The 72,089-nt window shown below is 41.0% G+C and overlaps 2 protein-coding genes across 5 annotated transcripts in view; one reads left to right on the forward strand and one right to left on the reverse strand.

The window, feature by feature from the left end:
* Positions 1 to 25,866: 25,866 nt before the first annotated feature.
* LOC311088931 (sacsin-like) lies at positions 25,867 to 59,676 on the forward strand. 2 transcript variants are annotated; one of them, XM_084123316.1, is made up of 8 exons: positions 25,867 to 26,101; positions 28,322 to 28,375; positions 28,618 to 28,705; positions 28,824 to 28,935; positions 41,534 to 41,680; positions 47,071 to 48,499; positions 48,587 to 48,675; positions 48,758 to 59,676. In XM_084123316.1, exons 2-8 carry the CDS (start codon positions 28,341 to 28,343, stop codon positions 59,662 to 59,664), a joined length of 12,807 nt encoding a protein of 4,268 aa, XP_083979442.1. In that variant the 5' UTR covers positions 25,867 to 26,101; positions 28,322 to 28,340; the 3' UTR covers positions 59,665 to 59,676. The 2 variants fall into 2 exon arrangements, with proteins under 2 accessions (XP_083979442.1, XP_083979443.1); XM_084123317.1 differs by having other exon boundaries at positions 26,046 to 26,101; positions 28,325 to 28,375.
* A 1,935-nt stretch (positions 59,677 to 61,611) lies between these two features.
* dip2a (disco-interacting protein 2 homolog A) overlaps positions 61,612 to 72,089 on the reverse strand; it is a gene marked incomplete at its 3' end in the record, with an annotated part of 163,199 nt that continues 152,721 nt past the window's right edge. For all 3 annotated transcript variants that reach the window (XM_084123328.1, XM_084123327.1, XM_084123326.1), the window contains 7 exons: positions 71,616 to 71,786; positions 68,791 to 68,852; positions 68,402 to 68,459; positions 67,550 to 67,624; positions 67,236 to 67,410; positions 66,866 to 66,989; positions 61,612 to 61,864 (listed from right to left, as the gene is read on the reverse strand). In XM_084123328.1, coding sequence (XP_083979454.1) covers positions 61,612 to 61,864; positions 66,866 to 66,989; positions 67,236 to 67,410; positions 67,550 to 67,624; positions 68,402 to 68,459; positions 68,791 to 68,852; positions 71,616 to 71,786 — 918 coding nt within the window. The remainder of the gene's footprint in view (positions 61,865 to 66,865; positions 66,990 to 67,235; positions 67,411 to 67,549; positions 67,625 to 68,401; positions 68,460 to 68,790; positions 68,853 to 71,615; positions 71,787 to 72,089) is intronic.

Here is a 72,089-nt window from a genome sequence, read left to right on the forward strand (position 1 = left end):
TTCATAACAAGAAAAAACATTTAGGCCCATGCGCTTGATCTGCAATTTTCAATGTCTAGCTTCACAATCAATGGAAACATGCAGTTTAATTTGAATAGATAAAGTATATAGTCCTATATAATCAATAGAAAATTAAACTGAATATAGGCTAAATAAATGGATAGTCTGCAGCACGGATTTTTATTGCAGATAATTTAACAAATAAATAATTATTGATAGGCCTACTTGTTAAAAGGGCTTTGTGTTTCATTTATTTGGCTAGTCTACTGTCATCTGTCAATAATAGGAAAAAAAAAAGAACGAATTAATTAAAACGAATTGAATTAATAAATAAAAAATAATAATGACGCACATGCTTTTCTGTCTCATTATTGCATCATCTCTCTCTAAACTGCATTAATAACTGCATTAAGCCGGGGACACACTTTAAGGCCGGTTATGAATGTAATTTGATACTTATTGATCATGTCCAAACGCGTGTTCAGCGCATTCAGTCTGTGTTCAGAGTCGGTGTTTAAAATCTGCAGTCGATGAAAACAGTCAGAGAATGTGTCAGCTAGTCGTGTGTCCCCAGCATTAGTCTGCTATCAGTGGCTCAAACCTCCGTTACTAACTCTAAAATGACGTTTTGGAATTAGCAACGGAGGCATGGGATTAGATGCGTAAGAAATTAGTCCTACATACAAGAGCATTTTAATGACAAAAACTTTACAAACGTCTTGAAATACATAATCTGAACAATGTTTCGAGGTGTGGTAACTGTAGTATAAGCGGAATAATTGACTTCAGGCCGTTGAATTATTAGAAAAATAATGCACACCCGAGGTATAACGGCCACTCCGCTTCGCGTCGTGACCGCATTACCACCTCGGGTGTGCATTATTTTTCTAATAATTCAACGGCCTGTCGTCAATTATTCCTTACTTAAAAACACCACATAGACATGGAAAAAAAAACTGGATTTTCACCGCAGGCGGCGAAGCGTGCAGTGGTTTTAATGGGGGGGTAATTGATAATGAATGGGGGAAAAAAAATCACAGGAGAGGAGGCTATGCCTCCATTGCACTTTGATTGGATATGATTGGTTCATGCAATAAATCCTGCCTCTTGTTTTCATGCACGTTCTCAAATCGCCAGCATGAAGACAATGATGCCGTTAATGGGAAGACTAATTAAAAAGGAAGTAAACAACTACAAACAATTATTTTTGTACTTTTAATATATCATTTTGAATACTGAATAAAACAGCTTTATAATAAACCATTAGTTTAATGCTAATACATTTCTAATGTATTAGAAAATACTAGCTGAAATGTTCTTGAAGTACATTAAAATGAAGCTTCAAATATATTCTTGTTGTGATGAGGCAGAGACAGTGAAATCCATTTGCAGCTTTAGTAGAGAGTAGTCAAGACAGGCAGGCTCAAACACAGCAGACAGGGCAAAGCAGGCTAGGCAGAGACAAACCAGGTGAACAGGCAAGGATCGAGGCTAGTGATGTGACATTTGAAGCGAGGCGTCGGAGCGTGTGTCGAGAAAAAGTGGGCGTGCCAGATGAAGCCGCGATTCGAGGCTTGTGTTGTTTTTTTGTTTTGTTGTTTTTTGCAATTGTTATGAATTTATTAATCGAATTGATTTTTTTAAATTTAGTTAAATAAAAATGTAAATGTATAAATATATAAATGACAAATGTTTTTTTACATATGGATACAAAATGAACATATGGATGAACTGTATTAATTTCATATTATATTCTACATAAAAACGAAATATACATATGAACATGAGAAATATTCTGAAATTTCGAGTGATAAACTGAAGAGAGAAAGAAGCAAAAGTTTCTCAGAAAAATCTCAGTCTGGTCTGTCCGTCATTCCTGCCTGGAACTCGCTCATATAGCAGTTTTCCTCTCTTGCCGTGTGGAGGATCACTGTGGGCGTCTTCTCCTCCTCGCCTCTTCCTCTCCTGTCCTGCGAGGCGGATCGTTCTCAGGTGAGCTCTGGTGAGTCTGGGAACATCACGGCCTGTCGAGGCTTGTGTTGTTAACGTGAAAATCACGTGACTAATGACAAACGAGGCCTCGGTTTGTGTGGATACGTCATCGGTTCGGTCTGAGTGTCGCTTCCAGATAAAATGCGGTTTGAAACTCGCGCCACCTTGTGGGTGTTGTCAGGAGTAGTAGAAGCAGTTGTAGTAGTGTCAGAGAGTCAGAGAGTTAGAAAACTATCACTGTCAGTGTCAGTGTCGTTATTGTGTCATATGTGAGGGCTGTATATTATTACATTATCAGGTTAGAATAGTTGTAGTATATTATTATTATAGTAGGCCTATATTATAGTCTTGTTATATTAATTAGATAAGATTATTTGGATTGCTCTGGATTTTTGGATCTGGACTGGACTGCTTTTTGATTTGGATTGCCCTTTTGGATTTGTTTGCTTTTTGTGACTCTTCCTTTTTCCTGGTAATGGAGACAGCAAGGAAGAGGGAATCCTCCCCTGTCTGGGCTCAACAGAAGCATCAGTGTCCTCATTTGTACCACTGCCATTTTTACATTCCCCTTCATCCTCTGTTCCTTGTGAAAGGATATTTTCCAAGGCTAGAGAGATTTTGTCCAAGAAGAGGAATCGTCTAAACCCCAACACACTTGAAATAATTCTGTTTCTCAATAAAAAATCTATTGTAATCCTTCCTTCCAGACTATTCTGTTGCAGTTTACTTTAATCTGTTATCTATAATCTGCTAAATGAATAAATGTACTTTATTATGACCGCCGCTAGCGTAGCTAGCGAAAGCGGTCATATAGGGATTGTCAAAGTTTTTTTTTTTTTTTTTTCCCGTCACCTTACTGAATTTTTCGTCAACGATACCAGGGACACCGAAACACCGGGGAACATGAAATTTGGTGGGCATGTAGCCCCACTAGACTTGTACGGAAAAATTTCGTTTGGTCCCCGGGGGCCACTCCCCCCCCGCGCTGGGCCCCCCCAAACCCCAAAAAATGCAGTTTTTCCTAAATAACTACCTGAACCGTGGCACCGAGGATGAAGAATTTTTTATGGTATGTTGGTCTACTAGACTTTTACGGAAAAATTTCGTTTGGTCCCCGGGGGCCACTCCCGCCCCCGCGCTGGGGCCCCCGTAAATTTTTCGTCAACGATACCAGGGACACCGAAGCACCGGGGAACATGAAATTTGGTGGGCATGTAGCCCCACTAGACTTCTAAGGAAAAATTTCGTTTGGTCCCCGGGGGCCACTCCCCCCCCGCGCTGGGCCCCCCCAAACCCAAAAAAATGCAGTTTTTCCTAAATAACTACCTGAACCGTGGCACCGAGGATGAAGAAATTTTTATGGTATGTTGGTCTACTAGACTTTTACGGAAAAATTTCGTTTGGTCCCCGGGGGCCACTCCCCCCCCCGCGCTGGGCCCCCCCAAACCCCAAAAAATGCAGTTTTTCCTAAATAACTACCTGAACCGTGGCACCGAGGATGAAGAATTTTTTATGGTATGTTGGTCTACTAGACTTTTACGGAAAAATTTTGTTTGGTCCCCGGGGGCCACTCCCCCCCCCGCGCTGGGGCCCCCGTAAATTTTTCGTCAACGATACCAGGGACACCGAAGCACCGGGGAACATGAAATTTGGTGGGCATGTAGCCCCACTAGACTTCTAAGGTAAAAATTTCGTTTGGTCCCCGGGGGCCACTCCCCCCCCCGCGCTGGGCCCCCCCAAACCCCAAAAAATGCATTTTTTCCTAAATAACTACCTGAACTGTGGCACCGAGGATGAAGAATTTTTTATGGTATGTTGGTCTACTAGACTTTTACGGAAAAATTTCGTTTGGTCCCCGGGGGCCACTTCCCCCCCCCGCGCTGGGGCCCCTGTGAATTTTTCGTCAACGATACCAGGGACACCGAAACACCGGGGAACATGAAATTTGGTGGGCATGTAGCCCCACTAGACTTGTACGGAAAAATTTCGTTTGGTCCCCGGGGGCCACTCCCCCCCCCGCGCTGGGCCCACCCAAACCCCAAAAAATGCAGTTTTTCCTAAATAACTACCTGAACCGTGGCACCGAGGATGAAGAATTTTTTATGGTATGTTGGTCTACTAGACTTTTACGGAAAAATTTCGTTTGGTCCCCGGGGGCCACTTCCCCCCCCGCGCTGGGGCCCCTATGAATTTTTCGTCAACGATACCAGGGACACCGAAACACCGGGGAACATGAAATTTGGTGGGCATGTAGCCCCACTAGACTTGTACGGAAAAATTTCGTTTGGTCCCCGGGGGCCACTCCCCCCCCGCGCTGGGCCCCCCCAAACCACCAAAAATGCAGTTTTTCCTTAATAACTACCTGAACCGTGGCACCGAGGATGAAGAATTTTTTATGGTATGTTGGTCTACTAGACTTTTACGGAAAAATTTCGTTTGGTCCCCGGGGGTCACTTCCGCCCCCCGCGCTGGGGCCCCTGTGAATTTTTCGTCAACGATACCAGGGACACCGAAACACCGGGGAACATGAAATTTGGTGGGCATGTAGCCCCACTAGACTTGTACGGAAAAATTTCGTTTGGTCCCCGGGGGCCACTCGGGCCCCCGCGCTGGGCCCCCCCAAACCCAAAAAAATGCAGTTTTTCCTAAATAACTACCTGAACCGTGGCACCGAGGATGAAGAATTTTTTATGGTATGTTGGTCTACTAGACTTTTACGGAAAAATTTCGTTTGGTCCCCGGGGGCCACTTCCACCCCCGCGCTGGGGCCCCTGTGAATTTTTCGTCAACGATACCAGGGACACCGAAACACCGGGGAACATGAAATTTGGTGGGCATGTAGCCCCACTAGACTTGTACGGAAAAATTTCGTTTGGTCCCCGGGGGCCACTCCCCCCCCGCGCTGGGCCCCCCCAAACCCCAAAAAATGCAGTTTTTCCTAAATAACTACCTGAACCGTGGCACCGAGGATGAAGAATTTTTTATGGTATGTTGGTCTACTAGACTTTTACGGAAAAATTTCGTTTGGTCCCCGGGGGCCACTTCCCCCCCCGCGCTGGGGCCCCCGTGAATTTTTCGTCAACGATACCAGGGACACCGAAACACCGGGGAACATGAAATTTGGTGGGCATGTAGCCCCACTAGACTTGTACGGAAAAATTTCGTTTGATCCCCGGGGGCCACTCCCCCCCCGCGCTGGGCCCCCCCAAACCCCAAAAAATGCAGTTTTTCCTAAATAACTACCTGAACCGTGGCACCGAGGATGAAGAATTTTTTATGGTATGTTGGTCTACTAGACTTTTACGGAAAAATTTCGTTTGGTCCCCGGGGGCCACTTACCCCCCCGCGCTGGGGCCCCCGTGAATTTTTCGTCAACGATACCAGGGACACCGAAACACCGGGGAACATGAAATTTGGTGGGCATGTAGCCCCACTAGACTTGTACGGAAAAATTTCGTTTGGTCCCCGGGGGCCACTCGCCCCCCCAAACCCAAAAAAATGCAGTTTTTCCTAAATAACTACCTGAACCGTGGCACCAAGGATGAAGAATTTTTTATGGTATGTTGGTCTACTAGACTTTTACAGAAAAATTTCGTTTGGTCCCCGGGGGCCACTTACCCCCCCCGCGCTGGGGCCCCCGTGAATTTTTCGTCAACGATACCAGGGACACCGAAACACCGGGGAACATGAAATTTGGTGGGCATGTAGCCCCACTAGACTTTTACGGAAAAATTTATTTTGGTCCCCGGGGGCCACTCCCCCCCCCGCGCTGGGCCCCCCCAAACCCAAAAAATGCAGTTTTTCCTAAATAATTACCTGAACCGTGGCACCGAGGATGAAGAAATTTTTATGGTATGTTGCTCTTAAGGGCCCACATCAACCTAGCCCATAATCACTCATTTGTGATTTGCGCCCCTCCCATAAAAAATGAAAATGCAATATTATTCTACTTTAATCGCCCCTATCTTCAGTTGAGATGTTCAGAACTGCACCATATTTCATGTGTATGATTAACTTGACATCCTCTGGGGGTATGCTAAGTTTCGTAGAATTTCATCCATGGGGGGGTATAAAATAAATTCATTTATGTGCACATTTAGTGACTGTACACTCATCGGCCTGTAGATGGTGGTGTTGAGCGAAGGGTTGCTGGTTTAGGATGATACTGTCACACACACACATGCAGGAATCTCTCTATAAATTACAGAAACGTCTGTCTGTCTGTGTGTCTGTCTGTCTGTCTGTCTGTATGTCTGTTAACCACATATCTCTCGAACCGTTAGTCCGATGGATTTCAAACTTGACAGGTGTCTCGCTACGGGCACGAGTAAGTGCAGTGCCAAGTTTGACGTTGTTTGGATGAGAAATGCTAAAGATATCGTTAAATATATCATTTTTAAAAGGTTGTGGTTTAAAAATAAACATTCTGACATAAGAGAGTTGTATCATTCAAAGAAGCCCCAAGAAGGTTGTGGTTTAAAAATAAACATTCTGACAATCAGTCAGCTACACTGTTTACTTCTGAATATTATAGTTTGGTGATAAATGTGATAAATCCATTTTGATTAATTTGAGTAAAAATGTGTTTTCTTTACCAAGAAACCAACAATTATTAAAAACACACACGAAAACTGATTTTGCACGGGCACTTTGCACTGCTCCCTGAATCGACACGCTTATTCATTTGTGGATGTAAACTGAATCTATATGTCAGCTATGCTGTTTACTTCTGAATATTATGTTTCATTCTGGTGCGCTTAATGTTATCGCTACTGTGTAATACTAGCCTATGCTATTCACCAACTAAACATATCCTATTCAATGCGTTCACAGTCTCTTACACGGGCATCATTTGTAGTAGCCCATTCACAAACTGTTTGCTCAAGCATAGCGTTTTCTCAGAGTTCACTGTGTGCTTTCTACCATGCACAAATAAAAATGTCACTGAACTTTTGCTGTGCAATTGTAACAATGAGCATTCAATCACACCAAACCAACAATTACTAAAAACACACACAAAAACTGATTTTGCACGGGTATTTTGCACTAGTACAAACAAACGCAAGCATGCACACACACTGACATCCACACGCACAGACACACACCCATACACACACATACAAATCCACATGCACAAACACACACGCGCACACACATGTACGCGCGCACACATACACGCACAGACACACACACACACACACACAGACACACACATACACAAACACACACACATGCACATACTACTACTTTTTTTAGGTATATACATAAACACGCAATACAGCCAAATTGCTCCACGTCATTTATTTTTGTGGAAAGCCAGTGCAGGCCTGAGCGGCGGTCATATTTTGTACCGCCCTGCGGTACATCTAGTTACACTCCCTCTAACATAAGCACTGCACTCAACAGTGTCACTGTTGTTGTTCACTGTCACTATCCAAACAATTTATGAATAATTAATTAACTATGTGTGTGACTCGGCACAAGTAAATTCAGACAGAGAAAGATACATATTTTATATTATACACAGTAATGGACAAATGTCTGATCATGTCTTTTTATTATTGCAAATGAAAGGTTACAGACATCAACAGTGAGTACAAAATAAATAAATATTTTTATTTATAAAAATATTTGTATAAAATATAAATTTAAATATAAATATACAAATGAATATAAATATTTATTTGTATATTTACATTACAAATAAATATTTTTATTTAAAAAAGTATTTTTATAAAATATGCATTGGGAGGGAGGGAGGGTGGGGCGCGACACTGGTTCAGAATGAATTAATTTGTCTGCTATTTCTTTGCACAGTAGCTAGGTGTCACTAGTGAGCAATGCTGAATGAAGCTTCGAGTAATGAACCTTTGGCTGAAGCAATGGGCTGCGAGGTCTCAGTGGTTCAGGAAGCCTCATTTTGCCATCACTAATCGAGGCAGGCAGCAAGATTCAGGAATCAATAAACAATCCAGGTCAGGGCAGGCAGCAGAGAATCAGAAACGATGAACAGTCCAAGGTCAATAACAGAAATCAAACACGGGAATAAACGCTCAGAAATGATGGCCAGGGCAGAATCAAGACTTTGCATTGAATGTGTGTGTGGAAGTGATTTAAATGAGTGTGTGTAAATGAGGTGCAGGTGTGTAACGCAATCAGTCCCAGGTAAGCGGTATTATGGGAAGTGGAGTTCAATGGGTAAAGTTAATATTCCGGGGAAGGTTCCCTCCGGTGGTGAAGAGGAGGCAGTGCGGGAGCCTGCTCTGTAACAATTCTAACTAGTTTAAGAAATATAAAAATATATTTTAAATGAACTGTAAAGTAATACCTTTAAATGCACTAAATGTACTTGAAGTGGTTAAATTTTTGCACAATTGAATTAAAATATATTGCAAATAGCTTAAATTGTTTTTAAGCATATTTAAGAAATACATTTAATATACTTGAATTAGTTTCAAAATAATAAATTTAATACATACTTAGTATGTCCAAAAAAAGCGCAATTTAAATATATTTCCTTTTCACCTGGGCAGTGTTGGGCAAGTTACTCAGAAAGTGTAATAAGTTACTTTTTACTTATTACTCCTTTAAAAAGTCATAATATTTCTTTACTTATTACTTGGTATCTTAAGCCGGTAATCATAAACCATAAGCCGTCTCCAAAGGCGTTTCAGAGAATTTGGCAGTACATCCAACCGGCCTCACAACCGCAGACCACGTGTAACCTCACCAGCCCAGGACCTCCACATACAGCATCTTCACCTCCAAGATCGTCTGAGACCAGCCACCCGGACAGCTGCTGCAACAATCGGTCTTCATAACCAAAGAATTTCTGCACAAACTGTCAGAAACAGTTGCTCGTCGTCCTCATCGGGGTCTCGACCTGACTGCAGTTCGTCGTCGTAACCGTCTTGAGTGGGCAAAAGCTCACATTCGATGGCGTCTGGCACTTTGGAGAGGTGTTCTCTTCACGGATGAATCCCGGTTTTCACTGTACAGGGCAGATGGCAGACAGCGTGTATGGCGTCGTGTGGGTGAGCGGTTTGCTGATGTCAACGTTGTGGATCGAGTGGCCCATGGTGGGGTTATGGTATGGACAGGCGTATGTTATGGACAACGAACACAGGTGCATTTTATTGATGGCATTTTGAATGCACAGAGATACCGTGACAAGATCATAAAACCCTTTGTTGTGCCATTCATCCACGACCATCACCTCATGTTGCAGCATGATAATGGACGGCCCCATATTGCAAGGATCTGTACACAATTCCTGGAAGCTGAAAACATCCCAGTTCTTGCATTGCCAGCATACATGTCATGCCAATATGCCAATGCCAATATCCAGCAACTTCGCACAGCCATTGAAGAGGAGTGGACCAACAATCTGATCAACTCTATGTAAGGAGATGTGTTGCACTGCGTGAGGCAAATGGTGGTCACACCAGACACTGACTGGTTTTCGGACCCCCGAAAAATTTGGCTGATCCTTGAAGCTGATCCTTTGGCTGATCATTTGTTTGTTTCCTGATCACCTGCCACCCATCAGCGCACCAATCAATGCACTACATAAGCACAAGATAATAAGAGATAATCACCATATTTAAGATGAAACTATTTAAAAAATATATTTATAATAAGACATAATTTATTTGTTACTACTGTAAAGCTTTATTGAATTATTATGGGATCTCATTCAATGCTTTCAGAATCTTTACTTTTTTAAATCATTTTGTTTCTGTATTTTTAAAATAAACATTTTAATGACAGTATATTTATTGAACAAAAAATAATTATTTTGTCAAAATAAACAGAACATTGTGCAAAGTTTGCTACAGTGATTGTTTTGAACAAGTATTAACTGAGACATTATTAAAAACATTGTTTTAGCTAAGGTATTTGTATCAATAATGTGTGTTTTTGTCCAATGCTGGTTTTACCCCGTGTGTCTGTGGTAGAAGATCCCCCTCGCCGCCTCATACATTTATAAGATTTTTAAACAAAACAATTTTATGATTTATTTTCACAAAAAATCTGTTGTAGTATCAAAATCTGCATCAGTGTTCAATGAAAAACATATTTCTTCTGCAATCAGACACTAAGGGAGCAGTGACAAGCCACTTTTTTCTTAGGGTGTGCCTAAGTGTGTCTGAACCTCAGGGACCTCAGTGGTGGGTACGACCCTGGGTGCGTGGCCATTTCCGTGGGTGCTCGAGTTAAGCCCATGATTTGTTTTAGGCCCATCTGTAAAACTGAGGAGCAGAATTTATTTTTTTAAATAAATTTTTTGTTTGTATATTTTGTTATATATATATATATATATATATATATATATATATAGAGAGAGAGAGAGAGAGAGAGAGAGAGAGAGAGAGACTTTTTTGACTTTTAACATCTCTTTAATTACAATCTATACCACAACTGTATACACCTTTAACACATTACTACATTAAATACTAATAGCATATCCAGATAAAAGTCTTTAAAAAAAAACAAAATAAAAAAAAACAGCTTCTTTTACAGCAATACATTACATCCTCCCTCTTCATTGGGTTTACATAAAACATTTTCAATTCCCCATAAGTAGAAGAAAGAATCGGTATCATTCACCAGTTCATAATACTTATACTCCATAACCAGTCTACTCTTTACCAGAGCTCTGAACATGTCCAAAAGGGTCATTTTCACTATTAAACTGCATTTTTCTCTTTCTTGTCAGCCAGATAGCCATTTTTGCCATACCAAATAAAACATTTATCAAGACAATTTTGCTTTTATTTGAGGTGCTATATTTTGGTCCAAAAATAAAAAAAAACTATTTGTAAAAATGAAACCAAAATCATGACTCAGGTCTTTTAACACACCCATAATTCCTGCTAGCTTGAAACATTCAATAAATATATGAGACACTGTTTCTGGTAGCCCACAAAACAAACACTCTTCTCCTTGCGAAGGATTTAGATGCACTTTATAACGATTTGTTGCTAAAATCCTCCATTGCAAATCTCCACTTCTTTTCTCGATTGGTTTCTTATACAACGTCCTCCAACATCCTTTTGGAGAGGCCCCTGATTCAACTAAATTAGTCCATTTGGTTTCAGGAAGATCTTGCAATGCTCTTAAATTTAAGTATTTTACACAAACAAGATAAAAAGCCTTCTTAGATATTGTGTCAAAGAGACTAATTTCAGGTGTTGTAAAAGACAGTAATCTTCCATCACCCTCCTGCCAGTCTCCTACATTTACACCCACCCTGATGCTGGGAAATACGGTCTCAGCCGTTTCTGCTTGCACAGGTACAGTAAAAAACTCCTGCATCTCAGATAATAATTTTTCAACAATCCTAACAGAATAAACACCAATCTTCGAGGCCAGTGATTCTGCAGAAATCCATTTGTCCCTCTGCCGAAGATGACGTATTTTACATATTCCTGCTTTAACCAAGCTTGTGCAAACACCTTTAGATTTTAACATCGCACTGGATAAAAGCGGATTAAAAATCAAAGGTTCTTCAAGCACCCACTCATGGGTAATTTCAGACAGCTCTCTTTTAACAATAAATATTTGCCACACATTTAAGACTGATGTATAAAAAGGAGAGAGTCCGTTAAAATCTACTTCCTTCAAATTCATTAAGAATAGGTGTCTATCCAAGTTCATCCGCCCCACTCTTCTTAGTAAAGCACAAGCTACTTCAGTCCAGTTCTGCGGCTGATTATATAGGAGTCAGTGATGCGCGGGTTGATCCGAAATGAGTCTCACCCGCGGTTACGAGTCATCCAAAAATATTTTTAATGATATTCGGGTCGCGGTCGGTCGGGTCGTTTGAAATAAAGATGCCAATTAAACCTTTGTAATTTATATATTACTAGACACTATTTTCAATGAAATACATAGGCCTACACTTTATTGGCTGAATAACTGGCAAGAAGTATGATGACGCACGAGCTCAGTCTGCAGGTAGAGATGGAGGCGGCAAGAGAAAAGGTGAAGACTGGGGAGTGGAAGCTGTGTGAGTGTGGGAGACATTTGCCGAAATAATGAAAGATGATGACCAAAGTGCTGGTTTTGTCATGTGTACTTCTTGCGATGCTATTTACACATTTTTAGCCACAAAACTGGCACGACCAACCAGGCACGGCGCCAGGATTTCAGTTTTGGATAATTGTGGGTGGGCCTTAAATTAAAAACGTTAAATAAAAAAATAAAAAACGTTATCCAATCACTGCTTAACTTAATAAAAAAAATATTGACTAAAATAGCTGTTATTATCTGTGCGTGCGTATACATAATATAGATTTTAATAGCTTGATGCACTTTAAATATTTAGTTGCATTGTTAAAAGTTTCGGTGCATAGGACGGACCTATCCGCGATCGCTCTCCGTGGTTCTGACCAAAGAAGAGCGCTTTGGAATCTCCATTACGCATCATACGCATCATACCTGGGCTGCATTTTCCGAAAATATTGTCTATTAGCGCGCTACGAAGACTCTTAAGGTATAACTTAACTAAAGGTATACTACCACTAATGTATAGGCTATCATTGCTAGGCGTCTTCAGGGCTATCATCATCCACTCGCGAGGCAGAGCCGCTGAGAGGCAGAGGCGCTGGCGCCCTCCTAGCAACGGCGCTGTTTTTGGTAAAACATGATTTTGACGACGTTTTGTTTTATTTCAAACTCTTTTTAAAAGATTTTCGTTTTGTATAAATTGTATCTTAATTTTGATCAATGTTTTATCAATCAATTGTCTACTTTTAAACGAAAATATTCAAACCAAAATAAATAGGCTATACTCTCTGATTATGTAGGCTAATCCAAATGAAATGTGCATTTCTCTCTGGCGTTCATGGCGAGTCCGAATTGTCAACTTCATCTTTGCAGCGACACAGAAAACACCAGTTTATTACTAAACAATTAAATGTCTCCTTGCTAATTTAGACACATTCGTAATCATTACTTTAACCGGTTCTTTGTGGCAAGCTTTATGCGTGCGGTCATAACGCTTATTATCCATAGGCTATAGCCTATTTAAGTAGGCTAATTAAATTAATATAAAGGGGCGATTTGTCCACGAATGGCTTAAATTAAAAACTACTAGTCGACTAGAAAAAAAAATTAGTCGGAGGTACCCCTTATTCCACATATTTTCGAACCAGCAGGCCATTCTGGGTTGAGCGAGCGACCCTGCGGAATGAGTGAGCGGAGCGGAATAGGTTCAGCTCTCCGCTCACGAGCTCTGATCGGAACAAACCCGAACCTCACTGTCTGCTGAACTTGCACAGAAACATCAAAATAGACATAGCCAGCTTTTTAAAATTGTTGTTAAAACTAACATTTAGACTATTTACAAATTATGAGCTTATTGACGATTTTTTTATAATTCTTGACAAAATAAGAATAGCTTAGGAATTCTTCTTTTTCCCAACGACGCTACGATGAGCATTTACTACTTTTAAAAAATGCGGGTCAGGAAGCGGGTCGGGTACAATATTTTCTTTTTCTTTTTTTGCGGTCCGAGTTGCGGGCGGGTTAGTTTAAAACGTCGGTCGGGTGCGGGTTGTTTATACATTGACCCGCGCATCACTGATAGGAGTCTTTTCACAATCTGCAGTCTGAACGCAGCTACCTTGGACTTGATGTCCATAAGGCCTTGACCTCCTTCATTTAACTGCAGATACAGTACTGCTTCTCTTAACCAGTGTTGTCCCTTCCAAAAAAAACTAACAAACACTCTCTGAATTTCCTTAATGAATCCATCTGGTGGGTTTAACACAATTAATTTATGCCATAAAATAGAGGCAGCAAGATTATTAATGACCAGTACTCTCCCTCTATATGACAATTGAGGGACAATCCAATTCCATTTTGATACTCTATTACAAATTTTATCTTTAACACCTTCCCAATTTTTTCTTTGGTATACTTCTGAACCTAAAAAGATGCCTAAAAACTTAAAACCATCTTTTTCCCACCTTACATTTCCAGGGATAACAGGTTTTACATTGTCATTATAACATTCCTCTTTTTCATTGCACCAAAAAGCTTCTGTTTTACTCCAGTTCAGTTTAGCAGAAGACGCTCTCTCATATAAAGAGATACTGTGAATGACAACATCAATATCTCTTTGATCTTTCACGATCACAGTTATGTCGTCTGCATATGCTGTTAACTTAAACGCATTGCAGCAACCTTCCACCTTTAGACCAGACAGTTCCTTTCTTAACATATGTAGGAGTGGTTCCGCTGCTAATGCGTATAACTGGCCGGACAGTGGGCATCCTTGTCTTATGCCTTTAAGCAAACTCATTGGTTTACTTAACCCACCTCCTATTTTTAGAACACAAGAGGCATTCATGTATAAGAGTTTGATCCATGACATAAAACCATCTCCAAACCCAAAAGCCGTCATTGTATCATACAGAAAACCATGATCCACTCTGTCGAATGCTTTCTCCTGATCTAGGAACAGAAAGCCAACATTCACTTCATGTTGTTTTGAGTAATCTAAAATGTCTCTGATCATAAAAATGTTATCATATATGGATCTTTCTGGAATGCAGTAGGATTGATCTTGATGTATTACATCTCCTAATACAGTTTTCAGCCTATTTGCCAACACTTTAGCAATTAGCTTATAGTCCGTTGTTAGGATTGACACCGGCCTCCAGTTTTTAAGATCACTCAAGTCCCCCTTTTTTGGTAAAAGTGTTAATACTGCCCGTTGGGAACTTGTGGGAAGGCATTTTTCTTTAAAACACTCTTGGATCACCTCATACAACTCTCTTCCGATGTAGTTCCTCAGAGCTTTAAAAAAGTCCACTGATAGTCCATCAACTCCAGGTGCTCTCCCAGGCTTCATCTGTTTAACGGCATCAGTCAACTCCTCAAATGATACAGAACTGTCCAAAATCTCCCTCTGTGTTTTAGTGAGAGAAGGCAACCGCTGCAGTATCTGTGACACACATTCAGGATCCGTTTCTTCTTTTCTGTACAAGTTTGAGTAAAAGTCCACCGCAATCTTTCTCATTTCTCTTGCCTCAAAAGTCTTTTGTCCATCAGGTTTTGTCAGACAATACATTTCATTTTGTTGTTTCGACACCTTTTCTAAGTTAAAAAAATACGCTGTGGGAGCATCTATCTCATGTACAGACATAAATCGTGATCTTATCAGGGCACCTTTTGCCCGCACTTGCAACACATCGTCAAGATCACGCTTCTTTTCACCCAACATGCCAGCTGAACAAGCATTAGATTTCTGAATCATACCAGATGTAATGTGGAAAATCTCTTGTTCTATTTCAGAAATTTTTTGTTTTGTTTTTCTTGTTGAAAAACATGTATACTGCTGACAAAATATTTTTATTTGTCTTTCCTATTTCCCACCATTGTATCAAATTATCGAAATCCTTTTTCTTAGAAACCCATTCCTTCCAAAACATTTCAAATTTCTCAATGAACTCTTTTTCTTTCAATAATGCAGCATTAAATTTCCAATATGGACTTTTAAATTTAGTTTGATTCAAAACAATATAAACTGTGATAAAATTGTGATCTGATAGACAACATGGAAAAATATTACACCCCATTATCCTATTATTCTCAGCACACTTAACATAAAACCTGTCCAGTCTAGCAACACTTATCCTTCCCTGCGAGACTTTGGTCCATGTATAAAGTTTCACCTCTTTGTTCCTGTCTCTCCATACATCTACTAAATCATTCTGACCTATAATACTTTTTAAAACAGCAGCTGATACAGGATGTGGTTCCTCATTATTCCTATCTACAAGAAAGTTAAGAGAACAATTCCAATCCCCACCCATGATTAACATACCATCTAAAGTATAACTTTTTAAAAGTTCTCCTAATTTTCTAAACATGATTATTCTATCTGACCCTTTATTTGGAGCATAAATATTTATAAAAACGAATATCTGATTTTCAACTTTAGCTTTCACCATCAAAATACGCCCTCTCTCTATTTCCGTTTCTGATCAAATTTTAACATTAAGGTGAGTTGCAAATAAAATAGCTACACCTGCACTTACATTGGTGCCATGGCTTGAACAAAGCTTTCCTTCCCACCACAAATTTAACTCTGATTCATTTTTTATATCACTATGGGTTTCTTGTAAAAATATTACTTCTGAATCTTTAAGTCTAAGAAATTCAGAGAGTAAAACCCTTTTTCCTCCATCCCTCAACCCATTAACATTCAATGATCCTAGTCTAAGAATCTGCATGGCAGGGGAGAGGGAAAAAAACAAAAGACAGAGAAGCAACACAAAAATTAGGATAGATCCCACACCCGTGTGCTTTATTTTTTCCATTTTGACAATTTTACGTTTTCTTTCTGAGTTTTACGTACGCTTGTTAGAAACTTTTGCAGCCGAAATCGTTTCTGTTTTGAAATGACCTCATAGCCCGTCGTCTTCTGTGCTTTCGCCACGGATTTTATAAACTTATTAACATCTGGGAAATATTTTGCAACATCAACCTTTTTCCCTTTCACGAGTTCACATCTACATATAATTAATACAATAAGTTTATGCGTATTTGGCGTGCTGTCCGGGGGAGGGCTCCGAGCTCGGAGTTAGGCCCGAACCCAGAGTACTCCCCCCAGTTGGTAAGTGTAGATGAAAGTGAGGAGATGGGGTGGAGGAGGGATGCTGACAAACTTTCAATGAACAGAGATAGGACTGCTTGTGAATTTATACTCTGTCATTGAGTTGATTACTGATTAATCTCCAGCTGTGCATAATTTAGTTAATTATCTGAACCTGCTCCTCCCGAACTTTGTTAATAAAACATCATTTAGTTAAATCCAAAAAATCATTTAATTCCTCGACCGAATACACATCCTCCAAAGCCTGACTACAATCAACCTCCGAAAACTCTGAACAATTGTCACAATCCTCCAATTCTTCATCACTACTTTCACTCTCCATAATCACATTATTCTGTAGCCCGCTAACACTCGCAACCTCTTTACCATGAACACATTCCTTCTCCTTAACAACATCAACTTCATCCTCCAAAACAATCGGGCCTACAGCATTATCACCAGCTCGCATAGATGAAATAAACTCACTCACCTCTGACTTTGAACTTGTTACATCCCAGAGCTCAAAGTGGCAATTAAGAAGAGAGCAACAGACCATGCATCAGTGTTCACAGTTGAACTCCTGGCTATCACGCTTGCACTAAAATGGTTAGGGGGACATAATAGGGCCAATGCACTTATTGCATCAGATAGCTGGGCAGCCCTCTGTAGTATCAAGACCATGAAATCATGCAGGCAAGATCTAATCATGAAGATTCATCAAATGCTGTACGAGCTTCATAGCAGGGGGAGGACAGTCTGCTTTTTGTGGGTTCCTGCTCATGCAGGGGTTGAGGGTAATGAAGATGCAGACATACTCGCAAAACAAGCACTTAGTTTACAAACAGTGAACAATATCCCACTGGGGAAAACAGAAGGAAAGGCAATTATTAAAATACAAATGCAAAAAGTTTGGCAGGAGTATTGGGATATAAATGAGACAGGAAGACACTTTTATAGCATACAAAAACAGGTGGGGAAGGGAGAAGTGGTGGGCGGAAGCAGGAAGGAGGAGGCGGTCATTACCCGCCTTAGATTAGGACACACGGGGCTTAACAGCACGTTACAAAGAATTGGGAAACATATACGGGGAAATGTAGATCATGTGAGCAATCTGAATCTGTACAGCATGTTCTTATGGAATGTAAGGAATATGAGAGAGAGAGGAGAGAACTAAGAGCCGCTCTGCAAAAGGAAAGTGTTAGTTTCACAGTAGAAAACATGTTGCAAAGATCAGGAAACATTAGGAGGCATGTATATAAATACTTGAGGGAAACAGGGTTAATGTATAGGGTTTAAGTTTTTTTTTTTTTTTTTTCTCTGCCATCGATTGTACCACACTCCAGTCCGGTAAGTGGCGGCAATGCACCTATAAAGCTGGATGCCAGCCGCCAATCAAATCCAAAAGAAGAAGAAGAAGACTTTGAACTTGGATCTAAAGCACTCTTCTCGGGTGGGGATCCAGTTTGAGGAATAACGCCGGGTTCACCTGCCGAAACCGTATCCTCCGAATCCTTCACGTTAACCGCGTCTATCTTTTGTTTTTTCCCTGAACTCATTTCATCCTTTGCAACTATGGGCCGTTTTTCTTTGTCTTGCCTTTCGCTTTTTTCGCTTTGAACTGTTTGCTCATCCTTATTTATTTCGTTATTTTCATTTTCTAATTGTTTCCTATGCGGACACGTGAACTTCTTATGTCCTAAATCACCGCATTCGAAACATCTCAATCTATCTGTCGTTGCAAAAATCATATAGGAACTGTCCCCTTGTTGGATGCGAAACGAGATATCCAATTCCTTAGATTGCGCGTTCAAAAACATGAATACTTGTCTTCGAAAGGACAAAACATGTTTTAAAGCTGCGTTTTTACACCCGAGCGGCAACATTTTAATGGATCCAGCAAACTTTCCAAAGCGACTCAGTTCTTTTATAATTTGTTCATTAGAAATAAACGGAGGCGCATTTGAAATGGTAACCCTGGTAGCAGGTGCGCGCAAAGGCGTTCTCTTACGAGAGTTCTCTCGTACTGCGTTTTTACTAAAACGCTACGGGAAAAGTCTCTTTTCACGAAACACTGAAGCAAAAAATTATCCTTTAATTTTCATAAATGTAAAACGCGTTGCAGCAGCAGTCAGCTATGGCGAGACGGCTTGCTCGCTCATTGGCTGCTCTGCGGCAACTGCATAAGCCTATCGAGCGAGGCCTGGGGTGACGTCAGGCCAATGAGGGCGCTTCGCGCCCTCCTCGCCACTTCCCGCCGAGACGGGCGTGGCTTACCTCTATAAAAGGAGCTCGAGAAGGCTGATTCACTTGATTTTAATCTCTTCAGCGAAGCGCACGCATCGCTGGATCACGAGGAAGCACGCGTCGTCTGATGCAAGCACTTCAGCGGGACGAGCCCTTGAAGCCGCTGGCCAACGCCGCCTTCTACCGCCGTACCTGCTGCGCTTTCCGACGCCATATCCTTTACATTCTTTGTTCTTGTGTATGTGTGTGTGTGTGTGTTCGCTTTTGCAACACGCACCCCTAAAAGAGCTGCGTCTTTTTCAAGATGCTTTCTCATGCAGCGCTCGCGCTCGCTGACGGCGAAACGCCTTCACTCCGAGCCAATTGCCTACGGTGACTCTGAGGACTCGCCGGGCATCCTTTCCGAGGCTGCCCTTCCTGGAAGCGGATGGCGGGATTAGTTTTTCTTTACGTTACAAGAAAAGCTACCCTGCCTCTGCACGCGTCATTCACCGGCGAAGGAGAAAAGAGTGTTCTTAGTCCCACCGTTGGTCGGTCTGACCTCTTTTCTCTCACATTTCTCAGTTCCCTGTTCGGCAACTGGAAATATTATTGCAGCAAGTGAGTCTGTTACACGCTTGCCTGCCAGCAAAAGCCGAAGAATACATGTTGACGCCGCTTTCAAAAGCCTGTATCCCCCTGTGGCTCAGTGGTGGAATTATACGTTTTCCACACGGGGGACCGGGGTTCGTATCCCGGTCTAGCGGCATATATATTTATGCCGCCAATGCTTTGCTCTGTCAGTCCCCTGAAGGCGACTGCAGAGATGCATTTTGCAGCCAGCGAGCGCGTAGTACCCGCTTGCCTGCAACCGAACACCGTTTCTACGGTTCCCGTGCGTCACTGGCGAAAGGAGAATGGAGTGTTTTCAGCCCCGCTGAAACTGGGCGATATCCACTCTTCTCACATTCTGGCATTTTGCAGGCGTCTGAAAATGCAAATCACTCTGTCTGTTCCCCGAGAGGCAACTGCAGACGTGTTTTTTGCTGCCCACGAGCACGTGGTACATGCCTGCAAGCAAACGCCAGTGTGGATAATACTCGCGCTGACTATATCTTTGTATCTTCACTGTGGTCCAGTGGTAGATTCTTAGACTTGCGCGCGGGGGATCCGAGGTTCGAACCCCAGGCCTGCCGGCAGAAAATATTTATGCCGCCGAATGCAAATCACTCTGTTTGTTCCCCGAGAGGCAACTGCAGACGTGTTTTTTGCTGCCCACGAGCACGTGGTATATGCCTGCAAGCAAACGCCAGTGTGGATAATACTCGCGCTGACTATATCTTTGTATCTTCACTGTGGTCCAGTGGTAGATTCTTAGACTTGCGCGCGGGGGATCCGAGGTTCGAACCCCAGGCCTGCCGGCAGAAAATATTTATGCCGCCGAATGCAAATCACTCTGTTTGTTCCCCGAGAGGCAACTGCAGACGTGTTTTTTGCTGCCCACGAGCACGTGGTATATGCCTGCAAGCAAACGCCAGTGTGGATAATACTCGTGACTTTGTTTATGTATCTTCACTGTGGTCCAGTGGTAGATTCTTAGACTTTCGCGCGGGGGATCCGAGGTTCGAATCCCAGGCCTGCCGACAGAAAATATTATGCCGCCGAATGCAATCACTCTGTTTGTTTCCCGAGAGGCAACTGCAGACGTGTTTTTTGCAGCCCACGAGCACGTGGTACATGGCCGGACTTCTACCGAAGCCCACACTTACTCACGGTATTTTCTGGTGTCCCGGCCACGGCTGATGGTGCTATAAGTGTAGTGTCGATGCCCACTCCTCAGTGCCCATCTCTACACACAAGCACAGCCCTACACTTAGGGCTCGCGCACATAAAATCGACTCTGGTCGATTGCGCTTCCAACATAGTGAAAGTGCCCGCACAAACACTATGTCTCACAGACCACAGGCTCTCTGTAAAAACGAGACCTGTGCGCGCTCGCTCTGCTCAGTCAGACAGCGCGCCCAAAGCAGTGAATGTGCCCGCTTCCCGCCCACATTTACTCGCAGACATGAGTCCCGCGGGACCCGCTCAGCCCTCCCTCACTCAGTCAAGCGCTGTAGTAAGGTCGAGGACGAGCGCTCTGCCCGCTGTAATAAGCGCGCCCCCCGCCTCGAATGCCACAGGCATAACGCCTACGTTATTGCGCCCCGAAGCGCCTCTGTCGCACGGCGAACAGAGCGCGCTTCGCATCCAGCCCTTAGCCAACCATGCAGAAGCATGGGCAGCGCTTCCAGGGGTTTCGGACTGGGTGCTAGGCATTATAAAGAGAGGCTTCTCGCTACAGTTTTGTCGACGCCCTCCCCGCTTCACAGCGCGCGTCCAACTACGGTGGTTTCAGAAGTAGCACACCTACTTCGCGCCGAAATATCAAAACTGATAAGCAAAGGGGCGATAGAGCGTGTGCCCCAAGCTCAAAGCGAAGGGGGGCTATACAACAGATACTTTCTAGTCCCCAAAAAGGACGATGGTATCAGACCCATACTGGATCTAAGACGGCTGAACAAAGCATTAGTGAAACGCAGTTTCAAAATGCTCACGACCAGGAAAATCCTCGCGCATGTTTGCCGAGGAGACTGGTTTATGTCAATAGATCTGAAGGACGCGTATTTTCAAATACAGATAGCGTCACATCACAGGCGATACTTGAGATTCGCCTTCGAGGGTCAGACATACCAGTATACAGTCCTGCCGTTCGGTTTGTCCCTGGCACCTCGTACATTTACGAAATGCATGGACGCAGCGCTCGCTCCTCTCAGACTCAGAGGCATGCGAGTGCTGAACTATTTGGATGACTGGTTGATCCTAGCCCAATCACGATCTCAGCTCGTGGAGCACAGAACCATTTTACTCGATCACCTCGAGAATCTTGGTATCACGGTCAATTGGGCGAAGAGTTCACTGAACCCCAGTCAAACGATTTCGTTTCTGGGTATCGTTCTGGACTCGCAGTCTATGACAGCGCGGCTGTTGCCACAGCGCGTGCTGCACATTCAGCGCGCGGCGAAGTCTTTCCGCCGCGGCGCTTTCACCCCGCTCAGGAAGTTTCAAAGGATGCTGGGTCTTATGGCCTCAGCATCGTCAGTTCTCCGGCTGGGCTTGCTCCGCATGCGCCCGCTGCAGTTCTGGTTGAAAGCGCGGGTGTCCGGTCGATTATGCCTCAAGGTTGATCAGAACTGTGTTACAGCCCTGGTGCCTTGGATGGCGGACGACTGGTACCGATCAGGTGTAAGCCTGGGGACTTCCTCGGGAGTGAGGATGGTGTCGACAGACGCATCCACCTCGAGATGGGGAGCGCTGCTCGAGGGCAGACCGTTCTTCGGCCTGTGGTCGGAACGAGAAAAGCTCCAACACAAAAACTTAGAAATGCTGACAGTGCACAACGCGCTGACGCGTTTTTGTCCCCACATCAAGGACCAACACGTCATAGTCCGTTCGGACATCATGGCTGTGGTGTCCTACATAAATCGCCAGGGCGGTCTGAAATCCACATCCCTGTACAGGTTGGCGAAACGCCTCCTAATATGGGCTCAGCACAACTTACGCTCGCTGAGAGCAGTGCATGTACCTGGGCTTCAGAATGTGGGCCCAGACAGACTGTCCAGGAACAACGTTCCCCCGGGCGAGTGGTCTCTACACCCACAAACAGTCCGGCTGTTGTGGGAGAGATTCGGCAGAGCGGAGGTGGACCTATTCGCGTCCCACGAAAACGCCTACTGCCCTGCGTTCTTTTCAAAGAGCGATAGCGCGCTGTCCCGAAGGTGGCCGCGCTGCCCGCTATACGTTTTTCCCCCCGTCTCCCTCCTGCCACAGGTGTTGGAACGGGTCAGGGAAACAAAATGCCCAGTGCTGCTTGTAGCACCGTTCTGGAAGAACCAAGCATGGTTCCCAGTCCTGATGCAGTTAGCAGACATCGCTCCATGGCCAGTGCCGTTGAGGAGAGATCTCCTCTCGCAGGCCGGGGGCTCGATTTGGCACCCACACCCGGAGCTGTGGTCCCTTCATGTGTGGGCGCTCAACGGATATCCGTTGGTCTCGCAGAGGGAGTCATGAATACCATCACTCAGGCTAGAGCACCGTCGACTCGGCGGCTTTATGCTTCGAAGTGGTCGGTTTTCTCCGGCTGGTGTACAGCTCGGAGCCTATCACCCCTCGAATGTGAGGTAACGGAGGTTCTCTCCTTCCTACAAGAGCTGTTGGATAAGGGCAGATCCCCTTCCACGCTCAAAGTATATGTGGCGGCTATTTCAGCGTTCTCCGGTTCAACGCTGGGTCAGTCACTGGGAAGGAACGATTTAGTCATCCGCTTCCTCAGGGGAGCTAGGAGACTGAATCCACCCAGACCTCCTTCAGTCCCTATGTGGGACCTTTCTACGGTCTTGGCGGCCATGAAAGGTGCCCCTTTCGAGCCTATCCAGTCTATTAGCCTCAAACATTTGTCTTTCAAAACAGTGTTTTTGATGGCTCTCGCTTCAGTGAAGCGCATAGGCGATCTGCACGCGCTCTCCGTGAGCCCGGCATGCTTGGAGTTTGGTCCTAATGACTCTAAAGTCATACTCAAACCTAAGCACGGCTATGTGCCGAAATCCCTCAACACGCCTTTTCGGGCTCAGGTTATTTCCCTGTCTGCCCTGCCGGCATCGAGTGAGGAGGGGGACTCGAGTTTTCTTTGCCCTGTTAGGGCTTTAAGAGCTTATATGTCCCGCTCTGCTGTCTTCAGACAGACAGAGCAGCTCTTTGTCTCGTTCAGCGGACGTTCCAAAGGAATGGCTGTTTCGAAACAAAGTCTATCCAGATGGATAGTTGACGCCATAGCGCTGGCTTATACTGTCAAGGGCATTCAATGCCCGTTGGGAGTTAGAGCGCACTCTACGAGAGGCGTTGCCTCCTCGTGGGCTTGGTCTAGCGGGATTTCCCTACAGGATATATGTACGGCGGCAGGCTGGGCCTCTCCGTCTACATTTATCAGGTTTTATAACCTAGAGGTTCCCGCCTTACAGGCTAAGCTTTTGTCGGTGTAGTCGATTCAGCTGTCTAGCTAGACCTCTGAAATCGCAGGCGCAATGCGCTACCGACTATCTTGGGCAGAACTGTGTAAGACCCACATTTCCCACATTAGTTCAGGCTCCCTACCCTGTCTATGTGATGTCATATTCGCGTCTGTGGACATGTCTATATAAGGACGGAGGGAATCCCCTCTTGTCTTTAGACTCTCCCTGTGAGGTCGCGTTAAGCCTGCGGACGCTACAGTATAGGGAATTAAGGCTCCCCTCCCTTATTCCCTGACTCTGTGTGAGTCTATCTGGTGATTATGCACTGTATGCCTGAAATAGCTTCCGGTGATCGGTGTTTTTATCCCAGCACGCACAGCGTTTTACAAGGGGTTCCCGTAGCGTTTTAGTAAAAACGCAGTACGAGAGAACTCTCGTAAGAGAACGTACTCGGTTACTAACGTAACCTCGGTTCTCTCTAGAAGAGGGAACGAGTACTGCGTTCTCTGCTGTGCGTATGGTTCACTCTGGTTCGCTTCGGCGATCAAAATCAAGTGAATCAGCCTTCTCGAGCTCCTTTTATAGAGGTAAGCCACGCCCGTCTCGGCGGGAAGTGGCGAGGAGGGCGCGAAGCGCCCTCATTGGCCTGACGTCACCCCAGGCCTCGCTCGATAGGCTTATGCAGTTGCCGCAGAGCAGCCAATGAGCGAGCAAGCCGTCTCGCCATAGCTGACTGCTGCTGCAACGCGTTTTACATATATGAAAATTAAAGGATAATTTTTTGCTTCAGTGTTTCGTGAAAAGAGACTTTTCCCGTAGCGTTTTAGTAAAAACGCAGTACTCGTTCCCTCTTCTAGAGAGAACCGAGGTTACGTTAGTAACCGAGTACGTTACTTGCACCAGGGAATCGGCAACAATTCCTTTTTCAACGAGGCTGTTTACAAATTTTTCGTCTTTTAAAAACACCACCACCGCCTTGTTCATTCTAGATGCTGATGCTATATTTTCGTGCCCTACAATCTCACCCAATGCTAAAAGTACATCCTCTACGGTAAATGCTTGATCCGAGAACACTTTACACCCATTCTTAATAGATAACCCCGGCGTTCCCTCACCTGAGAGAGACGCCATGGCCTTAATCAAAATAAATAAATCACCCCAGATTTTTTTTGTTTTTTGTTTTTAAATTATTTAAAAAAAAAAAAAAGTGATAAAGAAACAAAAACTTAACTAAACCACAGTAAAAGAAATTTAAACTTGAAAACAAATTCAAAAACGTGCCGCTCTCAACCCCCCACACCACACTTCCGCTCCCAGCATGCAACCCACACGCAGAGAGAGAGAGAGAGAGAGAGAGAGAGAGAGAGAGAGAGAGAGAGAGAGAGAGAGAGAGAGAGAGAGAGAGAGAGAGAGAGAGAGAGAGAGAGTGTATGTGTCAAGTTTACAGATGCAGAAAAGTGTGTTGTGTCATTACTGCTCATTATCACACTTCACTACAAGATTGCTTGTCAAATGAATAACCGAACATGAAATCATTTTAGTTCACGCGTATAGAGATTGCAGAGTGATACATGACCCAGTAAGACTCCCAATACTCCTAAATAGGTTAAAAGGTATAGTTAACCCAAAAAATGAAAATTTTGTCATAATTTACTCACTCTAATGTTGATATTTTGAAGAATGTTGGTAATCAAACCGTTTGACCATTGACTTCAATTGTATGGATGAAACGAGCAAACAAAAGGAAAAAAAGATACATTTCTCAGAATATCTTCTTGTGTTTAACAAAATTAAGTCATATTTGGGACGACATGAGGATGAGTAAATGATAAAAGATTTTTCATTTTTAGGTGAACTATAACTTTAAGATAGCCTAAATGTTAAAGTGTGTCCCCTAAAAAGCACACATACCGTCTATGAAAAGCACACACTTTAACAACTCCGTACCATGGTGACGTACGTAACTGGCTCTTAACTAGGCCTATTTCTGTTTTTGGTTTGCAACAGTTACTTTAAGTGTCTGGTTTAGTTAAAAACGGAGCTATTTTTAATGAAAACTGGTTTATTTGAGAACTCATTCTTTGAACTAGTGAAGGAGGAGTGTAAGTTTCGTTTCCGCTAAACAGGATCTTTCTAGTGAACAGAAACCCAGAGAATCTGCTCGCGCTGAGCGGTTTATTATCAGACTCATTCTGATCGCTGGATTCACTCTGCATCAGGACCACTGAAGGTAGGAGATAGCGGCATGTAGAAGTTTAGAAGTTTTTTAAATGTTACTAATATAATATAATACTATAATGTACATTTAATGTAATTTAATGTAATTTAACTTAACAGCGTTCAAGCGCTTCAAGACCTTGCATACATTAAATATATATATATATATATATATATATGTATGTGTGTGTGTGTGTGTGTGTGTGTGTGTGTGTGTGTGTGTGTAGTGCAGCTTTTGACCTATCAAAAATACACGGAGGCAGGATTGCAGTGTGAGAACAACAATGTGTTTTTTTATTAAACCAAATGCGTCAGAAAAATCTAACTCCCATTAACTCCTCCTTAAAGGGGACGTGTAAAATATGCATGCATGTTGGTGATGTGTGAATTATGTCAGAAGATCAGTGATGTGAAGTCTATAAGCACCTAAATCAGAGATGAAAGTTTTTAAACTATAAAACTGTTAAAGCGCCACCTATCGCACTATCATGTGTTTGCATGTTTACATAAATTATAAAGTTCTAAAAAGATTTGTACTGAAGACTAGTTCACTAAAGTTAGTATTTTTTTAAATGATCTAAAATTAAAAAAAAAAAAAAAAAAAAAAAAAAAAAGACACCAGTGGTTCTTGAGGCAAAGTTGTTTAAACGAGGAGATCTAACATACGATTTGAATAATGTGTGTATGTGAGTGGTGCAGAGCCAAATGGGTGGAGCTTTGTGGATCTAAGGGGTGGGGCTTAGGGTGTCGATGGACAGTCAAGCTCCATTGATAAGAGAGAGAGAGAGAGAGAGAGAGAGAGAGAGAGAGAGAGAGAGAGAGAGAGGTGGAGACAGAATCACAGCAATAGATCTAACTATACCACTAAATTCCAACAACTAGAACCAAATTTTATGACGTTTGTTGGCCACTTTGGCTGAATGTGTTAGATAAAGTGGGCCTGTGGGATTCAGGTAAAATGGGCAACCTTTAATCTTCAGTAATTCTACTCAAATTCATTAAAGGCACAATATGTATTTTTTTTGCTTTAAAAATATAAAAAATCACTATATCTATTTTATATATTTTTTAAAGTTGTGTATTTGCATTATCCCGACAGTTCCAATTAACTTCTAAATCCAGAGAAATTAATATTTTAATTCGAAGACACGGACCGTGTCTTTATTTCCGTTTTGTCGCAGTCAATGCCGTCATATCCGCGTTGTCCCTGGTTTCCGCTCGTGCTGCCATGGTAACCAGAGCTATGAACCAGAGCCCTCTGATAGTAACCAAGACGACAGACGTGGACCACTGTAGTTCGCAATGTCTATCTGCACGCTGTTGTTGTTTCGTTCAAACATTATGGACCATGGCAAGCAGACTTTGGATAAAAAAGGATAACTAAAACGAGAATCAATATCAGCGCGGTGTTTTCGAGATGCCGAGAGCTCCCATAGACAGTATATAAACGAGAGCTCCACGTCTGAGACTTCGACCGCTCCTACATGTACTTTATTAAACAGGTGAGCACATTTACATAAAACTAATCAATGTTATATAGTTCAACAATGATAAAATGTCAGAATATGATCTGTATGTTATTCTAATGTTGATCTAGCTTACTGCTAGTCTCATACAGACAGACTAACACATACATTTCAACACATTCAAATGCAGTTTAGTGTGCTAGTGTAATGTTAGACCAAGTGAAACAGCGATGCGTTACCTCACAAGTTTAATTTGTCTTATAAACTGACCTGTGAGTAGTAATTCTGCGTGTAGTTCGGTAGAATGAAATGTCCATATTCCTTTTATATCCGCGGGACTCGCGTCACGTGTGGAGCTGATAGCTGTCTCTTAGCAATCCCGAACTGCTTCATATCATAGTCATGACAAAAACATCGATGTATTCAGTCATCCATAAACATTATTAGATCGGTCGGCTTGACGTTGACGACAAGATCCATAATTCTTAGCAAATGTTGCGTCATCAAACTACGCCTTTGTTATTGTAAATAGGTTAGCGACCCCTAGTGGAGAAAAAATCCCATATTGTACGTTTAAATAAATAGACATTCATGTGATGTTTTATAGTTGACATGCATGTATAATCTACTTTTTTAGAAAACAGAAATGAGTGTGCTATTAGGAAATTCAAGAAAGAAATGAAAGAGCAGAAAATAAGCATTTAGTTCAATCTAAATGAATCTAAAAAAAAAAAATATTATTATTAATTTTTTTTTTTACCACACAGGAGAATGTAAAGAAGGACAATGAGTTCAGCATCAAGGCAAAAGAAGAAAAAGAGGTATGTGGTTTTATTCACTGCATGTTTTATGCCCATAATGGAGTGGCATGTTAGTAAATTATATTGAGAGTTATCACATAAAGCACATTTATGAAAAAAAAAAAATAATAATAATTCTTATTAGCCAATAAGCAAACTCTAGCATTATTTCAGCTAATTTTGTTCTTAGTCTATTACACAGTGAACCTTGATTTTGCTGTGTATGTGTTATGTGCAGTTTGTGATTAACTTGTTTAATGCAGAAATAAATTTGGTGCGACGTCTCCACCATTCATTGATTACTTGAAAGAAATTTTGAGAAGGTACCCAGATGGAGGACAAATATTGAAGGTAGGCTAAAAAAACAACATTTACATATTGCATGAATACTTTCACATCATTGTTAAATGGTCTGTATCTTAAATATCTCATTGTATCTGTGTTTAATATTAATCCTGTAACGTACCAGGAGCTGATCCAGAATGCAGATGATGCAGGAGCTTCACGTGTGGTGTTTATTCATGACGAGAGGCATTATGAGACTCAGAGCCTGTGGACTGAAGAGCTCGGAAAGTATCAAGGTATTTGTGTTGCAAACAGATTTAAATCACACTAGACTTAAACTTTATAAAATGACTGTAGAGCCCGCAACAAAGGATATTACAGTCTAGGGTTTTACATTTGTCCTCATTCATATGTCACAACCATGAAGAGTTCAGGAGTTTTGCTGCTTACCCTCTGTTTTTTAAATGGGGAAGGAGTTTTATTTTTTCAAATTAATCTTATTTCAGAGATCAATATTTGTTTCTATATACAGTATGTATTCTGATATGTGCATGTATTTTACAAATGATTATTATTATAAAAAAATAAATAAAATTGTCTTTCAAGCGTAAGCCGGGAACACACTACACGACTGTCAGGCCGATTATGAGTGTAATTTGGTTGTGACGGCTGATCAGCTCAAACGCACCGGGTCGGCTCTATTTGTGCTCAGTCGTTGTCTGAAGATTCTAATCTTAGAATTTAAGAACCAGGGGCCTGTACCATGATGTTGAACAAACCCAGGGTTAGTTTTGAGTTGATAAAACCAAACCAATCCAACCAGGCTTTGTTGGTACCATGATGCTGATCATCAACTTTCCCTGTCAACTCAGGCTTTGATCCTGAGTTTAGGAGTTTAGGAGTGACATCAGAAGCGAACAGCCAATCACAGGCTGAGGAAGAGTGAAACTGAGATTCACTTCTCTCTTCTGCAGAATATTACGAGAGTGAAAAATATTAAGAATTTAAACAAATTTACACAGAAAGAAGAAAATATGAAACACGACAACTAAAAAAAAAGTCTTGCTATATCAGTGCAAGTAAACGTGAAGTTAATTTATACAGTTGATAAAGGTAGGCTATAGAGAGAATTGAACATTTAAGCTCACATGTAGTCATTTTATATCTTTATCTATTGATTCTAAAGCGTATATATTACCTTTTATATATGTATTCCTTTAAACTGTGCACAATAATAATTGATAAAATAAAATTGTACATGTGTGATCAATTAATAATTAATAAAATAATATCTAAATCATACAAAATTATTATTCTAAATAAGCATTAGTAAAAGACAGATGATTTTGTCTTTAGGTTTAGGTTTAGGTTTTAGGTTTATTTATATTTGCACCTTAAAATTACAAAAGAAAAATAACAATAATAATAATAACAAAACATAAAATATATGAACAAAATAAGGCAAATATTATCAATTTAATGATGTGCAGGAAGAGGCAAAAAACCCCAACTGGGCTTATTTAACGCCTCCACCTATAGACATAATTACAATAAAATCAAAACAAAAAACATAAAAACAAAAACATTTTACTACATAAAAGTAACAACAAATTAGTGAAATACATATATCCATAACACACACACAAAACACACATGCACATACATGTATACATACACATAACATCAACAAATTTTAATGACGATTACAGTAATAAAAATAAGATCCTAACATAAAAATAAAATAATTTCTATATTAAAAATTTAGAACAGCAATTAAATGGGCTTTTAAATGTATTTTGTAACATTTTAATGAGGAGAAATTTATTGCTAAATGGGAAAAACTATTCCATAATTTGGTACCCCTAAATCTGAAAGTAAATTGACCTCTGCACGTAAGAAACTTTGGAAGATGAAGATCTAAAGATTGACGAGTTGAATAAGAGTGAACCTGTGAGTTAAATTTAAAATAAGTTTTGAAGTGCTCTGGGATATTTTCATAATTAAAATATACCTTATAAATAAAAACACATATTTGAGTGATATTAATATCATACACAGTAAGTATCTGAAGATTCTGAAATATAGGCACAGATGAAGAATGTGACTCAGATCGGGTTGCAATCCTGACAAAACGTTTCTGAAGAACCAAAATTCTATGAAGTGTAGAAGGAAAAGTGCTTGCCCAAACTATATTACAATATGAAAGATATGGATAAATTAAACTGTAATAGAGTGTAAGAAGACAATTTGTAGTAATGAGATTGCTAATCCTCCTAATTATACCAATAGATTTATTTATTTTCTTGCTAACCCAGTCAATTTGTGTTTTCCAATTCAAGTTCTCATCAACAAAAATGCAGAGGAATCTTGTTGTTGAAACTTGGGATATCTCCTCAGCCTCCATTTTAACTTTTGAGAGGTCCTTAGAATATGATTTTTTTCCACTAAAAATTATATAATTAGATTTTTTTGTATTCAGCGATAACTTATTTAATCTGAACCATGTAGCATATGCAGTTAAACCAGTATTTACATTTTTAATCAGAAAATTAAAATTTGAATGAGAATAAACTAAAGTTGTGTCATCTGCAAACATTATTGGGAAAAGAATATTTGACACATTTGATAAATCATTAATATAAATAAGAAATAATAATGGTCCAAGAATGGACCCCTGTGGGACCCCACAAAGTAGTCTGGCTTTGTTGGAATAGCATCCATTAATACAAACAAACTGTTGTCTGTTTGAAATATAGTTTTTTAACCATTCAAGCGTAACATCATGAAAACCATATTTTTGCAATTTTTTCAATAGAATTTGATGGTTGACTGTATCAAAAGCTTTTGAGAAGTCGACAAATATACTACAGGTAAATTCATTATTTTCTAATGCAGAGGAAACTTTGTCAATCAAATGAAGCAAGGCCATAGATGTGGAATGACTTTTCCTGAAGCCATACTGATGTTTATAAAGAATTAAATTAGAGTCAAGATGGAATAAGATCCTTTTATATATAACTTTTTCTAATATTTTTGAAAAACAAGGCAATATAGATATGGGTCTATAATTATTGAAGCAACAAGGATCATCTGCTTTAAACAGAGGAATAACTTTGGCAACTTTTAAATCCTCTGGTACAACTCCTGTTTTCAGAGAAAGTGAAAAAATGAAAACCAGTGGCTGCAATGCTTGATCTGTTTGACAAGGAATGAAGAAATGTTATCATAGCCGGTTGAAGATGTTTGCAGTTCATCAATAATATCACTTATTTCTTGAACATCAGGAGGCTGAAAAAAAGAAATAGAAGGATAATTCCTTATAATAAAATCTAGTGGATTACCATTACAAGCAGGAACTTTACTGTCTAATTCATGTCCATTGTTAACAAAAAAATTATTAAATTTTTGAGCTATATCAAATGAGTTATTAAAAGAATTATCACCATCGTAAAAAACTGAAGGTAATTCTGAATGTGACTTATCTCTATGCAGCAACTGATTTATTATTAACTTTCCATGTGGTTTTAGTATCATTTGAACACCTCTTAAATTTCTCACAGAAATATTTCTTTTTTGATGATCTAATGTAATAAGTATATTTATTTCTACAAGATGTATAAGCACCATGGGTAAGGGGTGTAGGATTTGAAATATATTTTTTGTACAATTTATTCTTTTTCCTCAGCAGCTTCAACAAGTTAACTGTAAACCAAGGCTTACTAAAGGCCTGACTATATTTCCTAGTAGAGCTAATAATTGGAAAACATTCATTGAAACTACCGCTAATAATTTTCATAAAATTTTGATATGCAAAATGAGCATTTTTTTTCTTTGTAAAGATCATTCCATGAAGTACTGGCAAGCATATCTTTAAATTTAGAAACATTTAGCTTGCTCATAATTCTTTTAAGCATCTTTTTCTTTTTTGTTTAGTTGTATTAAACTTAATTAATGAAAATTGGAATATAGGGAAATGATCAGACAGATCTAAATACAAGACTCCAGATTTCATTCCTTCACTCAAATTATTTGTTAAGATGTTATCAATCAAAGTTGCTGAATTCTCCTTTACTCGAGTAGGTTTATGAATAAGAGGGAAAAAATAACTAGAATAAAGTATATTTAGAAAATCTGCAGTAAAGTATCTGGATTATTTTTTAAAAGATTTATATTAAAATCACCTAAGATGTAACAAAGTTTATCCTCCTTGTTAATCAGATCAAGAGAACTGGATAGACATTCATTAAAATCTTTGACAACAGAATCTGCTGAACGATAGATGATGCCAACTATGACGTTTGTTCCACCAAAAACACCAGAGAGCTCCACAAAAACAGATTCTACTGAATTCAGTGATAGATCATCCCTAACTTTAAATTCATAATTGTCTAAAAAAAATAAAGATACTCCACCTCCCGATCTATTTTCTCTTACATAATGAACTGAATTGTAATTTGATAATTTAAATATTTCTCTAGAGTCTTCTGTAAGCCATGTTTCAGATAAAGCAATAACAGAAAAATTATGTTTAAGTAAAGATAAATAATGAATAAATTTATCATAGTTACAAGGAAGACTTCTTATATTCAAGTGGAAAGTGGAGAATATATTAGGCATGGAAACATATAAGTCATTAAACTGAGTTTCATCATAAAATCTGCAAAGGTTTGTGGTATCAAATGATGAAAAAAAATGTAAATCCGGGTCAACATCAAAATTATAAGAATCAATTAAAGATTTACTGTAAGTAAAGTAAAACGTTACTGTAAGATATTTACTGTAAAAAAAACAACAAAAAAACCCCACAATATTGTATAAAGAAAACACGGTAGGCAACTATTGAACCAACCAAATGTTGGTCCTCCTTTGTTGAGGAGGATTTTGTGTTGGTTGATGGACAATAAGTTTGTCATATCTCAAATATGCAATATCACCTCTCTCTCGAGCCGCCTTCATTGCAGGGAGTAGTTCTTTCCTTCTTTGACGGACGGTTTCAGAGAAGTCCTCATTGATGAAAATGCCTGAGCCCTTCAAGTTTTTCTCTCACAGACTCTTTAATGCCGTCCACAACAATATTATTCCGTCTTGACTGGCCCTCCAGATAGTCAGCCTTCTCTGTGATAGAATTGAAATTTTTACAGATTGTGTCCAGATCTGACCTGGTTTCTCTGCAGATCTTTGACCAGGTGCCACAAGAGATTTTAAAGTCATCAAATTCTTTTTGAGTCATTTCCAGACTCACCTTGAAGTCATAAACTTGCTTTGACAGATCATCAATCCTCTTATTAGAAGAGTCAACTATGATCTGTACACAAGATTTGAATTTTTTTTCTTGCTGTTCAAGCAAAGTTCTGTAGAAGTCCTTCTGCTGATCCAATAACTCACGCACTTGAGCCATGGTAACATAATCCACGGTGGTGTGGTTAGAGGCTTTTGGTGGCATTGTTTGATGACCAAGGCCCACTAGGCCCGAGGATTCAGCAGTAGTGTCCCAGAAACTTCACAAAATACAAACAACAGCCACAATTTTGCTTGAAGATATTTGATTAAGCTTTTCTTACTTCAATGATTTATTTGCTTCAAAGAATCATTATTCTTACTTTAAAAATCATTTGCTATGTAGTGATCTTTAATTTGGAGTAGAAACAGGTGGAGTAACTTTATCCTTTGCTCACAGCTGATTGGTCCAAGTTCGGTTTGCAACCTCTTACCTGGAACATAACTGTAACGGGGTATGTTGTTATGGGAAGAAGGAGGCGGGAACCGGCGAACATTTAAACATATTTAATAAATAAATACACAAATACAAAAATGAAAGTAAAAGCCAGCAGCCCCTCACGGACGACTGCTGGCAACACAAACCAAAAACAAAACATCAACTAAAACACAGGCCTGTCCTCTCTCGCTCTTCACTATCGTCGCTCCTCCTTTATGCCTCCGCTCCTCCGTGAGAGATGCGAGACCGGTGCGTCTCGCAGGTGTGGCTCATCACTAATCACGCCACCGGCCTCACGCCGTCCTCCCACGGCCCTCGACCTCGTCCTGCTCGCCACATACCCCCATCGCCCCTCGCAGGCCGGGGGGTACTCCCGAGGCTGCGCCTACTCCCCCCCCCCCTCTCCCGGGAGGGCCGATCACGGCGGCTGCGGTACCTGGGGGTACGGACAGACGAGGCGAGAGAAAAGGAGACGGAAGCATGAGGAGCGACAGAGACGAGAGAGGGGAGAGAGGAAAAAAAAAAAAGAAAAAAAAAATTCTTGCTCCGGTTCCCGGACACACTGCCGCTCGGTCCTCAACCAGCTGAGAGTCACTCGCGGTGCCATGTGATGGTACTGGACATCCGTTGGGGAACAGCTCGACGCTCCTCCGCCTCCTGGCGGACGGCGATGGCTCCTCTGGTTGAGGGCAGCCGGCAGCGAGTCTCCCGTTCCCTGCTCCGCCCCCATCATGGCCGACGGCAACAGGCTCTGGCCCACGGCAAACGGGACTCCTCCGCTCCCTCTCGGACGGCAGCCACCCCTCCTCGACCCAGGACCTCGGGCAGCAATCGGCGGCCATCGCTCCCTCGTGCTGCCCGACCTCCTCAGCACCACGATCACCCCCAGCAGCGAGGGCTCTCCGACAGTGTGTCCCTCCTTCTTCCCGGGCTTCGGCACCAATGTAATGGGGTTCAGATGTTGTGGGAAGAAGGAGGCGGGAACCGGCGGACAATCAACAATATTTAATAATAAAATACACAAATACACAAATGAAAGTAAAAGCCAGCAGCCCCTCACGGACGACTGCTGGCAACACAAACCAAAAACAAAACATCAACTAAAACACAGGCCTGTCCTCTCTCGCTCTTCACTATCGTCGCTCCTCCTTTATGCCTCCGCTCCTCCGTGAGAGATGCGAGACCGGTGCGTCTCGCAGGTGTGGCTCATCACTAATCACGCCACCGGCCTCACGCCGTCCTCCCACGGCCCTCGACCTCGTCCTGCTCGCCACAATAACCTGTCCCAGACCAGGTTAGCCATGGAGCGTAAGTTACTATGGCGATGAAGACGGCTAAAAGCCAAACCACTTTCATGGTGCCTAAAACCCAGAGTTGGCGAAAACTAAACGGAAACACACCTGGCTATCCACCTGAACCAGCTTCATGGTACAGGCCCTTGATGTTGCCAGTCGTCCTCACAAAGGTTCTTTTAGGTTTCTAAACATGTTTATTTTGTGACTGACGGCGGTGACAACGCTGTGGAGATACATTTCCTGTCAAACATCATTCATGCATATTTTTGTAATTTTGTCAAACACATCTTGTTCCCTTTCGAGAATGGTCACTTCATATTGTGTAGCTAATACGAAGTGGGGAAACTCCTTTCCTCAAGAAATATTGAAGCCTAAAACGCAGTGCAGCTGCACAGCGAACACAGCAGAGCGTCTAGCTCGCCCATTGGCTGTGATGAGGCAACTGCACACCCTATGGCAAAGCGCCTCTGATGCGCGAACCAATCAGGCGACCTTGCGCCAGAACGCTTCAGAGCCCTTCGCCGTGGAAACAAGCCTTTTACAGCTAGAACAAGCCTTGCATACAGCCAAAGTCCTTTTAGGCAAGTTGTGCCACTCGGCCGCCATCTTGGCAACGCCTCCGGGCAGCTATTTCGGACTAACAAGACCAGGCTCCTATCTAAATGAATGGGCAGAGAGTCAGAACTGCACTTTCACTGGTCACCGGGACATAAAAACTGCATGTATAGAAACAGCAGAAAAATATGATAAAAATCGCTGAAAAAGTTTGATGACTTTGCCCCAAATTAAGGTTTAAAAGGCCTTTTTTCCCACAGGTTATACTTTAACTACGCATGCGCAAGGGTTCACGACACCAACTTCATTTACATCTCTATCCAGAATGCCGGTGTTGTGCAATATTCAATGTGAATATTGTTCTCCATTATTTAAATATAAGCAGGTTTGCACTTTATCAGTAATAACAATGTATTGTATAGATCAGTTGTTTTAACTATTCATTAAAATGAATCGGTTCAGATGAGTCATTAGTTCGCGAATTGGACGTGTCACGTGTCAACACAGAAAACATTTGATCACTGGATAGGTTTTTTCGTTTATTTAGAGAGTAATTTTATGTCAGCTGAATGTACAGAACGCATTTCAGAGAAGATAAGGCAACGTATTTTAGCACAATTCACACCCAGCGGTAATTCAGGGAAAAAAAATCTCTGAATGCTCCACATGAAACTTTGGTCTTCAGACCTTTTACCATCATGCCGTTTTATTTTGATTAATATGCGTGCGGGAGAGAGAGCAAGACAGCGCTTAATTTGGAGACGGTGAAGTCTTGTTTACACTTTTGCCTGGCTCCGAAGAGAGAGAGAGAGTGCGCGCGCGCGACAAATCGTCTCCGCTGTCGCAAAACCTCAACTGTGCGCATGCGTCAGTGGAACCAGACGATAGGCTTAAATGTTTCCCGGCTTGACTGTTAAAAGCAGATGATTGGCTTTCCAGCGGGAGGGGCGGGACATGTGCATACAACCGCCATCTTTGCCGTTATGGGTTTTCCTTATATAGTTGTACTGAGGATTGGGGAAGTGGCATGTCTCTTATATAAATTGTCTCTGATACAGCTGACAGTGTCTTCTTCACTAGAAGCCGCTTCTCTTCTGTCGCCGTTCTCCTGTGGCCATCCAACGAACACACTATATCCTTTTTTCTGCCAACTGTGTGCTCTCCGCTGCGACACTACAGTTTTCTAAAAGAGCAAATTTGCGAAGCGTTGTTTCAAATGCCTCGCTCTTTATGCACCTCGTGCGGATCCCTTCTGCACAAGGCAGACGGGCACGTGGAGTGCGCCACGCGCCTGGGAGCTGCCCACGCTAAAGCTGCACTCTCTGCCGGGAGCTGCTCTCACTGCGAGAGTTTACCTATCTTGATGCTGCGGACGCAGTTAGCTCTCTTTAAAGATGGCGACACCCCTCCTCCTGCTCTTCCTTTTCCTGCACTACTTCAGCCCCGGAAGAGGCAGCGCCACATCCAACGGCAGCCCGAACAGACGGAAATGAGCAAGCCCACGCCGGCCACGTCCCCGCGTGCTTCGCTTTCCCCATTACAGTCTCTTTCGCCGGTCCTGTTCACTCGGGCAGACCAGTGCCCCTCTCTTCTAGCGGCGGGTCTCGTCTCCTTCGGCGGATCGGACGAAGAACATGACGACAGCCTCTCCATTGCTGCGTCTGAAGAAGAGTGGTCGGGATCAGCTGACCCCCCCCCTCCTCTCACAGTCAGGTGCTACCAGGACTAATTCAGACACTGAGATGCTGTGCATCCTCACCGCGGCCGTTTTGGACCTGCCTGCTAGGAGCCGACTGGATGGATGGTTTCTGCCAGGGCGCCAGCAGACGCCCCGTCACAGACCAGCGCCCTTCTTTCCTGAGGTTCACGATGAACTCACGAAGCCATGGCGCGCCCCCTACTCTGCACGCATGAGTGCTTCCACTTCCACTATGCTCTCCTCTGTGGACGACGCCACGGAAAAAGGATATGAGAAGCTACCCCCTCTCGAGGAAGCAGGCGCCGCTCACCTCTGCCCGCCCACTGCTGCTGGCTGGAGATCTAGAGCGGTACACCCCTCAAAGCCCTGCCGGAAAACCTCAGCCCTCGCTGGACGCGCTTTCTCAGCTTCCGGCCAGGAGGCATCGGCCCTGGCCCCATGGCGGTGTTACAGGTTTTCCAGGCCAAGCTTGTCCAAACCATGGACGAGTCTGGCCCGGATCTTGAGGCTTTTGATGACCTGTGTAGCGCCACAGACCTGGCACTGCGCGCTACAAAGGCTACCGCTCAAGCGATCGGCAGAGACATGGCTAACCTCGTCGTGGTCGAGCGCCATCTTTGGCTGAACCTCGCTGACATAAAGGAGGTGTACAGGATGGCTTTCCTCAATTCTCCCATCTCCAGCATCGGTCTCTTTGGCCCAGCTGTGAAGGGGTTTTCTGAACGATTCACTAAAGCGCAGAAGTCGTCCGAAGCTGTGCGACACTTCTTGCCCAAGCGCTCCAGTTCTGCTTCGAGCCGCCCCAAGAGCACGCCGTCTTCTCAGCCAGCAAAGCCAGCGCCTCTGGTTTCTCAGCCCCGCCCTGCAGCTGATACCCATCGTCGCTCGCGTCATCGTCTACCCGCTGCCATGGTGCCAGTGCCCCGGACCCAGCATTGTGTTGGACCCTGAGCCACCAAAGGCCTCCTAGCAGCAGGAGGAAAGAGAGAGGGTCTGAGTCTCGCTCTAGCCGGACCACACTCGAAAAGAGCTCATCTAAGTCTCCCACCTCCCCGTTAAGCTCAGGCAGCTGGAGATTTTTCTACTGTAGTCAATGGGCCCGTTGCACTGCACACTCCCCTACAAACAAACGCTGTTTTTACAGCGACCCAAATAAAGCACACAAAGAGTATGTTTCAAACACACAACCCCGGGTATCCAGTCCCCTTTCACTAGGCGGCCCCTCCCCAGTTGTCATTCCATCTCTGTCCAGCCGGGCCAGGGCCTGAATATGTGCACAAAACACAACACACGGGTATTAGGTCCCCCTATGCTAGGCGGCCCAACCCCAATTATAATTCAAACCCTAGCCACAAGGGCCGAGGCCTGGCAAGCTATCTCTGATGTGTCGAACTGAGTATTGAACACTATAAAGCGAGGATACTCGCTCGCAGACCCCCGCGATTTCAGGCGGTCGTCGAGACTTCGGTGAGAAGCAACGTGACTCAGGTACCTTCGTACCTAAGTTCAAAATCTGCTAGCTAAAGGGGCGATAGAATCATCTAGGATTACTGCATATGCGCCCCCTTCAGCACTGGCTGAAGCGCCGTGTGCCAGCCCATGCGTGGTGGTCAGGACGCCTGCACGTTATGCCGAGTTCAGACTGCACGATTTTAGCCCTGATTTTGGCTCGCCGACAGGTTTTGAGAAATCGCCGACAAATGCCCGAAATCACAGGCAAATCGGTGCTCGTTCACGCGAGTGACAATCACGCAGTGTGAATGAGCAAAGACGCGATCTGAGAGAATCGCCGACGAGTCGCCGACACCCGTGAGATATTTGGCATGCTAAATATCTGGACCTGTCGGCGATTCAAAATCCTGCTGTGTGAAAAGTGTTCTGACTAAAAACTACATCGGCAATGACCGACAGCCAATGAGAGAGCAAGATACAGCAGCGGGGAGTTCGGGGAGGAGTTTTAGTCACAATATCAGTATTTTAATAGATATATTTACAATTATATCAAACAGAAACAAAGCACAAACATTTGCTTGACCAGCAGCAACAGCAGCACATTGCAAAATTATTTATTTACCCCCAACTCTCTTTGCAGAACACACAGTCCTTGCTCCCCTTGTCTTCCCAGCCATTTCCTCATGCATAATATGTTTTTCTTTTTCTCCTTTTCGCTGCAAATCAGCGCACAGACAATTTGGATCGCAAGCTTCTTTCAGGCTATCATTTTTAATAACAATTTCAGTCTCGCGCGAGAACTGCGGTCTTACGCACGCGGGATTTTGCGCTATTTCCTTATAACTTCTCGCGTGTGTTTGGTTGCGAAACGTAGTTTGCGGACCAGACAGAAATTGTCGCGATTCTTCCTCCTGAAAGTCATGCAGTGTGAAACCTCCTGTCGCCGACGCATCATGCAGTGTGAACATACCAGCAACTGAATGTTACCCCAGATAGTCACGCAGTGTGAAAAGAACAGTGACCCGACTACTTTGAAAATCGTGCAGTCTGAACTCGGCTTTACGGTGAACCACAGTTGCATAAGAGCTCTGGTTCCCTGGAAAGCCAAAAACTGGCACCAGTTGGGCATGACCATGGGTGTGGCCTCCAGGAGGAAGGTGGTTTTCACAGACGCCTCCAACCAAGGTTGGGGGGCACTGCTCGAGGGCAAGCCTGTCTCCTGCCTCTGGTTGAGCCCGGAGAAGAGCTTACATATCAACTGCCTGGAAATGAGAGCAGTTTGCCTAGCCCTGAAAGCGTTTCTGCCAGACATCAGAGGACACCACGTCTTGGTCCGCACGGACAATATGTCCCTACTCTCAGGGAACCGAGGTTACGTTAGTAACCGAGTATGTTTTTGATATTTCTTTTGTTATTTTATTCTGTAAGTTAACAGTGCAAGTTAATTATTTTTAGGATATTGGTATTTAGGAATTGTTTTCTGCAAAATAAAAAAGTTAAACTGCATTCTGTAAAAATTCTGAATAAGCAGCTTATGTATGCTATATAACTGCACTTGTTTAAGAATATGTATTTCATTAAATAGTCTAACAGATAAAAAAAAAATCACCAACATGACACTTTTTTTCTGCACAAATTCCACTGTGAATAAGTAGCGGCGGCTGTCTGTTGACATCCATGTTTGTTTTCGGTACAGTTTCGGTACAATCTCGGACAGTTGAGTTCAGCAGACCACTAATCGTTAAGTGTTGTGTAGTGACTGACTCAGTCGTTTCTGTTCTTCTCTGACTGTCAAAGACTAAAATCTGCTCCAGTCGATGGAAACAGTCTTTATGTGTGTTGAATTCAATCTTCGAAAGTTTCAGCTCATTGTTAAGTGTGTCCCCAGCTTTAACTACTTTGGGAGCAACCAGAATAATAAATTAAACACACTTTGGCAATAATAACTGACATCTGTTTTCCTCTTTTGAAAAGCACTAGTCATCAGTTGTATCTCAAACTGTTTGTATCTCAGATATCTAAATCCAGGTCAAAATCTTTGCTGCATATATCACATACAGTACAGTATGGGAGACATGATTCATTAGGAGCAGTCTTTGACAATACTGAAAGTCTTTATTGTAGGCAAAAGACTACTCTTTATGTGTTTGATCATCTGTTTGTATCTTTGATCGCAGGACCGGCTCTCTATGCCTTCAATGATGCAGTCTTCACAGAGGAAGACTGGGAGGGAATCCAGAGAGTTGGCAGAAGCATCAAGCAGGATGACCCAACAAAAGTTGGGAGATTTGGGATCGGCTTCAACTCTGTTTATCATATTACAGGTGAAATTCACTACATTAACTCATATAACTTTTTGAGGTATTCAACTAAGTGCCTTCTGATTAGAAATACTACAATATTGCTTATTGATTTATGTAGCGTTAACATCACAATATGCCAGTTAACTCTTTCCCCGCCATTGATTGAGTTTTTCCAGCAATCCCTGTTTTCACTGTTATACGGCAGGAGCGCTACTACGTATCTTCTGAAGAAGAAGATCTGCATAAACCATTTCTGCGTCTCAATTCGCCTACTTATACTGCACCCTAAAAGTACTCTTTTTTTTTTTTTTTGTGAAGAATACATACTTTTGAGTGTGTAGCAGAAGAGTAGACAACTTTGGGACATATTATCACGTCATAAAATAGCTTCTTTAACCCTTTAGAACCGGCTGTGTCGTGGCCGACACATACCAGCAAGCTGTATTCATTTTATCGTAACTCTTCAACCGTTTGCACTATCAAAACCATTCAAATTGCCCCTGACAGTAGACAACATGCTTTTCGGCAATATATGGCTTATTATGGTAATTTCATGCTTTCCGTCAGCAAATGACAGCAGCTTTCTGGCAGAGCGGGAAGGAAGGATTTGAACAGATTCGAAGCGCATCAGATTAGAGTGTTTTGGATTGAATAAAATAATAAAAGATACGAACAAATACATGGCGAAAGAAGTGGTAGACAGCAGAAGAGGGGATTGGGATGATTTTTAATGAAACTTGAAAACTTACTCTTTCACATATCTTATCATGTGGTGTGTGCATGTGTATGTGTGTGTGCCTAGTATGAATGCATGCATTTGTTTGTGTGCGTGTATGAAAAAAAGTGTCCTAAATGATAACTGTGCAACCCAATGTCACAAAAAAGACTTGTATATATGTATTATAGTTAATTTTTCAACTTAAAAGTGTTAGTTTCTTTCGTTTGTGATTTTTCCGTTTTTTTCTAAATAAAAATCAGTAAATTTATTCTCGTTTTTTGTTTTGTTTGTTTTTTGTCTATTTAAATTCTATTTACAAACTCACCACACAAAATAATGGGCAATAACTGTAATATGTTGAAAGCTAATCTTTTTCTTAAAAAGATGACAACTTGCACATGCAGATGGCACATTGTTTTAGAGTTTTACAGTCAAAAAATCTAAATATGTGAAAAACACCTATTTTAGCTTCAGGTTCTAAAGGGTTAACAGTTGCTCTCTGTCGCTTAGTAACACGCATCCGGTCACGCAAACTGACCTGTCAATCATCTTGTGATTAAAGTATAAAATCCTCCACATTTAATTTAATTTAATTTCTCACTGTATCGGAGAGAAATGCAGAAGCATGTTGATCTGCCAGTCGCGGGTCTTTCACTCTCCTCGTATTCATGCATAACGATGCATTCAAAAGTTAATGGACAAACGAATCTTTATAAAAGTTCATGTTGTTGTTGCAGATGAAATATAACATGGATACATTACATAAATATTTTATATCAGCTTAAGGGCTCTCCTGGGAAGTGAATGGCTCGAAGCGACTTCAGATGCTTCTGACTCCATAGGAGGAGGTGGCGAGAGAGTTGCGACATACGGCGGGAGCGTAGACCACCTTGTCAGTTGATGTACGCTACTGTCGCGGTATTGTCTGAGCGGACTAGTACGTGTTGGTCCTTGAGCAACGCACGGAAGCGGTGCAGAGCCAAACGTACTGCCAGCAACTCTAGGCAATTGACATGTCAAAGGCACTGGGGTCCTGTCCAGGAGCCCGCGGCAGCATGTCCATTGCACATGGCACCCCAGCCCGTGGTGGAGGAATCTGTTGAGACAACAACATGCCTGGAAACTTGTTCTAAGGGCACTCCGGCCCGTAGAAAGCTGAGGTTCATCCACGGGGTGAAGGTCTGACATATTATATTTTGTTAAATAAAAAATGTAATCTACACTAATTTCTTTAGTCTGGAAATAACCATCAATTCATGTTTTTAGGTATATAATTGTCCAGGCCTCGGGTAGTGAGGACGGTTCATTTACTGGACCTCAAGCAATTTTATTTGAAGTCCCCTGCCTTAGTATTTCCATTGTGGGTGACGCAAAGCTTAGTGGGAAAGTATGACCACTTTAAGCTCCCTTAAAGATTGCATCCCATTGCTAAAGCTCCCACGTTGCTCCATTACCCCAGCCGTGTTGTTGGGAAAGATTAAAGATCAAGTAAAAGTTTCTATGACGTAAAATGCAGGCACCGTTTTATAGTCTTGATTATGTGCTACGTTACATCACCTGACCTCATGGCAGCCAAAGAAATTGACATGATTGCACACATGCTTACGACAGTGCAAAGCATTCCCATAGCGACAACACCACGCCTTTGAAAGGGAACGATTTATTGTAAATTTTACAGTTTTATCTTGAATCTATTTATACAAAATAGTGGATAATTTTAATACATTTAATATAGACTTATTGTATTGGGCAAAATGTTAGTGTTGGTGCATCCCTAATTATACTGCATTATCAGCTCTCAGTGATTGTTTAATAATGTGTTTAATAAAGACTGCATTGACCTGATTCGCTGTAAAAAGTTTTACAGATTTACAAATCACCCCTCAGGATACTTAACCCTCTGGGGTCTGAGGTGTTTTTGGGGTCCTTGAGATGTTCTGACATGCCCTGACATTTGTGCTTTTTTCAGTTGCTTATAAACATATTAATGGCAAATGTGTAATTACACTCTATTTAGCACAAACAGGGCTACCATAATATATGAGCAACATGTATGTACATGTTTGTATTTTTGAGAGAATAATGTTTATGCATGGTTATTGAAAAAACTAAAAACTAAAGTTTCTGAAATAAGGCCACAAAACACTAAATATGTGTCCACAAGACTTTTGAATAATGGATGTTGTCGCATAGAGTTTTTTCTTCAAAATGATCTGAAAATCATCCTGCCTAATCATTCACATAAAACAATATATTGATTTAAATTTTGCAAGACACTTTCTGTTTGGAAAGGCAATATGCAAGTGGGTGTCAATGATCCAACACCATCATGCATATTGAGTAGTTCACACCTGAGGAGACAATGGGGCCCGCATACATAATGAGCCATTCATTCAGGTGTGTCACTGAGCCACAAGAAAGAATGCAAGAGCAATATATATATATATATATATATATATATATATATACAGTGCAATGCATAAGTGAATACACCCATGCTAAAGTTGACTAAAAAGAGGAATAAAAAATCATATGTTGGAAATTGAACTTAATGCCTTAATTTAAAAAATTAGGAAAAATCCACCCTTTAAGGACACCAATTTTCTTTGTGAATGAATAATGTATCGTAAATAAATAAATGTTCTTCCTTAAAATACATGGTGCATAAGTGAGTACACCCCTATGTTAAATTCCCATAGAGGCAGGCAGATTTTTATTTTTAAGTATTTTTAAAAAAAAACATTTAGGATACTATGCATCCTGATAAAGTTCCATTGGCCTTTGGAATTAAAATAGCCCCACATCATCACATAGCCTTCACCATACCTAGAGATTGGCATGGGGTACTTTCCATAAGATCATCTCTCAATGCAAATCAAACTAGCTATTAGGCTAACTGAAATAAAACCATGCCAATCTCTAGGTATGGTGAAGGCTATGTGATGATGTGGGGCTATTTTAATTCCAAAGGCCAAGGGAACTTTATCAGGATGCATAGTATCCTAAAAATAAAAAATACTTAAAAATAAAAATCTGCCTGCCTCTATGGGAATTTAACATAGGGGTGTACTCACTTATGCACCCTGTATTTTAAGGAAGAACATTTATTTATTTACGATACATTATTCATTCACAAAGAAAATTGGTGTCCTTAAAGGTTGGATTTTTCCTAATTTTTTAAATTAAGGCATTAAGTTCAATTTCCAAAATATGATTTTTTATTCCTCTTTTTAGTCAACTTTAGCATGGGTGTATTCACTTATGCAGTGCACTGTATATATATATATATATATATATATTCTACCAAATTGGTTCACAGTTGGAAGCATCTCAATGTTTTTTATTTTTCCACAAATTGTGCTTGCAAATTGTATAATATCCAAGGAAAACATGTCTAGTATTGTGCAGTTAATTCTCATACTGTATTTTCAGTTTTGGAATATGTATCCTCTCCCCAAATTTGTCATTAATAAAACACAATAACAATTATTTAAAGAAAAGGCTTATATTGACCTTTTAATAGTTTGTTTACATCTACCTTGTAAATATATTTTTTTATTAAAAAGGTTACAATTACAACAACAATTCAAGTGTAATCTTTCTTTGTAAAAACTAAAGTATACATTTTATCATACATATTTCAAAGTTAAGGATTCATTACTTTGAATATAGCCTACATTGACAAAACATACTATATTTAACAAAAATTGGCAAACACAAGCTTATTTGAGGTGGCAGATATTTTACAGTAAAAATGTATAATCTATCCAACACTAGTCAACGAAATGTTGTCTTTCATATGACTGTAACATAGGTCTTTCGTTTTTATTATAGGGAAATGTTAATTTGCAGTTTAATACGTTGCTTATACAAATACATTTTATTTCAACATATTTCAGTCGATTTTTACTCATCTCAGTATAGCAAAATATAGTTTGCTAAAAGCGGATCATTCATTCACACACAGAAATGCGATTCAAATTTAAACCGTCTTTTTGCAAGTTGTGGTAAACAGCGCGCATCTCTGCCGTTCATTCATTCACACACAGAAACGCGATTCACTTGAGAATGAAAAAAACTTACTACAGTATTCCATAGCGATCTGTTGCTCCTCGAAATACCAGCACTTCTGAGGTACATTTTCCATTATTATTATTACGATAGTATTATTCCTCATGAGAACGACTGACATCTTTCTCTTTTCATACAGATTACATAAACAGAGAATGTTTGATTTTTTATATAAATTACTTCATTCAAAAGAAGAGAATTTAAGCTTCATGCTTGTGTGTCTGTATGCCTGTTTGACTGAGTATTCGCTGAGTTATTGTTCATTTTCGGACGCGTTTCAGAATTGACTTCACTGACAGAGAGAAAGCAGAACTCACATCATGTTTATTTTTCTTTATTTGGCAAAAAGCACAACACTTTGTTTTTAATGTGAGTATACACAAAAATAATACACACTTAACAGGAGAGATTGATGTATGAAACTTGTTTGAAAGATCAAAGTCAACAGAGTATTTTGAGTCTCGTTTGAACTGATAAGAAAAAAAGCGAGCAAATCACGCCGGCGCGATAGCCGACCCCAGGGGGTTAAGGTGTCGGCCCCTCAGGATACTTAAGGTGTCGGATTCTGACATGGGGATTTGGCACACTATTTAAAATTATTATTATTATTGTTTATTTACAGACTTGCCATGTGTATTCAGTTCTGAACACCTGGCCATTTTTGACCCACAAAAGAAGATGTTTGGAGATGATGAAGAAGGCTATCGATGGTCTTTAGATGACGAAGAGGACAGAGAGAGCCTTTTGAACTTGAGAGATCAGTTTCAGCCCTTTCAAAATGTAGTCAGTCAAGTCAACAGTTGTTCCTGGGAGAAGGTCATCAGCGAGGAGCAATACTTCAAAGGAACGCTTTTCCGCTTCCCTCTGCGCAATGAGGCTTCTGAGATCTCAGATAACTTGTATGACTCCACAAAAGTTACACAGCTTTTTGACAGTTTCATTGCTGATGCAGACATCAGTCTTCTTTTCCTGAGAAATGTGTCATCTATTACTTTGCTGCATATTGACACCAATGGCTTCTGCAACAATAGGCTAAAAGTTTCAGCGTCAAATAAATTTGACACTGACCTTTCTCGTGTCAAGCAGGAATCATTTGACAGAAACACTTTTTTCAAAACGCTATCACACATTTCCCATCAAATGGAAGAAACAAGGTCCCAGTGGCTTGTGACACCTTGCCTTCTGAAACATGGATATATACCAGAGATTGACTTTCTAGCCAGTAAGCTGAGCTTCTACCCTCAAGTTGATGCAGCTTTTCGAATAGATGACGACAGATCACTTTGCAATGGGCGACTAAGTTGCTTTCTGCCACTTCCAAATAATGAATCAAACAAAACTGGGCTTCCCATTCACATCAATGCTTGCTTTGGCCTGACAGATAATCGGAGGTTCATTAAGTGGCAAGAGGAGGATCAGAAGAATGACGAGTCTGCAAAGTGGAATGAGCTACTTATAAAAGATATTCTTCCTCATGTACATCTTATGATGATCCTGGATGCCATTCAGTTATCCAGAAACACGACCTTGCCTGCTGCCACTGTGTACAATCTCTGGCCTGACCTATCCAAGACTATACATAAAGACAGATGGCATGAAGTTGCAACAGACACTCTGAAGGGTCTAACTGAATACAAGATTTTTCACCTTGCCAGAGATGAGAAAATCTGGGTGTCTCCCTCAGATGCGGTTTTTCCAGTCAACAATATATGTAGTGACACAATGTCTGCGATATCAAGATTATTGATTGCTGAAGAAGAGAACCTGGTCACAGTCCCAGAAAATATTTTGAAAGATGTTCAAGAAATCTTCCCTGAAAATGATACCTTGACATGGGTGACTCCATCTTATGTTAGAAATGTCCTTCACAGATGTGAGGAGGAAAACCTCAGTAAAGATGACAGATACTCTCTTCTTGAATTTGCTCTCAGTGATGAGAAGTACACAGAACTACAAGGTCTTAAGCTTCTGCCTCTCAGTGATGGAACCTTCACTTCATTTAGCAATGAAATGCAGAACACTGTTTTGATCGACAATGAAAAGTTCTCACGGTAAAGTTGTCTCTTTCCTACTTTAATTGTTTAGTGTGTTTATATTGTGTTTTCAAAGTATTAATGATCTCTTTTTTCTTTGTTTAGAACATTGCTGCCATTTTGTAAAGAAAGATTTATACCCAACGATCTGAGCCATGTTTGTACTATGCAGCTAAGGAAACTAGCAACAATGAGTAAGAAATCTGTTTATATGCTTATGATAATATGAAATTAACATCATAAATGTTTGTGAAACTGGTCTCACTATTTTTTCAGGCACATACAACATAATCGAATTGGATGCAAATCATGTTGTTGCACTCACCAAGAAACACTTACCCATGGACTGGAAGGTGACCCAAGGTTATGTGACATGGAAAACAACAGAAGATCATCATCCACCAAAGAGCTGGCTGGCCGAATTCTGGAAGTTTCTTAGCACTGAATGGAACGAGTTAAATCACTTTATTGACATGCCTTTAATACCACTGGAGCCACTACAGAGTTCAGGCAATTCTATATTGTTAGCAAGGCTGCAGAGTAACACAACTTTGATTTTTCAGAGAAGCACAGCGTCTAGCTTGTCAGATCATGTTCAGAAAGTGTTAAGGATGGTGGGGTGTACAGTCATAAAAAGAGATGTGTGTCTTAGACATCATGACATTGAGAGGTATGTTCTCCCCGCTTCACCAAGAAGTGTTCTACAAGTCTTTGTAAACTCACACAGAGATAAGGTCATCAAAGGAATTGCCTCTGCTTCATCACAGGAAAAAGAGGAGTTGAAAGTGTACCTCTCTTCTTTGGATTCTCTCTCAAATGCTGAAAAGATCCTGCTTTCCATGTTGCCAATCTTCAGAATGATGTCTGGGAAATATATTGCAGTTCAATCAAAGCAAGCAGTTGTTTCAACCACCAAACCAGCCATTCCAAATGATCTGCCAATGCCTGAGACCATTATACAGTGTGCAAATGAAGCTGATCGCAGACTTTTGACTCTTCTGAATATTGAACTCTTAGATGCCGCTAAGTTGGCTGTTTGTTTGGTTGACTGCATTGAGGCAGCCTCTTTCAAAAAAGGTGAGGAACAGACAGTAATGACCTGGATATTGACTAATGGTGGCCTTCTACTCTCACAAAGTAAGCAGCTGCTCATGAAAACTAAAAGGCTCAAATTTATTGAGACAACTCATGGAGAACACAAACACGCCTCAGATGTTTTTGATCCAAGAAACAGGACATTTCAGGATCTTTTCGAGGCAGAATTCTTTCCCCCACCTATTTACACAAAGACAGAGGAAATGCTTCAGAGTTTGCGGCGCCTTGGCCTGAGGACAGAGCAAAAACAAATATCAACAGAAAACATACTCCAAGTCATAAATCATACTGAAAAACTTTTTGTCCACTCACCTGATAAGGCATTCAAAAAAGCACATACTCTTGTTCGAGTCCTGAATGGGAATGATTTCCTTTCAAAATTCACCAAGGCACAGATAGAAGAGCTGAAGCAAAGGCAGTGGGTGCCCTGTGAAAATCCAAAGTTCTTGAATGGAAGCATTTGTATAAATCTTAAGAGAGGTCTGTATAAGCCATCTGAAGTAAGGGATTCAAAGTATTCTTCAATTGTTGGATATGTAATACCACTTACCTCTGAGCTAACAGGACATGTCTGCAAAAATCTTGGACTTTATGAACCCCCTCCTGCTGAAAAAGTCTTGGAGAATCTCTCTGCACTAAGATCAATGGTCAACCCAAATTCAGATTTTCAGTTTAAAACCGAGTTGCACAGTATTTACAAATTCATGCAAGACAACATGAGAAATTTCACAGATTTAATGGACACAAAAAGCATCCCCTGGATATGGAATAAAAGTGAGTTTGTCTGTCCAGGAGATATAGTTTTAGCCTATCCACCTGAATTGGATCTAAGCCCCTACATCAAGAAAGTGCCTGAAGAGTTTTTGCAATATGAAAACCTGCTAACAAAATTTGGGGTGAAGAAAACACTGTCCGATGAAGAGATTGAAGACATACTCCATGACATAAAACAAAGAATTGACTGCAGGTATCCTCCTCACGGAGACTTGACAGAACGTAAAGTGTCAATTGCCATTCTTGACTGGATGCGAAAAAATGAGAAGCTTTTAAAGGACAGTACCCCTGTGCCTGTCATGGCACAAAATCAAAACTTTACTCTGCAGTCTTTGTCCAAAACAGTCTTCTGTGACATCAGTGCCGAAGGACTTGATGACCTGAAACAAGACAATGAGGAGTTCTATGTCATTCATGAAGAAGTTCTACCCATCACTGCAAAATGGTTGAAAGTCCCATTCTTAAGTACTCGCATCTTAAAACCACAGTTCATACAAGCAGAGCAAGAGTCCTTTGGTATAGAACAGTGTGGACAATCTGAACCAATTACTCAAAGAATTAAAAACATTCTGAAAGAGTATGATGAAGAAAGTGACATTTTCAAAGAACTCCTACAAAATGCTGAGGATGCTGGGGCAACCACATGTAAATTCCTCCTTGACTTAAGAAAACACAAAGACCCCCCTGAAACTCTCTTTGATCATGGAATGGCTCTCTGCAATGGACCATGCCTTTGGATCTTCAACAATGAGCTTTTTTCACAAGAAGACTGGAGAAACATTGTCAAAGTGGGATCAGCATCAAAGGAAAAAAAAGTTGAGATGATTGGAAAGTTTGGGCTTGGATTTAATTCTGTTTACCATGTGAGTGATATTCCCTCGATTTTGAGTGGGAAAACCCTTCTCATTCTTGATCCAAATGTCACCCATTTGGAAAAGCACATTCTCAGCAATGGAAACCCAGGAATTAAACTTGACCCATTCCAGGAACGACTGTACAAAAGGTTTCCTGGACAGTTGAAATCTTATGAAGGAATTTTTGATTGTGATTTGTCAGTGCAAAACAGCAAGAAAGGTTACAATGGCACCTTGATTAAATTACCATTTCGCACTCAGGAGGAGGCCACCAAATCAGAGATCAGTTCAAAGGTATATGATGAGGAGCGAATTAGGAGTTTTAAAAATCATTTGACTGACAATTCACAAACACACCTACTATTTCTGAAGAGCATTACATCTATGTCCCTTCAAATTGTCCCTGAAAACGCATCTACTCCTCCATTGAATGATCAGATTCAGACTCCTCTCAAAATATCCAGAGAAGTCATGAATTCAATTCCTGTCTCGAATGACACACGTCTCCAAGAGATCGAGAACACCTTCGGAAATAGTGACATCAAATGCCTCAACATTATTGATGTCAACAAAGCACACATTGTTAAAATAGTTCAGGTGAACTCTGATAAATCCCTCACCCAGTACTGGCTTTCGTACTCATGTTTTGGGACACATGATTCTTTGCAAATGTTCCAGAGAAGAACTAAACAAGAACATGTGTTTTCATTTCCAATTGGAGGTATAGCTGTACCTTTGCATAGAGAGGAAAAAACTAATTCATGGTCTCCTGATGAAAGCCTGAAGCATGAAGGTCAGGCTTTTTGCTTTCTTCCTCTCTCAATTGAGACGGGTCTTCCAGTCCATGTCAATGGAACTTTTGCAGTCACATCTAATAGGAAAAGTCTGTGGGAAAAAGGAGTGAAGTCTAAGTGGAACAAAGCTTTACTGAAAGATGCTGTAACCTCTGCTTACATCACTACACTGCTTGAGCTGAAAACAATGGCCCAAAATGGACATATCCAGAACTATTCCTTCCATACATTCTGGCCTAACACAGAGACAGTAAGCAAAGCATTTTTACCCATGGTTGAGTCTTTCTACTCAGCAGTTGTGCAGAATGCCAATGGCAAATCTCTGGAGCTTTTCAGCAATGGACATAATTGGTGTTCTATGGACAATGTGATATTTCTGAATCCAAAAATTGAGGAGAGCCGAGTAATTGGAGACATTGCCATGAAAGTGTTCCTGAGCTTGGGAGCTTCATACTCCAATGTTGTTGCTCTCCCATCATGGGTGAGACAGAGTTTCAACGATTGTGGCTTCAAGCCAGAGATAAAACAGAGAACAATCAACTGGCTTGAGTTTTACAACATTGTTTTGGAGAACTTGAGTTCTGTGGGCACACACAGCAGAAATACTCTTGTGCTGAATGCCATTGACTTGAATGATCCAGCTGTTGATGACCTACTGAAAAGCTACCCTTGTATTCCAACACAGAGTTGTAAGAAGCTTCAGTTAATCAAGCGACTTGTGAATCCTTCTGGCAAGATGGCTTGTTTGTATGAACTTAAGGAAGGTCGCTTTCTTGAAGGAACAGAAAATGACTTTTTCTCTCCAAAAAGGATTCAACGACTTTCAGATTTGGGAATGCTGAATGACCGCCTCCCTTTAGAGGACATCATAGAAAGAGCAGAGAAGATATCCAGTGTTTGGCAACAGGATAAATCTGAATATCGTAAACGTCTTCAGTGCCTTGTGGAGTCAATGAAAGACTCCTCAGAAGATGTGAATTCTCTGCACTGGCACACACTGTCTCAAATACCATTCCTTCCTGCCTTAGTTCCTTTACTTCAGCAAAACAAGAACGTCACCATTCTTAAAAAGCCCTCTAAAGTTTACAATGACAGTTGTCGCAATTTAGTAAGCATGACAGAATTCACAGTTGATCATTCAAACCTTCAAATACACAACTATGATCCAGTTCTCCAAAAACTGAGAGTACTTACAAATCCATCAGTTGAGACAGTGCTTCAGCAGCTGTTAAAAGCACACCAACACTGTGATACATTTGAAAATACTGTTCTCTTCAACATGGCTCACTCTTGCTATGAATATCTCAACTATTACTTGTTGGAACAGAAAGATCCCATTCCCATTATTGAGCATGCAAAATCCTTTCCATTCATTTTCATTGAGGATCAATTTGTAAATGTGAGGTCAGTGGCCAGAAGTGAACAATTTGAGGAGAAACCATATCTCTATGTCCTTCCAGTCATCTTCTCCAAATTTGAGAGGCTCTGGCAATACCTTGGCATCAAAAAACAGTTCACAAAAGAGCAATTTGTTGCTGCACTTCATAAAATGAAGGCTTTAAATGGATCTCAACCTCTTTCCATGTCAGACCTCCATAAGTGTGTTGCAATACTCATAAATGGGCTATACAAAATCAAAGAAGTAAAGCCTACAAACTGTCTCATACCTGATGAGAGAGGAGTGTTGACATCTTCTAAAGAGCTGAGATTTAATGACAGCCCATGGATGCCTGTCTCAGCTGGTGTCAAGCTCATCCATGATCTGATACCTCGTTCTGTGGCCTGTCATTTTGGTGTAATGACAACAAGACACCATACTCTGAAGAATCATTTGGTCAGTGGGTTTTCCCTAGATGCCAAAGAGTTTGGACAAACTGAGAAACTAACTGTCCGAATAAAAAATATAATTGATGCATATCCATCTAAAAAGGATATTCTAAAAGAGCTCATTCAAAATGCTGATGATGCAGAGGCAACAGAAATACACTTTGTGTGGGACAAAAGAAAACATAAGACAAAAAAGATTTTTGGGAAGAAATGGGAACTGGTTCAAGGCCCGGCTCTTTGTGTGTACAACAACAGAACATTTTCTGATGATGATCTGCAGGGGATTCAGCAGCTGGGGGAAGGAGGAAAACATGGTACTTTAGGCAGAACTGGAAAATATGGACTTGGCTTCAATTCTGTGTATCATCTGACAGATTGTCCATCTATTCTGACCGGTGACAAATGGCTCTGCATTTCTGATCCAAATCTAAAATATGTGGAAGGCATAACAAAACAGTCCCCAGGCTGTATGTTTTCAATGGAAGCCGAATTTAAAAATTCTTTTGAGGATGTTTATCATACCTTTCTTCCAGAAATGTTTCCACTCAATTCTGGAACCATGTTCAGGCTCCCGCTCAGGACAGAGAAAATGGCAGAAAAATCTGAAATATCTAGACACACAGTCACAGACCGTGACATGAAGGAACTTTACTATGCCTTGACTGAAGATCCTGAAGGACTTATTCTCTTCTTGAAACACATCACAAAAATACAGTTCATGGAGATCAGTGAAGATGGAACACAAACTAAATGTCTTTTTGGTGTTGAAAAGACATACACAGAGAAGAACATGGTAAGCAAAGAAAACTTCCACAGCCATGTTCGAGAATCCCTGATGTCAGGAACAGCAGAACCCTGCAAAACCATCTACACCATGAAAATCTCATCTGGAATTAAACAAAGTCAGTGGGTCATTGCAGAGTGCTTTGGTTTCTCAAAACAAATCCATGAGAGGAAAAACAAGCAAGATCATTTTAAAGTTCCTCAAGCTGCTTTGGCTTCATGTAGGAAAAAATTTAACCACACATTTACTGGCAGGGCATTTTGTTCTTTACCCTTACCTGGACAAACTGGTTTACCAGTTCATGTGAATGCAAATTTTGAAGTAGATTCTTCTAGAAGGGACTTGTGGAAAGAAGATGGTGATAGTCTGAAGACAGGGTGGAACCAGTCACTGAAAGTAAACATCATTTCAACACTCTATGCAGATCTCCTGTTATGTCTGTGTTCATTCATAAAGGAGGATACACCTAAAGCTCTTGTATCCCTCAAGTCACAACTAGAGACTTCTTGCCTTAATTACTTTCCATGCATTTCACAGAAAGTAGACAAAGTCTGGCATGAGATGATCTATGAGGTCTATAGATCAATCAGCCAACATGATCTTCCAGTCATACCCACTGTACACGCTGTTTCTGTTGAGTCATCACACCTTTCACAACAAAAATACACAGTTACCTGGTGCAGTCCATCTAAACCACATTCAGCAGATTGTCCATATTTTTCATCTGATGACCATGAAAGAATTTTCCCAATTTTAGATGACATCGGGATGAAATTAGTGCCAAACACCTGCAAAATTAATGAAATAAAAAATAATTTTAAAGCAGCTGGTGTGAATGTGACAGAAGTCAGCGCTTCAACAGTGATGAACTTCTTGAAGCAAAGATCGTTAAATGATCCTTCACAGACAACCAGTAGTTTGCCTTTGCCCATCAATCAGACCTTGATCAAAAACAAAACAAGATGTTCAAAACTTCTGAGCTTCTGCTTGACAAATGCCAATGAGAAAAATGTCCATGACCTCAATGGGCTGCCTCTTCTCCTCACAGAAGATCAGATGTTAAGAGTCTTTGACTCTAAATCCCCAAAGCTGATATCAAAATTTAGCTGCCTTTTTCAAGAACACCACGAACTGTTTGCAGATATTGATGTCATTAGAAATCACATTCAAATTCTACAGAACGGAAAGTTTATTAAGGACTTAAAAATTGCCATGGCAGCAGAATATTTGAAATCGGAACTTGAGCAGCTGCTCAGTCAGTCATTACCTGATCAAAGGTGCCAGCTTTACAAAGCGGAGACAGAGACGATCAAATGGCTGAACACTTTATGGAGCTTCTTTGAGGATCAAGAGCAATTCTACCAAAATGTAAAAATGAATGTCTACAGTGAGATAAAAAAGCACTTTGATGACAGTCCTATTTTACCAGTCATTTGCCCCAGTCAAAATAACACACATTTCTTACAAACAATGGGAAACGTATCAAAAGTGATTCTGAAGCCAGATGAAAAAATCGCTTCCATTCTCATAAAACTGGGGTTCATGAAATTAAACATCAGGTTTTTCATTGATTTCAAAGACTTACTTTTCAAGTATATGAATCCAGAGCTCCTGCAAACAGGAGACAGCAGTGCTGTTTTAGAAGAGGTTTATCATGTACCTCATTCCCAGTTTGAGGAGCTCTCAAAAGATGAATGTGTAGATCTTCAACACTTCTTACAGAATGGGATCAGAGATTCCAAAAAGAAGAGTGGACATGTGAAGATGCTCAAGTCCTTGCCCCTGTTTGAGTCAATAACAGGAAAACTGGAAAGGATTGATTTACACAGAATCATATTCATTCTAAATTCTGAGCATCAGAATGATTTTCCAAACTTGTACCGTGTTGATGAATGTGACTGTATTTTCCTCAAGCACACCTGGATAAACTTAGAATTGTCAGAAATTCTAAGCATTCGGATTCTAGATGATCTGGAGTTCTGTGTACAGTTTATTCTTCCTTCTGTGCACATGATGAAAGAGGCCAAGCTTCTTGATTTAATGCGGTTGTTAGTGAAATTTAGACCAGTGGACCCCAGGATTGTCTCTGCATTGAGAGACGTCAGATTTATTAGAGACATCCATGGCTCTCTTCAGGTGGCTTCATACTTCTATGATGACAGTGTATCCCTTTACAGGGTAATGCTTCCAAAAGAGAGATTTGTGCCAGAAAAGTTTTGGGACAATTTCCAAGGTAAACAAACTAAAGCACATCGTCTCTTAAAGGACCTTGGAATGAAACATGAAGTGTCTGATGAGGAAATCATTCAGTTTGCAAAACAAATTGAATCTGAAACTAGAGGCAACACTCCTCTAGATGTTCTTAAGAAAAGATCAAATCTCCTGTTTAGGACTGTTTTGTCAAAGAGTTTTGACAAAAACTCTAAATTACTGAAGAGAGTTGGTAACATTAAATTCATATTTCCAGTGAAAATTCAGCAAAAACTTTGTGATTATCACAAGGCCTTTGCTCAATTGAGGGAAGTTGTTGCAATCAGTGGATCATTGATTGACAGAGACAATGATCACCATTATCTGATATGGACATCTATGCCAATCCTACCTTCAGAACTCTGCTCTTCACATCTCATAAGGAAAATGACAGATGTCGGAGCCTTGGAGACTCCACCCCTTGGACAAATAGCTGCTAATCTGAAAAACATCTGTAGGTCTCAGTGTCACACTGACACATTGTTGGAAACAAGAAACGCAGTATTTAGCAGATCATACGCATACCTTCAGTCAATACATTTTGATGCCTCTCTGTTCTCAGACCTCCCTATTATCTTGGTGGAAAACGGGACAAAACTTGTGAAGTCAAAGCAGACAGCACTTGTGCTACATGATGCTCTTGAGTTTAGGCCTTATTTGTACCGCATTCCATCAAAGTATATGAAATTTGAAGACTTCCTTAAGAAGATCGGTGTAAAGGAGAGGCCCACCGTCAATCAATATATCACTGTTCTTCAAGAAATCTATTCTGATAGTTCTGACAAAGACAGCCTTCAGGCAAATCAGCAGAAAACTGTGAAGCGTGTTGTACAACATCTGTTTTGCCTGCTGAAAGAGGAACAGAACAAAACCTGTTTCCGAAACAACCCACTTTATCTTCCATCAACAGATGGAAGACTCTATGAATCCAACACTTTGTTTTTCAACGACACAGTCTTCCAGCCTGAAAGACTCGAGGGTCCTTTGGAAACCAAGCTGAAACTGCTGGAAAAATTAAACTGCTGTCATCTTGGAAATGATCACTATGAACATCAAACATTGTTGCAGTTCCTTCCTCAGCAAGTTCGCCCCAAATTTCTCTCGGATGTAATTTCTGAAAACCTGGAGGGAGCAAGTGTCCAATATTGTGATGAAGGGGGATGTGAATTTAGTGGCTGGTTTAAAAAACACTTGTCTTCTGCTGCATTTCTTCATGGTCTAGTCTGTCTCATCAGAGAAGACAGCAAAGGTAGGGTTTCACAGTCTGAAGCTGCAGGAAAGTGTGAAGAAATCTTTTCTAAGATTCAGATTATCTGTTGCAAAACTCTTCAGACTAAACTTCTGTTAAACCATGAGCCACTTGAAGGTAGTAAGGTTGAAACAGATGTTTATGTAAAAAGAAAGAGAGATGGATGCAGTTTCCACTTGAAACACAATGATGACATGGTCCCAAAAGTAGTAAATGAAGTTAATATGTGTCTTACCAAAGAAATCAATGCTCTTCTAAAGAACTGTCTGACCATCTCAAGCCTTCTAGTCCTTGGGCAACTTCTGCTGTGTGATAACATGGGGGATGTTGAGAAAACCTTGGCAAAGCATGGCATTCATAACAGTGGCCACGAGGAAGGACATGATGCCTTACCGAAACCTGGATGTCTCATACCTGAAGAATGGCATGACTGCCTTGATATGAACTTCCTCAACAACTTTGAAAGTGGAGAGTATGTTGGCTTCAGCAAGGACGAATCCGGTGAATATTTCTATGCCATTGTTATCAACCGACTAGATGATTCACTGGGACAAATGAGACATTTTCCTGCCAGATATATAATACAAGTTGGTAGTGATGACTTCATTGAAGTAAGCTCTCTTGACCTTTACCAATTTAAACGAGAAAAGAAGGCAACTGTGTCAACAGGGTCCACTTGCACAGATATAGAGCGTCTTTTAACATCCAGGACTCCACCCAACACAGGGTCCACTTGCACAGATATAGAACGTCTTTTGACATCCAGGCCTCCACCCAAAACAGTCTTTCCAGGGACATTTGAAGAGATCAAAAGAGAAATTGATCGAAGCTTAAATGAAATCTGGAATATGTCAAGTGAGGACAAACAAAAAGCCATTAAACGTCTCTACCTCCGTTGGCATCCAGACAAGAATCCAGGCAACGAAGAACTTGCCCATGAGGCTTTCAAATACCTGCAGAAAAGAATTGAGGAACTACAACAAGGGAAAACTGCACATAGCACATCCTCAACCTGTAGAGACTTTCAACATTTCTATGACACGTGGAACACAGAGGCACGAAGACACAGGAGGGGGCGTGAGAGGTTCTATCAGAACTACTCTAGAAGCCACTATAACTTTTGGTCATACCACAGAGAAACACCAAGGCCAAACAGAGGAGAGGCAAAACGCTGGTATGAACAGGCTCAATGTGACATCAGAGCAGCTCACAATGACACTGGAAGAGATTGCTCAGAGTGGTGTCTGTTTAAGGTGCATCAGGCTGTGGAAAAAGCCCTGATAGCAGCAATGTACAGGAGAAGTGGAGAGCATCCCAAAAACTGCTCAATAACTAGCCTTGCTCAGCAGGTGTCCCATTACAGCTCACAGTTGACTTCTTTACCAAACACTGTGAGGCAACTGACTGAACTTGGTGTTGATGGCAAAAAAACTCAGTATCCGAACTATCACCAATTTCCTCACATTCCAAACAAGCAGTTCAGCTTCAATAATGCTAGAAGTGCACTGGATATTGCAACAAAGCTTTTAGAAAAAATAGAAGAATACATTTCTTGAAGTAGCTTGAAATTACTATGTTCCTCTGAGACGATCATGAGGATCTTTTCAAGTAACAATACTTATCTTCTTTTTTTAACTGTTTATTACTGCTACCATGCATACTGGAAATTCTTATATCTTTGTAATCATGTTTTGATAATTCTAAGTCTGCTTCTCTTCTGCTTATAGCCTATTTTGCATTTATATTATTGTATACTTGGCATTCTTGTAGCAAACAGTAGAGCACTGCCGAGGTAATGGGTTTGATTCCCAGGGAAAGCATGAAATAAATGTAAATCTTGAAAGCAATGTAAATTACTTTGGATAAAGATGTCTGTGAACTCTGTATTAAAAATGACAATAGAATAAAAATGTCAATGCCAATCATTTAAAAGCATGGTTTTTATTAAGAAATATTAATAGAAGTCAAAAGCTGTGTCAACCAAATATTCACTAAATGACAGAACTGCAAATAAAATGAACATTACCAGTCACACAATCCTCCTGTGATACAGATGCTGTATGTGCTTTACAATCTTTGCAGCAAAACCATTTCTTGAGTCTATTGCAATATAAAATATTGCATGAATAGTGACTCATGTTGTTTTCCTTATTGTTTGATCAAAAAATGAAACTTCGATTTGAGCAGCATCTGGTTTCCTCCATGCCACTGCAAAAACCATGCCAAGCGTATTCATATGTTTCTGGTGTCCCAGTAATAACTTATTAAACAAATTCTGTACATAATTACAGCAGGCATATCGCCTATCCTTTACGTAGTGAGCACAATAAAAGAAAGCAAGCATTGTTAGAAGTGGTCTATACAGTGCTGGCCAACGCGGCATACAGTGCGTCTGAAAATACAAGCAATTATCACTCTTTAACACAGGAATGAAAAGAAAAATCAAAAGCCCTCATCTGCAGTGGTCAGTTTTTCCTGAAATACCGGTCCCATCTGTTAGGTATGTTTTAATGAATTAAGGGAAAAGGATACTTTCTTTTCAATCAGTAATATGTAGGAGATTAAAAATGTCACCTTCTGCAGGAATAGAAGATAAACTACTCGTGAATGGTCATACAGTGTAACAAAATTAAATAAATGACAACTGCTGTAAATGTAAATTTGAGTAGAAATATTTTTCAGATTGGGACTTGGTTACCTGAATAAGACTCTTCATCTATACATTTATTACCCTGATTCCTATCCTGCACAGTCTAAAAGCTCATACATGAATGGGTTTAATGAATGGGGAAATACAAATTGCAAACAATCCACACACACAGGCGTATGAAGATATTTAAGGCTCATGTTGAAACACTAGCTGGGAATGCATAAGCTTGTGAATTCGTGGAGCAGCATATCCACAGCACATCTTCAGTACTGCTTTCTTGAAAACAAAGACTCCGATATCCATTTCCTTATTGCCATTCGTTCTCCGGATAAAACATTTATCAAAGATTTGTGTGTTGATGTAAAATGAACAAACCAAACAAAACTTGGGTTTGTAAATTTTTTTCAGCTACAACAGTAATTCTGTGAAATGAAATGCATTACACATTTTCACATGCCCTTGAAAATTCAATTGTCCTAGAATCTGGATCCTGCTTTTGACATCAGGCACTCCTCTGCCCATTTGGGCCGGTCCTCCTCACACAGGGAACATTCAACACGCATGTGTCGTATGTGCAGAACGAGTGTGCTTGAATAAGAACTGAACTCAATTGTGTCGCACAAGAAAACAGGAGATGAAATCAAGTCATTTGCCCTGACCACTGAATCAGAGTTTTATTTTCAAGGCATTCTGACAGTTTGATATAAAAAATAAACTGCATAGCTCCATCAAGGAATCTTCATGTGTGTGGAGGAAGAGGCAAGACTGTCCAAACTTTCCTCTAATTCTTCCTTTGTAAATTTGCATATGCAGAGTTTTCTGGCATCTGGTTCCTCCTCCACATTACACATTCTCACATGTTGTAGGCCACGTATATGGGATCCAGCTGGTCGGCGAGAAAGCCGTCCCGCAAGTGCATTCGCTGCTTCTCCCCTCTGGAGTTGATAGGAATGACTCCAGGGTCCACTACCACAACAACCCCTACTATGAGATAGTGCTCTTCCAGAACCACATTGGTCACCAGGGCAACAAGGTCCAGGGCTTCCTGTTCTGACCCCTCAAGCTCCACTACCACCACCAGTAGATTAGTCCATGTGAACACAGCACTGAGGAGAGAGTAAGAAGATGGGAGGCATATTTAATTAGGTAGAAAAAGCAGTTTACATACACTGCAAAACATGGCTGTTGAAAAAAAAAAAGAAAAAAAATTCTAAGGGTGAATTCAGGATGATTGGGACACTTTTTGCCATTGCGATGACTTGTAAAGTGAACCTGAATTCACTCTACCAATGGAACAAAATATTTCATACTGATAATCTTCAGGAAGTCTTAAAAGAATGCTTCCAGTTAAATGAACCTTGATCAACAGCATTTGTGGCATGTGGTCGATTATCACAGAAAGTATTTCAAAGACAACAGAAGTAATCATGAAATTATTTATATATTATATCATATAAAGATGTACTTAAGTCCTGCTTAAGTGGGTCAAAGCTAAGCTAGTTGCATTTAATATCAAATTAAACAAAACCTTTCATATAATTTCAATTAACATTCAATTGAATTGAATGTCAAGTGTCTGAGAACATTACATTGAGTTTACACTAGGCTATTATTTTAAAGTAAATACTCTTTTTAAAAGTATGCTTAAAGGAACACGCCACCGTTTTTTGAAATAGGGGTTATTCACTGTCTCCCCTACATATAGATAGGTGGGCAAATGCATTTTTGTCTCAGTGCATGCATTGTCTTAGTCTGGCAGCGCCGCCGCTAGCTTAGCTTAGCATAACGAATGGAATCCTTTGTTGCCGGATAGCATGTCGTGAGTAAAAGGGATCCAAAAAAAAAAAAAAAACTTAGGTGCAGAGATATCACGCAACACCTGAAATCCGCTATCTCTGCGCCCAAGATATCTGATATCTCTGCGCCCAAGTAGCAGTGCTTCGCCTGTGCCAGACTAAGACAAGGCCCCGGCCGTTCAAGAGGTGGTACAGGGGTTGGAACGAGGTTTACATAAGTAACCGAGACGTTCCCTATTAGTCAGTCACGTTCGGTGTTACATCAGGCAGTTACGTGGCTTGCGAACAGATTGAAGAATTGGGATCCCAATAGAAAATGCCACAACCACTGCCCATTCCCAGCGCCCCCTTCCCCCCCTCGAACGCAAGGCGTAGAAACGGTCTGTGTCGAAGAAGAATCGAGATATGTAAGTACGCATCCTTCAGGTCAATCGCTGCAAACCAATATTCGGGGCAAACACATGTGAGGATGCTTTCTGCATTAGCATCTTGAACGAAAGTTTGATAAGTGCCCGATTCAAGACACGCAGATCCAAGATCAGCCGTAACCCACCGTCTTTCTTGGGCACGATGAAGTGCGGTCTGTAAAACCCTGACCTCATCTTGGCTGGAGGGACCGGCTCTATTGCGTCCTTCGCCAGCAGGACCGCAATTACAGCACGCAGGACAGGAACATCCTTGTCTGCCACTGAGGTAAACCGGACGCCACTGAAGTTGGACGGACGCCTTCATTTCTGGGTCGCTGGTCTCAGAGTCGTTTTGATGGCCGCTTGGATGACTTAGCGATGACAGAGACAGGCTGCATCGTCTTCCTTCTGGCAGCTCGACGTTGCGGCTTGGGTGAAGGCTGTTGCTGTGGCCGCTGTCATCTACTGTGACAAGCAGGCGGGGGGAGAGCCCTAGACGGACAGGTGTTGGCAGCAGCATCCAGCGGGGGAGGAAGTGTTTGATCGCCTCCGTCTGCTTTAGTATTGCAGTGGCCCGGGAATGCATGGCAGTCAGCTCTGGGTCAGACTCGAACAACACTCCTCTGCCCTAAGGGGACAGGACTGCCGAGTATTCATTCCCAGAGGACTGAAGCCGGCCATCAGATGCAGCGATTGACATCTGGTCCTGCGCAGGAGCCCCGAACAAGATGCTAGGTCCCCCATGTGAAGGACCAGCAGCCTTACCCGGAAGCTCCACAGCCTGCGAAGCGAAAGAGGAGTGGGAGGGCAGCGGGGATTGACCTGGTAGGAGAGCCGAAATGGCTCACTGTGGGACAGAGATACCAGATCGGGGAATAGCAGGGGGGACTCCACATTTTTCAAGGCATATGAGTCTCATTCTCAACATCGCAATGGTCATCTTCCTGCAGTGGAAGCATAAATCACCAACGAACGCTACTTCAGCGTGCTTATGGCCCAGACGCATTGGGTAGTGATCGTGGCTGTCAAACAGGGCCAGGAAACTACTGAATCCAGAAACACACAGGTGAAATGACATCTTGAAAAAGATGCAACGACACACCCGTGTTTACTCTTTTAGAAAAATGTGCTCTTTCAAAGTTGAAGCGCCTAAGGGGACAGTCGCTGCACTTATCTGTGCAATGCTCTTTTATTGAATGTGACCTCCGCTTGAACGTGCCGTCACACCAACACTGGAACAGCTTCCCTCTTGTTCTGCGTACTCAAACAATGATTGACGAGCAGAGTAAAACAACATCTGCTCGGCTCCGAAGCGAAAGCTTGATGTGAGTGTTGCATGCTGCCTTATTTACCCATATGGACGGGGAGTGGCTTGCGATGCAAATCTCACTCGCCAATGTGCATTGGCTTGTTTTGTTACCACTCAAAGGTGATTGGGCTCTCAGGTGAGATTCCAATTTGTCAGTCTGTTCTGACGTGACTGACAGATAGGGAACTATCTATTTATCAGTGTTAGAACTGGTCCATTTGTGTGTAAGAATACGTGTTTTGGTGTGCAGTGTGTTTGACTGGCCAACAATAATTATGTTGTATATTGCTTTGGAACCTTAAGATGTCAAAAATACCAAAGCATCTGTTTTGTAATATGAGTATAATAGGTAATAGGTATTGTAATATGAGTTATTCTGTGGTAACACAAATACTGTAGATCCATGTTTATTATATTTTATTTAACTCAAAACTTCCTTTAATAATGCAATTTTGCTTCTAAGGAAAAGTAACTTGTCTGAACAATGTTTTGATATTTTTGCAAGTCAAAGATACTGATAACCCTGTAAAGCAAGGGTTCTCAACTCTGGCCCTCGAGATCCAATGTCCTGCAGAGTTCAGCTCCAACCCTAATCAGTGTTTCCCCTACCATTATATAAGGGGGGCGCCCCGCCCTCCTAACGGCTCCCCCCGCCCCCCTTGAAGTCAAGTAAATTTGATTTGATTTTCTTTATAGCGACAGATTACGATTTGTTATTTTATTAAAAAAAACTAAATAGCCCTTAAGTAATATGTTATTTATCTTATTTCCACGATGGCATGTCTTTTCTGTCTGTGTTTGCGCGTTTACAATTATCCCAATGAGTGCGCAAGCGCGCACACTCACACACAAACAAACACTTGCGTCAAATACAGATGAGCACTAGCGGACAGAGAGCGCGCGGCGGGAAATATGTCGCTGAACTGAAGATGGCAACACTCGCTCTACTGCGAGTAGCAGCCGGAGTAGCTCTCCTGCTCCAAGTCTACGCCCGTTTCACACATATTTAGTTTGCAGTGCGTGTGCGGTGAGTATTTTTTTCCGTACCCATGTTTACAGAGCTTTCACACTGCACGCGGATGCAGTCCGTCGATGATCGATCCGTTCCAGTTGCGGTGCGTATACAGCAGTGCAGCGATCGTTTCCGCACCGAGTCTACTTTTGCCGTTTATATACTGTCTATGATTTCTGCTGTGCTGCAAACGCTGAATTAAAGTGACAGCGCATGTTTCGTGGTCAAAATGAACACAGATTGACCTGAAAATGTAGTAATTTCACCATAAGTGCGATTAATTAAATAAAATGTAGTAATCTCACCATAAATTTATTTAATTAAGTACTACTTTTTTCACTTTAAGACCGGGGTAAAGCAAGGAAAACTACAATTTACCTCAACAAGGCGACATAATGACATTCGTGGAGGTGGAAAAACAAGTTCTTTGTGACATGCAAGATTTATTGTATTAAAATTTAAATGCAAAAGATTTTAATATAAATACATGGTTAAATATTTTACCACTTGCTTGAGCAACTTTATATATATATATATATATATATATATATAAATATATATATGTATGTAATGCATTGAATAATACATTGTTTAAATTGTGTTTAAACGTGAACGCGCGTTCACAGCAGTGCTGCGTCTGACAGGATTATTCTCTCCAATAAATGCATCATAGAAATAAAAACTTCTCACAAAAAAAGCCCATTTAAAATTTGTTTGTCATATAAATGTATTAATTAACATTAACGAACAATGAATGAGCAATATATTTGTTAGTATTTATAAATCTTTTTTTAGTTGTTAGTTAAAAAATAAAACTATTTAAGCTCTGGTCCATTAATATTAACAAATACTTCTATAAATTTAACAAAGGTTATTTGCAAAAGTCAATTTTAAAAATATTTCAATATGTTTTTTTTATTTTTTTAAAGAGATATCTTATGTTAACTTTTTTTTTTTACATTTGTGTTTTATGTTAACTTTTACAAAGCATTACCCTCCCAGACAACCAATTAATGAGAGATAGATAGATAGATAGATGAATGATAGTGTCTGTGTCAATTTTCCCCAACCAACCCCCCCCCCCCCCCCCCCCCCCCCCCCCAAACCTGTAAACCTAGGGGAAACACTGCTAATCAAGCGAATCAAGGTCTTCAGGATTACTAGAAAGCTGCAATTTGGTGCTGATGAACCACGGGCTGAAGGTGGACGTTTTTACAATTAAACAAAGACTTTTACTTGCTAAATAATTCAGATGACAAAAGGCATGTACAGTAGTAGATTGTGTGTGAAAGGTCTTTCAACCTGTTTTTGATCACGATGATCATTTAATAGGCCTTAGAAATGTGTCTATCAGATACAGTAGGCTTTACAGAACTAAGAATAGTATTTTTAAGCTAGTGTCATGGGTGAACTGAAAAATGAAAAACAAAATCTAATGTTCTAATGTAATAAAACTCTATATTACAGTTAAAGATATAAGATTAAAACAATATGCTGTAATAGTATTACTGTTACATAAAAGGTTGATTTAAAAAACCCAATTCTATGAGGTACAAGGAAAACATTTTAAAAATATTGCTTACCACTCTGCAATGCTCTTGTGTGATCTTATTACAGACGTTTCAATATCAATGGGATGGTAACGCATTCCCCGCAGCTCTAGAGTCTCATCCAGAGATCCAACCACATACAAGGCATCATGTCTCTCTGGAATAATATGAAACACATCATTGATTTATTGGACAACACAACTGATTGTTCTTGCTGTCATTACTGATATGAGTGCACAGCAAAAATGAATTAAAACTAAATAGAAAATGTAGCTATTAAATTTGTCAGGGTGTACAGCGAATCAGCTTTTTATAGAGAATAATTTTAAATAGAAAAGTCACCTCAGAAATATCCTGAAAAGGGACACTAGTGTGTTTGGTTTTCATCTCATGTATACAGTACCTCCACTGGCATCTGTGAGTTCTGTACGCCGCAGGAAGCCGAGGTATCCGGTGCGAGCCCAGACCGTCTGCGTGTCACCAAAGCTCAGTCTGGTGCTAAAGTGGTCCGCGTGCAACGCCTCTTCGCCATAAACCGTATAGTATCCTGTGGCATTATGGGGGCTGCTCACCCAGATCTGTTTTTTTAATACAGTCGCATCAACTCACCACACATTACAATACATAATACAGAGACATTTTGACAGGCTCTTCTGGTAACATGCCACATGTGGTTCTCTGCATTTTGTAACACTTGCTGCCATATTTGAAACTCACTTCTCCCAGATGAGAATCTCCTAGAGGTCCTTTGGTCTCTGTGTTGGCGATTATAACCTTCACTCCGGGCAGAATCTGTGTGTGTTGAGAAATATGAGAAGTTTATATAGTATATAAAATATGTAACACTTTATTTCAATTGTCCACTTTAAACATTCTACTGACAATAATTAACTTTGCAACTACATGTCAACTTATACTAACCCTAATTCTAACCCCTAACCCTAAAGAGAAGAAGGGCTGAGAAAGGCATCCTGGTAGGCTCTGTGGCACCCGGATGAGCCATGGTGTAGCATGGTGTAGATAGCAGTATCGCCACTTGGATTGATCACCCGCGGCTGGGTCGCCCGAGTGAGGGTGTCTGATGATCTAAGACCCGAAACACCCCATGACCACTGATGATGTGTCCAAGGAGCACCAGTTGGTGTAGTTACAAGGTTACTCATAGTTAGTAAAATGTCTAAAGTGGACTGTCGAAATAAAGTGCCAAAAAAATAATATCTTATTTTTTCAAATAAATATGAAGCAGCACAACTATTTTCGACATTGATAATAACCAGAAATGTTTCTTGAGCAGCAAATCAGCATATTAGAATGATTTCTGAAGAATCATGTGACAAATTCAGCTTTGATCACAGGAATAAATTACAGTTTAAATTACATTTTATATTTTACAATATATTCAAATAGAAAACATACATTTATATGACTGTTTTTACTATATGTTCTATCAAATAAATGAGAATAAAATACTTTTTTCAAAAACATAAAAAATAGTAATTATTTCAAATTGTTAGTTTATATATTTATTGATAACATACTATATATCTACAGTATATTCTGTATTCTCACCTTCCCAGATTCCATCAGTGGCAGACTGTGTGGTGAGCCTCTCTCGACTAATCGCACTCTGAGCAATGTAAAAAAAGAGACAGAGATCAATAATAGTTACAGATTTCTGTAATTACATCTATAATGAGACTGCTGACCTTCCCTTACCTCTTAACCCACCCTTAAACTGACCCATACCACCAAACATTTAACCTAACACTTATTTTTTTTAAATAACATAGTAGTTAAAGACACCTAATATAAAGTGGGAACAACTTTTCAAATTAAGAGTCTAATTTTAATCAGACATATGAACATATTAGTTAATAACTAACCGCACATTATACATAGTTACATAGTTGGCACTGGTATATAAGCATCAGGAAAAGCAGAAGTGTGTGTTGTAGCACCTGTCATGCCGCAGGGCCCTCATGTCCAGATATACTGTGGTGGGGTCCGGCCCAGAGGTGCCCTAGAAACAAACAACAGCACTATCACTGCAAGCATGTAATATAGTAAAGTGTGTCATTTTTTATCTGCTTTTCTTAATATGCAGAGACAACTATAATCCACTGGCATGTTGAACTAGTGGCTCTGTGGCACTATCAAGGCAAGCTCTGTTTGTTTGACCAGTTCCACACAGAAACACGGCTTAACCAATGGTGTGAGTTTCTGATTAGGCTAAGCTCTGATGCTTAGGGCAACCTGTTTGAAAACAGTCAATATAGTTTAAGCAAAATGTAGAAATTACACACTTTACCTTCATAACATATGTAAGAAACAGAGAGAAGTTTGTCATACATTTTTTAAAGGGATAGTAATTTACCAGAAAAAGTCAATTCTGTCATCATTTCAGGCCTGTTCACGTTAAAGATGTTAACTATAACTATAAAGATTTAATAATTGTTCTAATTCTATGAGTATAGCGAATTCCACACAACAACTATAATGATAAGGACACAGAAGAAGGGTTGGATTAGTCTCAGAACAATTTTTTTAGAGCTGATGAACGATAAAAACATTGCACTGCAAAAAATAAAAATGCTTTTTTTGTTGTTGTATTTTTGTCTTGTTGCCAGTCCAAATATCTTCAAATTCTTAAATCAAGATGCATTTACTAGATGAGTAAAATTAGATAAGATATTATGTCTTGTTTTCCTGTGGAATTGATCAAAATTAAGTGAGTTTTTGCTTAAAACAAGCAAAATTATCTGTCCATGGGGTAAGGGAAATAATCTTAATTCAAACAGAAACAAGATTATTTTTCTTACCCCATGGACAGATAATTTGCTTGTTTTAAGCAAAAACTCACTTAATTTTGATCAATTCCACAGGAAAACAAGACATAATATCTTATCTAATTTTACTTATCTAGTAAATGCATCTTGTTTTAAGAATTTTTAGATATTTTGACTGGAAACCAGACAAAAATACTAAGTAAGAAAAGCATTTTTTGCAGTGTTCTTCATGAAAGCTGGTAACCAAACAGGTTCGGTGTGCACTGACCTCCATTGTAAGGACAAACATATATGGAAGTCAATGGCCACTGAAACGGTTTGGTTACCAACATTCTTCAAAATATCTTCTATTATGTTCCACAGGCCATACAGGTTTGGAACCACATGAGGATCAGTGATGACAGAAATGTCACTTTTGGGTGGACTATCACTTTAAATATATATATATTTAATCGTACTCTTATAGGATGGAATGAGGCATTCCAGCGGTTACAATGGTCAGCGTCATGAATAACCACTGCACTGCAAACACAGCAGATCTACTCTACAAGCACAGCTACAAGCATTGCTTTGGCAAAGCCTACAGTAGATATACATTAAGTGCAGGGCCAAGCACAAAAGCTGTGAAGAGGCAGCGCAGGCGTATGAACACATCTGTCACTGATAGTGTATAAAGAGGTGTGTCCCAATATATATATATATAAAATGACCAAAATAATGCCTATTAATATTATTAATACTTAATAGATATTAATCTAGTCACATTAAAGTCATATTTCAGGGGAAAAAAAACTTATTTTGTTAAAAATATTTTATTGATTTTCTAAGTAAATAAAATAAAATAACTTAATATGTATATTTAAATCTACTTAATTTTCTGAAATAAAACATGGCAACAGTGCTGGCACAAATAATGTATATAATAAAAAGTAATCCCAAAGTATTAGGTACTCAGACATTGGAAGCAAAGCATTATGTCATGCACATGAGCATTTACACACACACACACACACACACACACACACACACACACGAGAAGCAGAGCTTTTCAAGCGTCCTGAAGCCCCTGCTAGCACCCGTGCGCTCCCCCTCGGGGTCACAGTACACACACACACACACACACACACACACACACACACACACACACACAGACAGACACACACACACACACACACACACACACACACACACACACACACACACACACGAGAAGCAGAGCTTTTCAAGCGTCCTGAAGCCCCTGCTAGCACCCGTGCGCTCCCCCTCGGGGTCACAGTACACACACACACACACACACACACACACACACACACGAGAAGCAGAGCTTTTCAAGCGTCCTGAAGCCCCTGCTAGCACCCGTGCGCTCCCCCTCGGGGTCACAGTACACACACACACACACACACACACACACACACACACACACGAGAAGCAGAGCTTTTCAAGCGTCCTGAAGCCCCTGCTAGCACCCGTGCGCTCCCCCTCGGGGTCACAGTACCTGCTCTGCCAGCTTGCCCAGCCTGTTGGGCTGCGACGAGAGCGCATGGGGCAGCAGACAGACACAGGCGCACATTTAATACACAAACAGATACATATACTGTACATACAGTTACAGACAGGTAACCAGGCCAGTCAAACAGAGCATTTAAAAATAGTAATAACAGATAAAGGCCTATTCACACCAAGAGTGATGCCACAGCTTTACAAATCATTTTTTTATGGCAAAACTATTCACACCACGCATAACTTTGGAGAAACAAACAAAGGTGCAAATTTAAGTGTTGTGATCCACGCATAGCTATAACGTAGTGGATGTGTTACCGCCAGCTCGACATCTATCTCAGAGTATAACGGACACAAGACCCAGAGAGAGTTCAGTAGTAATCGCTTTGTTGCAGGGCAAACTTTTTCACACTCGGTGTGAACAGGCCTTTTAAACGCACACCTACATAAAGACAGGGCTTCTAGTCTACATAAAGACAGGTGAAGCGGTCCCTCACCTGAAGACAGATGGCCACATTGACCCTGCAGCCGAAGGTGGTGCTGACGGCCCGGGTCGAGAGCCCCAGGTCTTTGAAGATCTTGGAGAAGGTCTGAGTAAGTGCGATGCGAGGACGTTCCTCGGCCACCACCATGCAGGTCCGCACACACGACAGATTCACGTTCCGTAACTGATGGAACAAATCACACACACGGACCACATGATTTATGGCCTTTAACTAATGCAAGTCAAACTACTGGAAGCTAAACGGGAGGTCCTACAATATGTTGACACACAGATTGGAAATACAGTCCAAGAAAAAGGAAAAACAGAATCTGGATATTTTTTTATAAAAAGTCAAACTATTATATTAATAATTTTGGTACAAATAATAACCATTAATATTTATTTATTCAATTTATTAATTCTGACGGCACTGAAATACATCATTATTTAATGTTTTTGACAGAAGTCTCTTCTGCTCACTAATGTT

The sequence above is a fragment of the Abramis brama genome (genome assembly GCF_963993115.1).
Source record: "Abramis brama genome assembly, chromosome: 8".
NCBI lineage: Eukaryota > Metazoa > Chordata > Actinopteri > Cypriniformes > Leuciscidae > Abramis > Abramis brama.

Excerpts from the sequence above, each read along its gene's own strand:
- LOC311088931 (XM_084123316.1), top strand. The coding sequence starts at position 28,341 with ATGAGTTCAGCATCAAGGCAAAAGAAGAAAAAGAG. Across the intron at positions 28,376-28,617 it reads AGGCAAAAGAAGAAAAAGAG|AAATAAATTTGGTGCGACGT; the intron begins GTATGTGGTTTT and ends TGTTTAATGCAG. Across the intron at positions 41,681-47,070 it reads CTCTGTTTATCATATTACAG|ACTTGCCATGTGTATTCAGT; the intron begins GTGAAATTCACT and ends GTTTATTTACAG.